Genomic DNA, 72,089 nt, shown 5'->3' on the forward strand with positions numbered 1-72,089 from the left:
TCATCGGCTTCAAGTGGCCTATCAGTGTGAGCAAACGTTGGAGGGCGTGTCTTCTGCAGTTCAGACAACTTGGAGTGTGGTTGGTATGGCTCACGGTGATTTCCCATATTGATGACGTGATTCATCATTTCTTGGTGTTGCTGTTGGCTTTGTTCGAAAAGGCGGCATACTTGTGATAAGGCTGCCTCGCTGTCCTGTTGACTAGACTGTCCCTGAGTGAAGTTGTTGCTTGTCTGTGTTCCATAAACTTCTTCTGGTTGATTGGGCATGGAACGAGTCCACGGACGAGACATTTTCCACTCTGGGGTATTATTTTGCAAAACTCATGAGAAAAACTGTGTGGCACAAGGAAAATCTTGCAAGACAAATATTTTAAAAGACCTCAAGATTTTCAAGAACATAAACGATTTCGCACGGAGAAGGACCGCTTAGCACATATCTTACACGTGACACGCAAACACACGATACATCACTCAGGATGTGCGTACACATTCCTGACATGTTATTAAGGCTAGCACACTCCTCCGGGATCCTACATGAGGCGCACATAAATACTACAAACTAACGTACATATAAAACATATCATACATGCAGGCACATCGCGCGGCGACTAGGCGCACTCAGTCGGAGATGGTGAAGATGTCCTTCCCCTTGCCGAGGGTAAGACCCAGCGGTGCAGGAGACTCAACCTCCACCTCCTCCCTAATATGCTCCAGGCGCATAGCACTGCGCTGAGGTGATGGCGCGGGTGCGACAGGCGGTAGCGCGGGTGCGGCAGGCGGTGCAGCTCTGACTGGAGTAGGAGCAATGACCCGGTCGAACTCCTCAGTGGTAGGAAGACGGCGAGCAGTGGCCAAAATGGCAGGTGAATAGGATGCTGAGGACGAGACGAACGTCAGTGGCGGTGCCATGTGGAGAAGCTCCTTCCTGCTGGCAGAACCGCCCCGAACTAAGTCCATGCGGGCCGCCACAAGATCGTCCACGAGGTTGTCGAAATCTTCCTCCAGAGCTTTGAGATACTCAACAAGCATCTCGATAGCTTCATCTCGCTCTCCCCTATGGCAGGCGAATGCATAGTGACAAGTATATGGCACATGGCATGGGAGGTAGCGGTAGCGACGAGTCTTCATCGAAGGAAGAATGTCCCGAAGGCGAGCTATCGCCTCACGGGCAGCCATCTGCATGGCATGCCTCTCCGTAGGCATGGCCCTTCCCACAAAACGGAAGTGGCGAGACGCAGAACGTCCTCCCTTGAATTGCACCACGGCCTGGTGCATAGACACGTCGTCGCTGAGCTTGTGCTGGTAAAGCGTGAACTCCGGACGAGTCGCTGGCCCGATCGCGAGCTTGGTGATGGAGACGAGGAGTTTGACAAACCCCTCGGGCACATTAGTGAACACCCGAGTCTCGCAGTTGCTGCCAGCCATCTACAAAAGTAGGCAAAAATTCTGAGTAGTCATATCATAAATTTATGATGACCAACAGAAAATAGCTACATTTGCAAAATGCTGAAAAAGCACTAAAGACGCTAATAACCGATTAGCGATCGCACCTAGTGGCTTCCTACAGTCAGCCTGGCTCTGATACCAAGCTTGTCACGACCGGTTTTCCAATAAAAATATTTATTGAGAAACCGATCCCTTTTACGGACCAGTAGAGAAGAATCCTTCTCACTGGTAGACAATATCTTGATCACAGAAGAAAAACCAGGAGTACTAAATATAATACAAGGTTGAGCGGAGACTGCTCAACAATTTATTACAAGCACGCCAATAATACATAAAGGCGGATAGGGTGGCATAACTACTAACTTACAATAAAAGCGGTGGTGGATATATCAAAGTGAAGTGGGTGACATGACTCTTGAATCTAACAGCTCTTCGAGCGTCGGAGTGAGGCTCGAGGATACTTATTGTGGGTGGCGGAAGCGTATATAATACAAGTGACCAATATCCAGGATCGCACGGGACTGACTGGGATTCCTCTAGGCGTCGGACTCACTATCAAACTCTTCATCCATGAGATCGCCTTCGTCAACATCTGGCCAAATCAACAAGCCAGGTGAGTACTATGAAAGTACTCGCAAGACAGTTCGGACATAAGATATAACAAATGTAAACATGATGCATATGAACAGATTAATAGAGCGCACTCAAACAATGAGATGGCAATGCATGGGAAATAAAAGGGAAGTCGGGCGGTAGTCCTCCCGAAATCCCAATGCAGTACTGGAGGCCAATCGAGGGTCCAAATGACTCCTCGAAAGGATACAAATGAAATAACAATGCCGCAGTCGGGCGTCAAGGCGACACCACATAAAGGGCTTATAATGGAAAAATAAATAACAGTGCGTGCCACAGTCGGACGTCTGAAGCGACATCACATAAAGGGCTTATATCAAAGTAAATAACGGGCGTGCCACAGTCGGACGTCTGAGCGACATCACATAAAGGGCTTATATTGAAAGTAAATGACAAGAGTGCCACAGTCGGACGTCTGAGCGACATCACATAAAGGGCTTATATTGAAAGTAAATGACAAGAGTGCCACAGTCGGACGTCTGAGCGACATCACATAAAGGGCTTATATTGAAAGTAAATGACAAGAGTGCCACAGTCGGACGTCTGAGCGACATCACATAAAGGGCTTATATATCACAACTTAATAATTCAGTAGCTCATGAATTTAATTCATTTCAAGGGAATATTCAAGTACGAGATAAATAAAAGGTTAGTCCATCCACAGGAATAACAATTCAACGGGTATACCACTCAAGCTTGTTCACCGGGGATTTACCACGAGGACTGACATAGATATGGATATGCTGGCCATGGTCCTTGACCATGGACACGATGACTCGGAAGGATTTGACTCTGCAGAGTTTGTACTTTAACCACAGCCAACGGATTTCAGTAGTCACAGGGACTAGTTCCGTTTACGGTGTTTTGGAAGAAACACATCTAACCAGTACACACCCATTCAACATTCCGATGCCAGGAATCACCCTCGGCAACGTTCAAGAAAAACTTGAGACGGGGAGGCTACAACCTCGCGTAGCATGGGATCAAATTTATATACGCGCGCTCTAAGGGGTGCCCCCCTCTCGGTCCCAACCAGAAACACCCATGCCCCCTGACCAGATGACTGGCTTTAATCCAGGGCCATGGAACCCTCATCCCGGCCCCTCTATTTGGTGTGTACAAGGAAAGAGGTTAACAACTTACTAAACCGTATTCTTTGCAGAAAACATGTGGCAGCACGAAAGGGGAAGAACGGTAACGTGGCTCAGTCCACGTTAACGTCGGAGTTTATCGGATGACGTAAGACTGGCATGCTACAACAATACCATCTTACTACCTTTCATGTCACCACATGATCAGGTCATCTCTCATCAAAGATCACGGTAACTTCGAAACACACGGTCAGTTGCCTTGCATGCAACGTAATACTCACCGATGCTCATATGCCATGCACAAACCATTCAAGCAAACATGCAAAACACCTATCATATCAAAGGTTCAAACATGCTTGCCTGGTTCGGAGAAGTCGGAGTCTAGCTCGGCGAAGTTCGCGGCTCCGTCACCTCCTCCGGAACCTACGGTATAACGAAACCGTACACTAACGTGAAAATCGTCGCGTGCATAAAAATTGTTCCAAATTTTTTCCAAATAAATACTATAAAAAACTAGACAAAATACAAGACTGACAGAAAAAGAATCAATCAAAAATCATCTTTTATTAAAAAGTTATAAGGGTTTTAGTCCAGGGACTGATCTGTGATGAAACAGAAAAGAACCAGGGACTTGTTTGAAAAACCAGAAAACGGTTCGGAAAGAAATGCGCCAGCCCAAAGAGAAAGCGCATTTGCCCGAAGGCGCCATCAGAAAACGGTTCGAGGGGGGGAAAGAAGAGAGGCTGACGGGGGGGGGTCCCACCCGTCAGGTTTAAAAACTCCAAAGGAGCTCGCCGGCGCCCGAAGGCTGCGGTGGTCGCCGGCATTGAACCACGGCGAGGCAGAGAGATCGGAGGGTACCAAGAGGTTCAGGGTGTTCTTCCGCGTCGGTGGGTGGTGGACTTGGTCGTCGGAGAGCACCACGTCGACGGCGACACTTTCTCCGGCGGACGGTGGTTCGGGCGATGGTGGAGTACTCCGGTGGGCGCTGCAAACTCCAAATTGAAGCGCGGGTCAGAAGAGTGGATGCATTAGGAAGCTACTGGCAAGAGCTGAGAGGTAGAGGTGCACGCACGGGGGTGAATCGAGCTGGACCCCGTGGCGGGTCGAGGCGGCCGGAGTTGGGGAAGAAGGCTCCCTCGGGGCTCTTCCAGTGGCTTGGCGTGGTATTGGTGGAGTGCAGAGGTGGTGTGGGTTCGAGTTCGAGCTCGGGGCCTCCTTTTATAGGCGATCCGAGGGGGTGGCCGTGAACGGGATAGCTCCGGCGAGCGATTACGGCGAGGCAGAGGTTGGGCAGGGGGTTTAAGCGGCTAGGCACCATCAGGGAGATCACTGGTGCCGTTCCCCCGCTAAACCTTCGGTCGGGCTAGGCGTAATGCGCCGATCCTCGACGGGGCGGCCGTACGGGCACGGCGGCGGCAGAGAGTGCGCTCCGCGCCTAGCAGTTCACGACGACGGATGGCAGCGTGCACGGGTGAGTGGATGGCCACGCGGCGGCCTCAGGTGGCTTGGGCGGCGCTGGACGGCGCCGTCCACCGCTGCGCCTCTCTCTGGCAGCCGCAAAGCCGCTGCTGCCGTCGCTCACGGGTGGCGCACCTCCTCCTGCTTGTCACCGACGCCCGCAAACTTCCAGGCGATCGTGCCGCTCAGGGATAAGAAGGAGGGGACAGGGAGCAAGGCGCCACCGTGGTACTGGTGAGATCGACAACGGGTCTGAAGAAAATGACAGTGTCCACTGAAACTGTTTACTGAACTTCTGAACATTGACAGCAACAGTGCCCATCAGGTGTTCGACGAAATGATTTGGCATGAAGAATTTTTTTCTGGAGCTGGGACTTGGTGAGGTGACCTCTCAATGCATCCAGAGGCTGCCTGAATTTTCTCAGATTTTTAGGAGGAGAAAACAATTGAATTTCATCAAATTTGGCAAACATGGTCCAAACTTGCAGCAAGCACAATTTGAAAATTTTGAACTGGAGACCAGTGGATCTTCATGGATCTTGGTTGAGGGCCCTAAGGACTAGCTAGGGAAATTGGTTTGGAGGCAAAACTCAAAGTAGAAAGGGTAGCTCCTTTGTAAATCTCCAAGAGCCAAAGTAGAGGGCAGAAATTATTTTTGATAGAAATTAAATGGAAGAAGATTTATGGGAAGGTTCAAACTGCTGGATTTGAAGTATATCATGACACAAAGATGGGGAAAGGCTTTTGGGAGGTGGTTTCCACTAATGTCATGGCAAGAGTGGATTTTTGAAAGGGAAAAGGATCATTCCAAATGCCATAGGGCTATTTAAAAGATTTTTCAAAAGAAATTTCCCAAATGAAAAGCATTTGGTTTTGAGTCCACATAAGATGGAAAAACCTCCAAGACCAAAAATCAAGTTTTGGGTGAATCCAAACAAAACACTTGTCATAAAAGAAAGTTTTTGAGAGGGAGAGTTCTTTGGAAGAAAAATTTAAATACCCTCCTCAAATCAAATAAAAGATTTTGATAAACCAAAATAAAAATTTTGGGTGTCACACGCGCCCCCCACCCTCGTGATCAGGGTGTGGGCCCCCTCTAGTATTTCTTCCGCTCAATATTTTTTATTATTTCCAAAAATACTTTCGTGGAGTTTCAGGGCTTTTGGAGTTGTGCAGAATAGGTCTCTAATATTTGCTCCTTTTCCAGCCCAGAATCCCAGTTGCCGGCATTCTCCCTGCTTATGTAAACCTTGTAAAATAGGAGAGAATAGGTATAAGTATTGTGACATAATGTGTAATAACAGCCCATAATGCAATAAATATCAATATAAGTATAAGTATTGGACGTATCACTCGGTCGGCCGCGTCGGGGGATCCCCCCTCCTCCTCTAGGCATGCGGCTGTTGGGCCGGCCCATTCTGGGCCGAGGGGTTTACTCCCCTCTCCCGGCCCATCCCGGCCGCTCGTCTTAGGGTTGACCCCGAGCAAAGCCTCCTCGTCCTCGTCTCGTCCTCCTCCCCCCCCCGCCGCCGTCTCCCCCCGCCCGCCCCATCCCTCTCGCCACGGTGCCCCTCTCCCGTCCCCGCCCGGCCGCCCCTGTTGGCTCGCAAGGCCGGCGATGGGGAATCGTGACCCAAGCGCCGCGCGCCGGGCCGGGATGCTTCCTCGCGGCCGTCGCCGGAGGGCTCGCGGCACGAAGCCGAACTCCGGGAGACAATGCTCTGCGGCAAATACCCCGTGGCGGCCGACGACGCCGATTGGCGGTCTGCCCGCCCCCGGGAGCGCTCCCCGATGTCGTGGCGTGGCCGCGGCCGGGATCGGGACCGCCTCTCCCCCTCCCGCCGTTCCCGCTCGCCTCCCCGCTCTGGACGCTCGGAGGCTTCCCCTCTCCGATGCTACGACCCACCCCGCCGCCAAGCTCAGTTCCCCCCGGTTGGTCCCAACAACAACAATAACCGCAATGGTCGTGGGGCATTTGCCAAGAAGAAAAAGAAGAAGCGTGGAGCTCAAACCCAGCAGGGTGGCCCAGCTTCCTCGGTTACCCACCCCCCGGTTGTGGCTGCCCCCCCGTTGGCGGCGGCTGTGGCCACGTGCTTCAACTGTGGGGTGGCCGGGCATTGCCAGGTGGACTGCACTCAGCCTCCGGCCTGCTTCCGTTGCAAGAGGATGGACCACCCCGCCGCGCTCTGCCCCGACCACCAGCCCATTGGGGTGCTTGGGCTGTTTGGGTATGCGCTCGACGACCTGGGCTTCTTCTAGATGGACCTCCCCGAGGCCCGTGCCACCCCACCCATGACCGCACTCATCTCGGTCCTGGATGGCAAGACGGTGTCTCAACCAGCTCTCCGTCCACATCTCCGCCCCATCAGTGGACCCGCTTGCGGTGGCCACCCTGTCCACGGTGTGGGTGCAGATCCGTGGGCTCCCACCACCGGCTAGGGACGAGTTGTCATCCGTGGCCTGTCCCGTTTATTGGGCAAGTTTGTGGCGGTCGATGCCGCTTCTCTGCCCAAGGGCCCTGCTGTGCGTGTGCAGATCAAGTCTCCAGACCTCGCCAAGCTCAAGACGACGATCAGGATGTTCTTCAACGACGTCGGTGTACGACCTGCGCATCTCGGTTGAGGGTGGGACTCCCACCGATCCCCTCAGCCCGGATGACCGGAGGGGGGGGGGGGTGCTGACCTCGAAGCGGGATCTGGCGGGGGGGGGGGGGGGGCTGCCCCGCACGGCTCCCCCCGTCGCCCCGCAGCCGTTCACCCCGCTCCGAGGCCTCCGACGACGACTCAACTGATCCTGGGGATGATCACCCCCCAGCCGGTTCCTCCCACCCCTCGTCCACCCACTGCTCAGGGCTCGGTTCCCACAACGCCTACCCCGGGGTTGGGTCCCACGACGCCTGCCCGGGGGACGAGTCCGAGGACATCGAGGCCATTGCAGCCATGCTCGACAAGGCTGCCACCCTTCCTCTGGGCGCCACCCTCCCCCCTCCCTTCCTCCCTCCGCCGATGTCCTTGTTTGAGGAGGAAGGGAGTGAAGACAGCCGGGGTAGCATGGAGGTCCGGCCCCCGTCCTCCCCGAAGCTCGTGTCTCCGATGCCTGTCCAGGAGGACCCCCCGGCGCCGGCGCTTCTGGAGTCCGGCCCCGCGGCTACCTCCTCTCCCACGTTGTCCAGGCCTCCCAAGTCCCGGGGCCGCCACCGCTCGGCCTCTACTCCGGCCTCGTCTGACGGAATAGTGCCCGGCTCGAGGTGGCTCCGCGGCTGACCGGGGCTTCGCCGACCGCGGTCAAGAAGGCCTCCCGTCACGCCGCCATCTGCAACCTCGATACAGGTCTCTCCGACTCTCAGGCTCTGTGTTCTGTTTCTGATGATATTTGCGACAATTCCTTTTCCGCTCTTGCTGGTGTCCCACTTGGTCATCTGGCCAAGGTCGCAGCCGACTCGGCTATAGTCTTCCGTGGTGAGAAGGGCTCGGTTTTGGAGCAGCTTGGGTCCCTCCCGGCTAAGGAGGTTCTTGAGGGCCACCTCGCGGCCACTAGGGCTCGCGAGGCGGCAGCAGCTGCGGAGCTCCCACCCCCTACACCTCGCCAGGCTGGGGTTTGGAGCCGGCTTGCAGACGACCTATGTGAGATCCGTGGTCGGACGCGTTCACGTACTGCCCAGTTGCGCCGTGCCCTTAGTGCTATGACTACTGTAGGGTCCCGGGAGGACCCGTTAGGCGAGTGATCATGCGCGCATTATTTTGGAAGCTGCGGGGCTTCGGTCACGATGGCCACTGCAGGCAGCTCATTGAATACATGCGCGATGAATCCATAGATGTGGTAGCAATCCAAGAAACTATGCGCACTGAGTTCTCTCTCGTAGAACTTGAGCGCCTTAGCAGACATCTTTTCGCATGGCACTGGCTGCCATCTACTGGAGTGACGGGTCACTCTAGTGGCATCCTTCTAGGTGTAAAGGATGCCACCTTTGAGGTGGGCTCCATGGACCGTGGATCCCACTTCATGAGCATGAAGGTGTGGGAGCGTGATATGAACTTCAAGTGGGAGATCATTGTGGTTTACGGCCCTGCCGATCATAGCCGGTCGGTTGCTTTCTTGGCCGAACTCCATACCAAGATCACCTCCGCAACCCTTCCCGTGGTAGTAGGGGGAGATTTCAACCTCCTCCGCTCTCCCGAGGAAAAGAGCAACTCGCGTGTTGACCTTGCGGAGATTCGTCGCTTCAACGACTGGGTTGCGGACCTAGGACTCCTTGAGCTGGACAGGGTCGGGGCACGATTTACCTGGACCAATATACAGGTTTCCCCAAACCTTAGTGTGCTGGACAATGTGTTTGTTTTCTCCGACTAGGAGCTTCGATTCCCTTTGGCTTCTCTCCAGGCTATCACACGCATCGGGTCCGATCATGTTCGCCTTCTCTTATCATCTAGGGATGAGAGACCACGCCCTCCTTCGCGGTTCCGTTTCGAAGCTTTCTGGCTCTGGCAACCAGGCTTTGTGGCTGCCGTCCAGGCTCACTGGGTCTCAGCGTCTGCCGATCCCATAGGCAGATGTCGATCCTGGACGACTGGCATCACTTGTCCAAGCGTTCCAAGCAGTTCATGAAGGGTTGGGGTGCTAACATTGGGAGGGATCTTCGGATCCAGAAGGCCTCCCTCCTCGAGGAGATCCGGGCCCTGGATCTCCATGCAGATATTGCTGGGAAATCCGCGGAGGAATGGGCTCATAGGTACAATTTGGAAGACTCTCTCATGGAGATCTACTCCAAGGAGGAGGAATTTTGGCGCCAAAGTGGCTCTATGAATTGGGTGCTATTTGGGGACGCCACCACTGCTTACTTCCAGGCCATCACTAATGGCCGTAGGCGACACTGCTCCATTCCCCTTTTATGGGAGGGAGGTCAGCTGGGACCCTCAGGCTATCCGCTTGTTGGTCGACGACTTTTACAAGTCGTTATTTCAGGGGCGTCCTCGATGTGGTATCACCCTTGCTGACCATATTTGGTCGCCCGACCAACAGATCTCCCCGGAGGAAAATGCAGCCCTGCTCACCCCTTTTGATGCCGTAGAAGTGGAGGCCTTTGTCAAAGCCATGAACCCGGCCTCGGCCCCAGGCCCCGATGGATTGCCGGTCCATTTTTTTCAGGCTTTCTGGCCAATGATCAAGGAGATCATCCTTGAATTATTCCGTGAGTTCTCTAGGGGAACATTAGACATGTCCTGGCTTAACTACGGGATCATCTCCCTGATCCCCAAGGTGTCGGGTGCGGCGGACATTAGGCAGTTCCGCCCTATCACAGTCCTCAATGTGATATTTCGTATTCTGGCGAAAGGGTATGCCACTAGGGCAGCCCTAATCGCTCCTCGGATCCATCACCTGAGCCAGTCGGCCTTCACGAAAGGCAGATTTATTCTGGATGGGATCCTCGTCCTTCACGAGGTGATCCATGAGGTCAAGGGCAAACACCTCCGCGCTGTGTTCTTCAAGATTGACTTCCATAAAGCTTATGACACCGTCCATGGTCCTTCCTTCGGGAGGTGTTGCTCAAACGTGGATTCGACCCCCACTGGGTTGCCCGAGTGATGCAGTTGGTAACGAGCGGTTGGCCGACGGTAAACATAAATGGGGAGGTCGAACCATACTTCATGACGGGCCAAGGGGTCCGGCAGGGAGATCCAATATCCCCATTTCTCTTCAACCTTGTGGTCGATGCCCTCGCCTCGATCCTTGACTTGGCCAAGCGAGCCAGCCACATTAGGGGGATTTGCCCCCATCTTGTGGCCAATGGAGGTCTGACCCACCTCCAATATGCTGACGACACCATTATGATGGTGGAAGGATCGGATGAGGATATTCAAAACCTCAAGTTCCTCCTCCTTTGCTTTCAGGAAATGTCGGGCCTCACAATTAACTTCGCCAAAAGTGAGGTGATGGTCCTAGGATACTCCCAGATGGAAGCTCAGCGAATTGCCAATCTCTTGAATTGCCGTTTGGGGGCATTCCCGACCACTTACCTTGGCATGCCACTTAGTGACACACGTCTACTAGAGAAGGACTTTCGTCCAATAAGTGCCAAGCTCCAACCTAGGATGGAGCGCTAGCAGGGGAGATGGCTTTCCAAAGCAGCTCGAGTGATTCTGATGAACTCCTCCCTTATTAGCCTATTGATGTATGTCATGGGATTCTATAGTCTACATGAATCCCTTCATCATGAGGTCACCAAACTCCTTTCCAGATTCTTCTGGGCTGGAGAGAACAATAAACAGAAGTACCACATGGTGAAATGGTCTGAGATCTGTAAGGCCTAAAGACCAAGGAGGCCTTGGGGTCTTTTATTCCAAGCGGATGAATATTTCCCTCCTCTCCAAATGGCTTTGGCGGATTCAGACCGATGAGGGCGGCCTGTGGCTTGAGATTATCCACGCGAAGTACCTTCGTGGGCAGCCACTGGCATTCGCCCCTAGATCTGGTGGGTTCCAATTCAGGCAGTCGATGATCCGTCTGATGCCGATCTTGCGCATTGGGACCTCGATTAAAGTGGGTACGGATCCGGCACCCTATTCTGGCTAGATAGATGGGCCGGGACCCGCCCCTTTGCGGAACGCTTTTATGCGTTGTTGTCGATCTGTGTCCGCCCACAGCTCTCTGTGGCAGTGGCCTTAGCTGACTTGGGCGCTATTGCCTTCCGCCGTACCTTCGGGGCGGTGGAGCTCGATCAATGGGATGAATTGCTCGAGTGTATTGCCCTCCAATCCCCCTCCCTGGAGCCCGATTTGGTGTCTTGGCATCTCGAGCCAAGTGGTAGATTCTCAACTAGATCCCTATATCAGGCGATTGTTCCGACTCCTGGCCCGGTGGAACTATCGGTGCTTTGGGAGATCAAACTCCCCTTGAAAATCCGCATATTCCTCTGGCAATGGGTCTGAGGCCGCCTCCCTTCGGGTACGGAGGTCCACAAATGTAATGGCCCTGGGGATGGCCTCTGCCCCTTTTTTTGGTACCGGAAGACTGCAACCACATCTTCTTCCGGTGCCCTGCGGCGCAGTTCCTATGGAGCTGCTTTCGGGAGGTGGTTGGCGGCAACTGGTGCCATGACAACCTCCCGGATTTGTTTGGGGAGGTTCTTAGGCTCCCCGGTACTAGCCCCCCCCACGTGGGTGGCTTTGGGTACCCTAGTGTGGACCCTCTGGTGTAACCATATTAAACTAGTCATAGAACGCGTGATTCCATGCCGTGTGACTGATGTGATCTATAAAATGTGTGGCTTCTTACAACGCCGGGGACCGCTTAGCAACCGGCGAGATCGAGACATCATCAACAACATCACAACTGGTCTTCGTTCATCGGCGGCGGCCTTTGCTCCACCGCCGCCACCACCACCACCACCTCCCGAGCCGGATTAGCTACTCTTTTTTTAGCTTTGTTTGGGGCTTGTCCTACTGTGCCCCCAGCGTGACTTTATGACTTGATTGTACTCTGTACTGTTGTGTTGGATGCTCGGTTCGTTGCTTTATAATATAAAGCGGGGGTTAACGCTTTTTCGCAAAGAGTTGCCTCTCAAGGGTCGCCGCTTCACTTGGTCAAATGAAAGAATCAACACCACCCACACCAAGATTGGCAAGGTCCTATTTACCGAGGAATGGGAAACCAAATTCCCCAATTTTCAGCTGCTGGCAGGATCAACTGAAATCTCTGACCATTGCCCTCTGGTCATGAAGAAATTCTCTTCGCACCGCTTCAAGGGCTTTCTCTTTGAATCCTGGTGGGTCTCGGCACCCTCATTTGAGCAAACTGTACATGAAGCTTGGCTAAAACCCACTGGCTCCAGAGATTGCATGAGAATCCTGCACTAGCAAGAACAGCAAGGGACCTTCGGTTATGGAGCAAAGATCTGCACATACAAAGAAAGCTAAGCTCTGCAAATCGCTTCCAAAGTAATTTTTAGTTGGATGTTGCTCAAGAAAGCCGCGGACTCTCGCCTGATGAGTTCAAATTCCCTAGATTACTTGCTCTTGCTGCAATTGACAGGATCAAGTGGCGGCAAAATCCTGACTAGTCGGGATAAGGGTTGGAGATGCTACCACAAAGTTATTTTTTATCCGTGGCAAAGGCCGAAGATGAAAAAACCACATCCCATATGTTCACAAGGATGATGGTACTGTTGCTAGCGATCACAATGACAAAGCAGGGATCCTGTTGCGACACTTCACCGACTTGCTGGGTTCCAGCAGCAACCCTACTCAGGTGCTGAATTGGGACTTCCACGGCCTCCCCTGCACCATCCTGAGCCACCTCGACCGCCCCTTTGATCTTGATGAATTGCAGGCAGCAATCAACAACATGGCCACTGAAAAAGCACAGGGACCTGATGGTTTCATTGGCCTCTTCTTCAGAAAGTGCTGGCACATCATCAAGATGGATTTGCTCAATGCCCTGAACCAACTATCCGCGCTTGATGGGAAAACTTGGAGCATGCTGAACTCGGCATTCATAGTGCTAATCCCAAAAAAAGATGCAACTCTTTGGCCCTCGGATTTCAGACCAATCAGCCTAACCCACAGGGTCGCCAAAATTCTTGGGAAGTTGCTGGCCATGCGTTTTGCACCAGAGCTGAACAACCTCATCTCCTATAGTCAAAGTGCTTTTCTCAAAGGCCGTTGCATTCAAGAAAATTTCCTCTATGTACAGGCTATCATCCAGCAGCCGCACCGTGGGAAGAAACCTTCAATTTTCCTGAAGTTGGATATAGCAAAATCTTTTGATTCGGTAAATTGGTACTACCTCCTCTCTGTTCTTGCTCAATATGGATTCAGACAGCACACCCGGGACTTGGTGGCGATCTCGCTGGCATCTACTTCCTCGCGCGTCATCCTCAATGGCTCGCCGGGCACACCTTTCTTTCACAAACAAGGTCTACGTCAGGGCGACCCACTGTCTCCGCTGCTCTTCCTGCTTGCCATTGACCCTATGCAGAAAATTTTGGAGAAAGCAACGGAAGCATGCATCTTGAGTCCCATCCCACATCGACATGCTTGCCTTCGCATCAACCTGTACGTCGATGACGCAACACTATTCCTCAACCCAATCAAGACTGAAATTGAGGCGCTTCAGGCCATCCTTGCTTCCTTTGGCCGCATCTCCGGGCTGCAGACCAACTTCAGTAAATCCTCAACTTATCCTATATGTTGTGCTGAAAGCATCATTCAAGAGGTGCTTGATGCTTTCGAGGGGGAGATCAGCTCCTTCCCTTGCAGATATCTCGGTCTGCCTCTTAGCACAAGGAAGCTCAGAATAATTGATTTTCAGCTACTAATCGACAAGATTGCTGCCAAGCTTGCGGGATGGAAAGGAAAACTCCTAAACAAGGCAGGTAGACTCATGCTCATCAACTCCGTGCTAACCTCAATCACTACCTACTACCTCACCCTCTTTGCACCTTCCAATTGGATTATCAAGCGCATTGACAAGATTCGCCGTAGCTTCCTATGGAGAGGTGATGAAGAAGCGAAAGGAGGGCACTGTGCTGTCAATTGGAAGCAAGTTTGCACCCCAAAACATATGGGGGGCTTGGCATTAAAAATCTGGGAGCCTACAGCCATGCCCTTCACCTAAGGTTGCCTTGGCATGCCTGGAAAAACCCATCTCGGCTTTGGACCAATACCCCTCTGCCCTGCTCAGCGGATGATATGAGTCTGTTCCGTGCTTCCACCACTGTTACTTTGGGAGACGGGAAACTTGCCACTTTTTGGACCAGCAAATGGCTCTTCGGTTCAGCTTCGATAGACCTTGCCCAAAGCTTTTCAGGTTGGCAATAAGAAAGAACTTGACGGTTGCGGCTGCCCTCTCGGAGGACAAATGGATGAAGGGACTACAACACATCACCTATTCTGAAGAGATCGAATCCTTCGCCGCTCTCTGGAACAAACTTCACCAGGTTCAACTCATCCAAGTGCCTGACTCCATCTCATGGAACTGGGCGGCTTCAGGGTCTTACTCCGCCAAGTCTGCCTACATCTGTCAACACATTGGAACAATCAACAAGCCCTACCTGAATGCCATATGGGAACTCAAGATGGAAGGGAAAGTACGCTTCTTCACTTGGCTGCTGATTCAGAATAGACTGCCAACTGTCGATAGACTCCGTGACCATGTCAGCCAGCATGATGACAAATGCTCTCTCTGTGATCACATTATAGAATCCGCGGCTCACCTCTTCTGTGAATGCCCTTTTGCTGCTGAAGTGTGGTACAAGCTTGGCACTTCGATGCCTGCTACCCGTCATGTAACCATTAACTCCTTCCACTCCATTGACAAATGGTGGCAACACCTCGCCGACGGGCCAAACAGACGGCTGTTATGGGAGCATACTTCGCAGGGCATATTTGGAACGAGAGGAACAGGTGAATCTTCACTAATACGACATCTTGCCCCGCCTCTGTTGTAGGTGGACTGATCAATGACCTGCAGCTGATTAGACTGAATGTAGGAGAACCTTAGCTGATCGCATGTATAGGCAGCGCCTGGGGTGACTTCAGCTTGTTTCTCTTTTGACCCTTTCTCCTGTCCTTTGTCTCCAACCTGTTTTCCCTTGTACATCCCTAATCTATAATGCAAACGCAGAGCACCTGCCATTTTACTTCAAAAAAAACACATGCACACATTACATAGCTTTGGCATCACAGATAGTTCAAACACATTCCAAATGCCTTCTTCAGTCTCAATCCAACAAACACTAAAGCCAACACAAATAGAATTTGCTTTGAATTAACCAAACCACTGATGCCAACACAACACAGATAGGGCGACACAGAACTATCTCCAATTCATCAATGTAATCTAGGCCTGTATTCCGTATATAGTCATATGTGCTTATAATAAGAACTTGCATGGCATCTTTTGTCCTACCCTCCCATGGCAGCGGGGTCCATAAGTAAACTAAGGGACATTAATGCCCCCTTTTAATAGAGAACTGGAACAAAGCATTAACACATAGTGAATACATTAACTCCTCAAACTACGGTAATCACCGAAAAGAATCTCAATTATTGTCATCTTGGGGTATGCGGATCATCATACGTAGCAGGTGCATACAACTTGCAAGATCGGATCAAGAACACAAATATATTGGTGAAAAATAAACGGTTCAAATCTGAAATCATGGCACTCGGGTGACAAGCATTAAGCATAGCAAAGTCATAGCGATATCAATCTCAGAACATAGTGGATACTAGGGATCAAGCCCTAACAAAACTAACTTGATTACATGATAAATCTCATCCAACTCATCACCGTCTAGCAAGCCTACAAAGGAATTACTCACTCCGGCGGTGAGCATCATGAAATTGGTGATGGAGGGTGGGTGATGATGACGAAGACGGAAGACCCCCCCTCCCCGGAGCCCTAAACAGACTCCAGATTTGGCCTCCCGATGAAGAACATGAGGTGGCGGTGGCTCTGTATCGTAAAACGCGATGAAACTTCCTCTCCTATTTTTTTCTCGGGAAATAGGAATTTACAGTATCCAGATTAGGGTCAGCAAAGACAGGAGGGTGGGCGCGCCCTGGTGGCTTGTGGGTAGCAGGTGGCCCCCTCCAGTGGGTCTTGCACTACTACAGGATGCTACTAATGCGACACTACGATCAGAGACCCTTCGAGAAAATGTGTGCGATGCAATAATCGCAAACGGTGGTGTATGAAAACCGTCAGAAATGTATAAAACATTTGCGATGACGTATGCATCAAACACGGTTCAGGTTTTAGTTGCGTGTGCGATGAAGGGCATACGGTTCAGTTCAATTAACTGTTTGTGATGAGGAGGAACAAAAGAAACGGGCAGCCAGATGAAGGCGTGTGTGATACATAGCATACGGTTCACTCTGATGAGCTGTTTGTGATTAGGCAACACAAAAGAAACAGTCAGCCAGATCAAGGTGTGTGTGATTGAGGGCATACGCTTCAGAAGGATTAACTTTTTGCGATTAGGCAACCGAATAGAAACGGGTCAGCCAGATCAAAGTGTCCGCGACTGATGGCATACACTTCACATGGATGAACTGTTTGCGATTAGCCACAACAAACTGAAATAGTTAGATAGATCAACGTGTGTGCGCTAGACGGACACACACATTCTAATTAAAAGAAGCATGCGCCATGGTAATAACGAGCGCGCATGGTTGTTGGAACAAGACATGTGCTGACATTGCCTATTGCGGTGCACCCTATGGTGCAAACACCACGTACGCGGCCGAGAAGGCGTACGTGCCCACGTTACACCTTTCGGGAATAGTGCCGCACTTATAACCGTCAGCAAATTTTGAGCATGCGTCCCGTCACAATTTTTTTAGAAGAACAGGGAGGCCGCGTCCCGACACATTCCAAATTGCAAACCTGTTCACACCGATCAAAACCTAAACGGTTTCCCACTTAGGAGCATATTACTACTCGGTTATAAATACTACTACTCCAAGATGACTGCACATTCCTCCTCAACTCCTCATTCACAAAAACAAACAAGTCATTCATCATCATTCCCTTGCGTCTGCCATGGCCAGCGTGAGTTCTGAGTCGAGAGATTGCCACCAGGGAGAGGCGAGCCTGGAAGCGGAAACACGAGAGATGTCCTGCCTCGCCGCGAAAGCAACCAAAATGTCTCGCCGCGTGGCCGTAGCAGCAGAGAGGTCCCGCCGCGCCGCCGAAGCATCACGGAGGTCCCGCCGCGCCGTCGATGTAGCAGACTGGTCCGGCCGCGCCGCGGAAGCAGAAGAGATATCCCGCCGTGCCGTGAATGCAGCAGAGATGTCCTCCCATGCCGCGGCGGCCTGGGAAAATGTCTCGCGGGCAGGTGAGGACTCTTACAGGCGCATGCGTGCCCTCGTCCTTAGGCAGATAGATCAGATCTCCAGGTGGGCGAGGTTGTAGGATGACCTGAAAGCCTTGTTTGAACAGTCTAGCGGCGTCATCTGGCAACTAAATGAGAGCAATGCGAAGCTCCAGGCCGAGCACGACCTGCTGAGGGCGAAGATCGTCAGAAGTGCGGGGCAGCAGGAGCAGACCACTGCCTTGTTGAAGAGGACCGGCGTCATCGTCGAGAAACTTATGGACGAGAATGCCATGCAGCGCATCGAGCGCAGAAGGCTGGTGGAGGAATCCGTGGATGCTCTCAAGCAGCATCTTGAGGACAAGAAAGAGCTCATCGCCGCTCGCCGCGGAGACTAGTTCCAGCGGCCTGCAGCAACGCATCAACAAAGTAGGGATCAGCGAGCCAGATCGTTGTCTTCCTTCTTCTTTTGCCCTTGTGTATTTCAGGCGTTGCCGCATGTGGATTTTTTTAATTATGTTCCTAAATATGTAAGACAATTATTATCCACTGTCATCGTCCTTATATTCATCATTCTTGCCATAAGTCGCAGTCGATGCTATATAGGTCAGTCGGATCTTACATCAAGATATGTGCAAAACTTTCTTTTCAGATTTTCATTTTTCTCTCTTAAATTTCAGTCCAGTGAGACATATAGCCACGCAGTAGAACACGTGCTCGGGCGCCATTAATGGGGACGTTGGGAGGGAGGTGCGCAGCGGGTAGCGGTCAAAGGGCTCTCCTCCCGATGAGCACACGCAGGGGTCTGATCGCACGCCTTCCGTACTAAAATAGCTACCCCGCACGACACCTCCTAGCAAATAAAAAAGGGGACGCGTGGCGGCATGTAATTGGTAAGTAGAACGCCCATGGTTTCAATAATACTTGTGTTTCCGATTGTAACGTGACAACACTTTTTCCAAAATGACTTTGTTGATTATTAATGTGTGCGCCTTGGCAAATCGAACAGAAAAATTACCACAGCATGTTGGTGCCATGTCATGACACCATGCCAAGTTTCATGATTTTCAGGCGTGTTTTGGATTTACAGGAATTAAAAAACCAAGTTTCTCAATCTTTCCGGCCGAGCCACGACGCCCAGATGTTTGAATTTCATTCTCATCTCTTGCATAGGACCTAGAAATTCACCCAAGGACACACCTGTGCTTTTTCAAACAACTTTGGTGCTTGTAGTTCAAATTTGAATTTTGCACATTATATGCGCAGAAACTCAATTAATGTATAAAAAAGGCCAAACGAACCTGGAATAATTCCAAAATTTAGCACGATATTAATATTTGGTCTAATCTGCCTGTGTAAAAAAATTAAGGCGGGAGAAGGCAGTGTACGTATGTCGTTTCGCACACGGAGGTGGCACGTTCCCTCTCGGAACCACGAGCCTTCTTGACGGAAGCTCCGGTTTGCAAGAAGCTAACACCAAAGCTTGTCCTAATTCGGCCAAACAAATTACCGCAACATGTTGGTGCCATGTCATGACACCATGCCAAGTTTCATGATTTTCAGTCGTGTTATGGATTTACAGGAATTAAAAAACCAAATTTCTCAATCTTTCCGGCCGAGCCACGATGCCCAGATATTTGAATTTCATTCCCATCTCTTGCATAGGACCTAGAAATTCACCCAAGGACACACATGTGGTTTTCAAACAACTTTGGAGCACTGGAGCCTGTGTTTGTAGTTCAAATTTCAATTATAAACCTTAAATGCGCATAAACTCAATTAATGTTTAAAAAAGGCCAAATGAACCCGAAATAATTCCAAAATTTAGCACGATACTTATATTTGGTCTAATCTTCCTGTGTAAAAAAATTAAGGCGGAAGAAGGCAGTGTACGTATGTCGTTTCACAAACGGAGGTGGCACGTTCCCTCTCGGAACCACGAGCCTTCTTGACGGAAGCTCCGGGTTGCAAGAAGCTTACACCAAAGCTCGTCCCAATTCGGCCCAAAAAATTACCGCAAGATGTTGGTGCCATATCATGACACCATGCCAAGTTTCATGATTTTCAGGCGTGTTTCGGATTTACAGGATTTAAAAAACCAAGTTTCTCAATCTTTCCGGCCGAGCCACGACGCCCAGATGTTTGAATTTCATTCCCATCTCTTGCATAGGACTTAGAAATTCGCCCAAGGACACACATGTGATTTTTCAAACAACTTTGGTGCACTGGAACCTGTGCTTGTAGTTCAAATTTGAATTATGCACATTAAATGCGCATAAACTCAATTAATGTATAAAAAAGGCCAAACGAACCCGGAATAATTCCCAAATTTAGCACAATACTTATATTTGGTCTAATCTTCCTGTGTAAAAAAATTAAGGCGGGAGAAGGCAGTGTACGTATGTCGTTTCGCACACGCAGGTGACACGTTCCCTCTCGGAACCACGAGCCTTCTTGAGGGAAGCTCCGGCTTGCAAGAAGCTTACACCAAAGCTTGTCCCAATTCGGCCAAAAAAATTACCACAACATGTTGGTCCCATGTCATGACACCATGCCAAGTTTCATGATTTTCAGGCGTGTTTTGGATTTACAGGGATTAAAAAACCAAGTTTCCCAATCTTTCCGGGCGAGCCACGACGCCCAGATGTTTGAATTTCATCCCATCTCTTGCATAGGACCTAGAAATTCACCCAATGACACACATGTGGTTTTTTAAACAACTTTGGTGCACTGGAGCCTGTGCTTGTCGTTCAAATTTGAATTATGCACATTAAATGCGCATAAACTCAATTAGTGCATAAAAATGCCAAACGTACCCAGAATAATTCCAAAATTTAGCATGATACTTCTATTTGGTCTAATCTGCCTGTGTAAAAAATTAAGGTGGAGAAGGCAGTGTACGTATGTCGTTTCGCACACGGAGGTGGCACGTTCCCTCTCGGAACCACGAGCCTTCTTAACGGAAGCTCCGGTTTGCAAGAAGCTTACACCAAAGCTTGTCCCAATTCGACCAAAAAATTTACCGCAACATGTTGGTGCCATTGTCGGTGTCAAAACCGGCGGATCTCGGGTAGGGGGTCCCAAACTGTGCATCTAAGGTCGATGGTAACAGGAGACAGGGGACATGATGTTTACCCAGGTTCGGGCCCTCTCTATGGTGGTAATACCCTACTTCCTGCTTGATTGATCTTGATGAATATGAGTATTACAAGAGTTGATCTACCACGAGACCGTAATGGCTAAACCCTAAAAGTCTAGCATGTATGACTATGGTCATGAATCTCTCCCCTCCGGACTAAGTCTTCCGGTTTATATAGACACCGGGAGGATCTAGGGTTATACAAGGTCGGTTACAAAGAAAGGAATCTACATATTTGATCACCAAGCTTGCCTTCCACGCCAAGGAGAGTCCCATCTGGACACGGGTGCAGACTTCGGTCTTTGTACCTTCACAGCCCATCAGTCCGGCCCATGGCTAACAGGCCGGACACCCGAGGACCCCTTAGTCCAGGACTCCCTCAGTAGCCCCTGAACCTGGCTTCAATGACAAGGTATTCGGCACGTAGATCTGTCTTCGGCATTGCAAGGCGGGTTCCTCCTTCCGAACTCCAAGATAGTCTTCGGACGTATTGAACATGTCCGGACCTGTAACACACACACCACACACAACCGCAGAGAATATAATATTCCACGAGTCCAATCCGCTGACAACTTTTTGCAACATGACAGCACGTCCGCCCGGTCATAATTTCGAACCGTTTTTCGTCTGCCGCTCCACGTTTCGAGACGCGGTTGCCATTGGCACGTCTCGTCAAAGCAGAGATCGTGTCCCCTTATTGCGGGATTCTCATCAATAAGGGCGTGGGTAACCCAACCGTGCCGTTTACACAACCCTTGGGAATAGGCGAGTTTTAAGGCGAATGGGAAGGCGTTCAATATTTACTGCCTTTATAAGGAGATAAGAATCCCCCTTCTTCACCCACGCCTCCTCTTCCTCTCCGTCCTTCCATTCTCGAGCTCCAGCACCCAAGTTCCCATCTTTTCCACCTCAAGGAAGCACTCAATCATGTACGGATCCGGAGGCCAAGGCAAGCGGATGGTCTCCTCCGTCACGGAGAAGGACATCACCCAGCTTCGGGCGGCCGGGTACCTGGCGAAAGGAATCGCCCACCGTCTGCCCTCCAAGGGGCAAGTCATCCCCACCCCGAAGCCTACTGAGAGGGTAGTTTTCCTCCCTCACTTCGTCCGCGGATTGGGGTTTCCACTTCACCCCTTCGTCCGCGGACTGATGTACTATTACGGGCTAGATTTCCATGATCTAGCCCCGAACTCCTTCCTCAACATCTCGGCGTTTAGTGTCGTGTGCGAGGCCTTCCTCCGCATCCATTCCCACTTCGGCCTATGGCTCAAGGTTTTCAATGTGAAGCCGAAGGTGGTGGATGGTCAGCACGCGGAGTGCGGAGGCGCCATGGTGAGCAAGATGCCCAACGTCACTTGGCCCACAGGCACTTTTGTGGAGACTGTCAAGGAGTGGCAGAAGCAGTGGTTCTACATCACAGAGCCGCGCGGCGCCACTTGGGCGGCGGCTCCCGAGTTCAAGGCCGGAGCCCCAATGCGGCTCACCTCCTAGAAGGAGAAAGGCCCCAACTGGTCGGCGTCAGACGAGCTGATAGCGCTGCAAACGCGAATTCAGAGTATGGTGGATAAAAACGTCAAGCTCGTCGACGTGATCCAGGTGATGCTGGTTCACCGGATTCTCCCTGCCAAAGCCGAAGCTTCCCTTTATGGGAATTCGATCCGGAGAAGCACCAGACCCTGGGAGGGCTCTTTGGAACTACTCACGAAGATGCCTTGAAGTTGCTCTTCAAGGGCAACGAGAAGCCGTCGGTCATAGATTCAGACCGTGGGCATGATCACACCCATCCCGCCAATGAGGTAAGTTCTCATTTCCTTAAGGCATACCTTCTACTTGTTTATTCAAGGAGGATGCCTAACCTTTGCTGTATTTTTCCAGGTGTGGACGGAGAGAGCGGAGTGGATCCATAGTCCGGCTCCGCTGCCCGAAGAGCTAGTCATCCCGCTCCTGGCGAAGATGCTGGTTCCGGCGCCCTATAGGCCGCCGGAAAAGAAGGCCAAGAAGAAGGCCAAGGGAGCCAAAGGTGGGCCCCCGTCGCAAGGGTGCTTCAGACGTGACGTCCGAAGATGAAAACCCTTTCCTCTGCCGCCGAGGACGACGAGGAGGAGGAGGAGGAGAACAACCCTCCCCCTGATGAGGGAAAGAAGAAGAGGGCAGCCTCCACGAACCTGGAGGCGGAGACGTCCAAGAAAGGGAAGGGCTCCCTCGCGGATAACTCCGCGTGGGACGTCGACAGCAGTCCGGAGCGACGCCCCTGCACTAAGCCTCGGGCTGCATCATAAGTGCTAAGACTCATACATGCCCAAAAATTTAGCCTCTCCTCTTTGTTGTATTGACATGGTTAATTATGCTATTGCAGTTTGGCCCATGATAGCTCCCAACGATCCTCGTCAGGAGGTTGGTTGGCTTCACAGGCGATGGCCAGCGAGTCGCCGCCGACCGCTCACTCCCCCAACACCAAGGGCGACGCCGAGGTGCTCTCCCGAAGGACTTTCCCAGGCCGGGAGAGGTTCAGGAGGTGCTAGAAGGCGAAGCCCCCGTCGCCGGACACTAGGGGGAGCCAATCCCCATGGAGACTGGTGATGAGGGCCGCATTCAGTTCAGCCCTCAGCCGGACTCGGTTCCGGAGACCGATGCGGTTCCGGAATCTGGCACGCAACCTCCTTCGAAAGAAGGGGGTATGCCTATTCCGCCGGTGACCCCTATCCAACCAGGGGCACCGGATAATCTGCTGGAAGCGCTGCGAAGCGCTTCCATTGTGGATGAGCACCGTGTTCTTATGGGCACAGTAATTGAAAGGGTTCAGTCCGCCAAGAGCGGACTAACCGAAGCCTGCAGTAGCCTGCTGACAGGTTTTGAGGTAAGCCACGAAAAAAGAAGATCCTAATACAGACAGTAGCCCCTGAGACACTGTCCGGTGTTCGGAAAGAAGAGCCGGACAGAGGATCAATCCACTATTGCAGGAAACTAACTAAATATGTGTGAAATGAATAAGCAGGCGTCACTGCTGGCCGCGGCCTCGCATACTGCCGAAGTCTCCGGACTGAACCAGAGACTGGAGCAGGCCGAGGAGGAGCTCGGCCAGGTGAGGAGGCAGCTCCAGGAGAATCAAGGTATGTAATAACCCATTATATATTCGAAAAGAGTAAAATGATATATATTGACCGAAGTGTCATGATATTTATAGGAGCGACGACCGAGGTCGAGGCCCTGAAAAAGGCCCTGGCCGAAGCCGAGGGGAAGGCTGTCAAGGAGCAGGCCGCCCGTAAGAAGTTCAAGGCCCGGCTCAACGAGGTCCAGCAAGAGCTCTAGGACACACTGAGGAAGTGCGAGACCTTGGAGCGCGATGCGTCGGCTCAAGAGACCGGACTTGCCAAGGCTCGTCAGAGCGCGGAGACGGCCCGGAATGAGGCCCAGGGCACCCTCTAGGAGATCCAGGAGGCCAGGAAGATCGCGGCGGGTAAGGCATTTAGTATGCAAAGCAAATATGTGAAGATGAAGTATCTTTTACTAACCCGGATTCCGAGTTCTCCAGGGGCTTTTGCTGATCTGCCACATAGTGTGTCCGACGCCGCGAAGTTCTTCCGAGTCGAAGAAGGGAGCTCCACGGAGAAGCTGTTCTGGTCGCAATATCTTGCGCCCGAACATCCGTTGCCCTTCATCGATCAGCTAAAACAGCTGGTCGAGCTGCACAGGGTGGCCGAACTGGCCATGAAGGATTTAATAATCCTGCTGTGGCCAGCCGAAGTTATACCCAGTAGTTACTTCGGCCTCGTGAAGCGGCTGGTGGATGCCTGTCCTCTGCTGGACGCCGTCAAGCAGTTCGTCTGCATCAAGGGCGCGCGTATGGCCTTTGCCTGCGTCAAGGTCTGGTGGCGAAGATGGACGCCATCAAGATTGTGAACGAGGGGCCACCCGAGGGCAAGGAGCACCGCACACCCGAGCGGTATTTTGGAGACGTCCTGGAGGGGTCTCGTATTGTAGCGATGCAGTGTTCGCAAGACATTATCTTTGAATGAATGCATTCAAGTTGCCTCTACATTGTATGATAAAACAAAGTGGGTTTGTAATATAATGTTTGTTATGTTAAAAAAATTACCTCCTGTGCGGCCGTGTTGTATGAAATCTGAGGGTTGGCCAGTCGTCGGCTTCTGCCCCCACGTAGGTAGTACGGAGGTGTTCGGGATGGAATCTAAACACTCTTGATCCAATTATATGGTCCTTGAAGGAGTTGTTTAGCGCAACGAACCAGGCAATCGGACTATGCGGCTTTAACGCCCTCACTTAGCCATAGGAGTTTGACAATAAAAATGTTGGCACAGCCCCTAGTATCCGAACTAGAGTTCTATAAGCGCCTGATCGGGAAGTACCGATCCTTCGCGTAATGCGGAAGAAATCTCCAACGATTTGCAACCTCCGAAGAGCTGACCGGCTCTCGCCGCATCATGACAGTCAGTTTTCGGCTTTCTCTACTGAGGTGCTCCTTTGGATAAACCAAGGCACAATCGCAGTAGTTCTCCCTTTACTACCTTAGCCGATATAGCGGAACGTAAGGTACCAAGCACAGGAGCCGGGCAACCCAACTATTGACCAAAGACATGAATCGGAGCCAATACATATAGTGCTAAGTTCGGGGTGCCGAACTATACTATAAAAAGTGTTCGGACTTTTGTTGCCGTAGTGCGGGGTGCTATGAAGCCCCTGGCAAATATGAAACGTACCAAAGTGTACGGGTGCTATCTGATAAGGTTACCCACAGGAGGGAAAGAGAAAAAAAGGAAGGAAAACAGAGAGGGTGCAAAGATAATAAGCTAGGGCCCTAAAGCTCAGGCCGCGAACTGTTTCCATTGTAATTTGATTAATACGTCAAGGCGCATTTGATACAAGTAGTGCGATGAGCAACAGGCTATTTAACATGCCAAAACCAAGGGAGAGCTGCATGTGGGTCCTGAAAAACAGGTAGAGTGATCGTTTAACGAAACCACCTAGAAAGTCCCCCATATGTCTGTGTTTCTTGCCGTCTTGGTGTGTTTGTCCTTCAAGAGGACCGATGATCAGGCCATCAGATGGGGCCTGCGGGATCGAGACCTGAAAAAAGGGAAAAAGGAAAAGTGAAATTATGTGTGTATCCGGTGCCGGTTGAGCCGTACTGTGGATCACAAGCTAGCTATGCCTTCGTCGATGCCCATGGAATTTTGAGTGCATAATTATGTACGCGCGGCATGAATTCCACCACTTGATCGGGACTGAGACGGAGGCCGGATTGCTAGTCGAGCTCTTGACGAGCCGAGCTGTCCTGCTGCAGGGTAGTTCGGACCCTCTTAACGGTGTCCGTGGGCTCGGCAGCCGAATTAAGGTTCTGCTTGAGAAGGTCGTTCTGTACTTCTGCTGCTAAGGCAGCTGTGTGCTCTTCTGTGCGGAGGGAGCGTTCCGTATTTCCATTGACCGTTATGACGCCGCGTGGACCGGGCATCTTGAGATTGAGATAAGCATAGTGTGGCACTGCATTGAATCGAGCGAATGCGTTTCGTCTGAGTAGTGCGTGATAGCCGCTGCAAAAGGGGACGATGTCAAAGATAAACCCCTCGCTTCGGAAATTGCTCGGGGATCCGAAGACAACCTCTAGCATGATTGAGCCCGTACAACGGGCCTCTACACCTGGTATCACTCCTTTGAAGGTAGTCTTTGTGGGCTTAATCTGTGATGTATTAATGCCCATTGTTTGCACTGTATCCTGATAGAGCAGATTGAGGCTGCTATCTCCGTCCATAAGGATGCGCGTCAGGTGAAATCCATCAATGATTGGGTCGAGGACTAGTGCGGCTTAACCTCCATGACGGATACTAGTCGGATGATCCCGACGATCAAAGGTGATCGGGAATGACGCCCATGGATTAAATTTTGGGGCGACTGGCTCTATCGCGTAGACGTCCCTTAGTGCGCGCTTGCGCTCTCTTTTGGGGATGTGTGTAGCATATATCATGTTCACTGTTTTGACTTGAGGGGGAAACTTCTTCTGTCCCCCTGTGTTCGGTTGCCGGGGCTCCTCGTCGTCGTCCTTGCTTTGTGATCCCTTTTCCCTGATCTCGGTGTTTAATTTGCCCGCCTGTTTAAAAACCCAACAATCTCTGTTGGTATGATTGGCTGGTTTGTCTGGGGTGCCATGTATCTGGCACGGGCGATCGAGTATGCGGTCCAGGCTGGATGGTCCCTGATTGTTTCTTTTGTACCATTTCTTCCGCTGGCTGGACTTGGAGCCGCTGAATTCGGCGTTGACTGTAGTGTCGTCAGTATTATCACCATTGCTTCGGCGTTTGTGTCTGTTACGTCGGAGCTTGCCGTTGCTGTTTTTGACCTCGGAGGGGCATGCCTCGCTGGCTGTGTTTTTACTACGAGCCATCCAACTATCCTCACCCGCGCAAAAGCAGGTCATGAGTGCCGTAAGGGCTGCCATAGATTTTGGCTTTTCTTGGCCGAGGTGGCGGGCGAGCCATTCGTCGCGGATGCTATGTTTAAAGGCCGCTAGGGCTTCGGCATCCGGACAGTCGACGATCTGGTTCTTTTTGGTTAGGAACCTAGTCCAGAATTTCCTGGCTGACTCTCCAGGTTGTTGAACTATGTGGCTTAAGTCATCGGCGTCTGGTGGCCGGACATATGTACCTTGGAAGTTGTCGAGGAAGGCTTCTTCCAAGTCCTCCCAGCTGCCGATAGAATTTTCAGGCAGGCTGTTTAACCAGTGCCGAGCTGGTCCTTTAAGCTTTAGTGGGAGGTATTTGATAGCGTGGAGGTCATCTCCGCGGGCCATGTGGATGTGGAGGATAAAGTCCTCGATCCATACCGCGGGATCAGTTGTCCCGTCGTATGATTCAATATTCACGGGTTTGAACCCTTCGGGGAATTCGTGATCCATTACTTCATCAGTGAAGCAAAGAGGGTGTGCGGCGCCTCTATACCTGTCCGCATCGCGAGGTAGCTCCGATGGAGTCCGTCTGCAGTTGTCGGCTCGGGCGTGACTAGGTTTGTCACGTCCGAATAGGTAGACATCATCACGTGTCGAGGAGCGTCCTCGCAATCCGTAAATCGATCGGGTATATCCTGCTCTACTATCCAGGGTCTGCCGGAGGTCGTATGTATGACCCCGAACTATTTTGTCCCTATTTTTACGTGGCGGTGTGGTAGGCTGTTGTTCGGCCTGAGTTGCCGCTCTATCCCGACCACGTGGTGGTCCGTCCGCCGCACTGTCCTGACCGCGTAGTGGTCGATCAGCCGCATTACGCGAGGGAGTTGTGGGCTTTGGCACCTCTTCATCGAACTGAGGTAGCAACCTTCGCTTCGGGTAACTCTTGGCTGGGCGTCTGAGGCCGTATTCTTCGGCTGCCAGAACATCAGTCCACCTGTCGACGAGCAGATCATGGGTAGCTTGAAGTTGCTGCTGCTTCTTTTTCAGGCTCCTTGCGGTGGCTATTAGCTGGCGCTTGAAGCGCTCCTGCTCGAGAGGTTCCTCAGGCACGATGAAATCTTCGTTGCCGAGGCTTTCCTCATCCTCGGAGAGCGGACGATAACTACCGTCCTCCGAGTCGTTGGGCCTGGCCTGTTCGTCGGGGCTAGCTTGCCCGTTTTCTTGCTCCTCCTGTTCGGATGTTACCTCAGCAAGGTCTTCATTGTTTTCGGCATCGTCCGGAGTATTATTTTCTCCGGTGACAGCATTGCTATCTTTTGAACGACGTGACTTAGAGCGGCGCCGAGGACGCCGGCGTTTTTGCTGTGTCTCAGGAGGTTTATTCTCGACTGGATTTTTTTGTCATCGTCGTTGGTTGTTTTGGGTGTATCCACCATGTACACATCGTACGAAAAAGTGGCCGTCCAGCGTCCAGTAAATGGCGGATTTTGGTTTTGCTCCTCATCAGCATCGTCGTCCATACCGTCGATGTCTTCGGAGCCGTAATGAAGCATGTCCGTTAAATCCTCGACCGTGGCAATGAAGTGGGTGGCGGGTGGGAAGCAAAATTCTCCATTGTCAGCCCCTAGTTCGAACCGGACATAGTTCGGATGTGGGTCCCCCCGCCAAGGATAGGTTCTTTAATGAGTTTAGCACATTGCCCAAGGGCGAGTGCTGGAAGATGTCTGCGGCGCTGAACTCAAAGATCGATAAGCGATCCAGTTCGGCGTCCACGGACTCACATGGTTCGGAACTTATAACCGGAGACGAGTCCGGAGTTCCGGTGACACAGATATCGTGTGAGGTTAAGTCGATGTGCGGCTCCAACGCCGGGGAATCTGTGGCCTCCGTGGTGGGGTTGAGCCTCCGGTCCTTGGATGGCGCAGTATGCTTCCGATCTAAGGCCAGAGCAGTTACACAAGCTATCTCCTGAATGCGGTCCGATGACAGATTTAGGTCTTGTTCATCGAGGTGACCAGGAGCGGTCGCCACGGTCTCGAATTCGGCGAAGATCAAATCTCCACGGATGTCCGCGACGTAGTTCAAGCTCCCAAATCTGACCTGATGGCCAGGGGCGTAGCTATCGATCTGCTCCAGATAGCCAAACGAGTTGGCCCGCAGTGCGAAGCCGCCAAACACAAAGATTTGTCTGGGGAGGAAAGTTTCTCCTTGGACAGCATCACTGTTGACGATTGAAGGGGCCATCAAACCTTTTGAGGACGGCACAGTGGAACTCTCAATGAAAGCACCAATGTCGGTGTCAAAACCGGCGGATCTCGGGTAGGGGGTCCCGAACTGTGCGTCTAAGGTCAATGGTAACAGGAGACAGGGGACACGATGTTTACCCAGGTTCGGGCCCTCTCTATGGAGGTAATACCCTACTTCCTGCTTGATTGATCTTGATGAATATGCGTATTACAAGAGTTGATCTACCACGAGATCGTAATGGCTAAACCCTAAAAGTCTAGCCTGTATGACTATGGTCATGAATCTCTCCCCTCCGGACTAAGTCCTCCGGTTTATATAGACACCGGGAGGATCTAGGGTTATACAAGGTCGGTTACAAAGAAAGGAATCTACATATTTGATCGCCAAGCTTGCCTTCCACGCCAAGGAGAGTCCCATCCGGACACGGGTGCAGTCTTCGGTCTTTGTACCTTCACAGCCCATCAGTCCGGCCCGTGGCTAACAAGTCGGACGCCCGAGGACCCCTTAGTCCAGGACTCCCTCAGCCATGTCATGATATCATGCCAAGTTTCATGATTTTCAAGCGTGTTTTGGATTTACAGGAATTAAAAAACCAAGTTTCTCAATCTTTCCGGGTGAGCCACGACGCCCAGATGTTTGAACTTGCATGGGACCTAGAAATTCACCCAAGGACACACATGTGGGTTTTCAAACAACTTTGGTGCACTGGAGCATGTGCTTGTAGTTCAAATTTGAATTATGCACATTAAACACCCAAAAACTCAATTAATGCATAAAAATGCCAAACGAACTCAAAATAATTCCAAAATTTAGCACGATACTTCTATTTGGTCTAATCTGCCAGTGTAAAAAAATTAAGGCGGGAGAAGGCAGTGTACGTATGTCGTTTCGCACACGGAGGTGGCACGTTCCCTCTCGGAACCACGAGCCTTCTTGATGGAAACTCCGGCTTGCAAGAAGCTTACACCAAAGCTTGTCCCAATTCGGCCAAAAAATTTACTCAAACATGTTGGTGCCATGTCATGACACCATGCCAAGTTCATGATTTTCAGCCATGTTTTGGATTTACAGGAATTAAAAAACAAAGTTTCTCAATCATTCCGGCTGAGCCACGACGCCCAGATGTTTGGATTTCATTCCCATTTCTTCCATGGGACCTATAAATTCAACCAAAGACACACATGTGATTTTTCAACAAACTTTGGTGCATTGGAGCATGTGCTTGTAGTTCAAATTTGGATTATGCACGTTAAATGCCCAGAAACTCAATTAATGCATAAAAATGCCAAACGAATCCGGAATAATTGCAAATTTAGACACGACACTCATGTACTAGTTGCATGTTCACTGTACGTAAATGTTCTAGCAATTCAAACACCACCCTTTTCCTCCGTAACACCATTTTGTCTTTTAAAACATAATGAAAAAATCAAGTATACCACAAACAGTTTACTAGAAAGAATCGTGTGGGATGCGATATAAAATATCTTGGCGCACCGTCTTGTCTGGCTTACGCAGGAAGTTTCGTCATCTACAGTCCACCGCCCTTGCTTGATCCACACTTGGCGCCAGTTTATCGCGGCACCGAGCAAAATTTTTTTGCCACCGCGGAAATATCTATCTCCCCGCCCCCTCCCTCCTACCAAAAGCCACATTTCCACTGTTCCTCCTTGCTTTCTAAGTTCAAACCTTCACTGCTGCTTACTGGCAGCTCAACCTCCACGCCGGCGACCCTTCTTCTTGCAGCGCCTCCTCCTCGCCGGCTACCATTCTTCTTGCAGCGCCGCCTCCTCGCCGGTGACCCTTCTTCTTGCCGCTTGGCCTCCTCGCCGGCGACCCTTCTTCTTGCCGCTTGGCCTCCTCGCCGCCGACCCTTCTTCTTGCTGCGCGGCCTCGTCGATATGGTCAGGTAATCCACACCCCACCCACACCATCCTCCTCCTTTCCCGTCCCACATGCCCCGATCGACGGAGCAACACCTTCCACCGAAATCACTGCCCCCTACTCCAATTAAGCGCCCCCACAACCATTTTGCACGAAGTATAACATGGAGCTCAGTAGCATGCGGCCGCACACGCGAACGAGGTCGCTATGGCTGCCGTGCATGTCGACCGCAAGATCTTGGAGGAGCACCTCATCTTCGAGGCCACCGTTGACACCGCCACGCGGTTGTCTACTTTAAAATACAGTTCGTGATGTTTTCTCGAGGCCACCGCTAGTGCCTTCTAGTGATTTGTCCTCTGTAATGTTAATATGCAATCTGATGTTCAGTTAACAGTTTGGTCCTCTGAAATGTAATGTTCAGTTAACACTTTGGTCCAACAATTGCTACATTTCGTAGTACTGTTCTCAAGCATTCTTTGTTTTGTTAACTGTCTTGTCTTCTCATACATGTTTCTATTATGCAATGTCGTGCTCAGTTAACTATTTTGGTCCATTTGGTCTACTGTCCATTTAACTGTTTGGTTCAGTTCTGCAATTTGATTTTCAATTGCTGTGGGTACAATTTTGTATTGTTATGCATGTGACACCAATCAAATTTGGCTGTACTCAATACATATTCTACTGATAGTATGGTAACTCTCAGTTAACCTGATCAAGATCTTCCTTATGTGTGTTGCAGGGAAACAATGGGAGACACTGCGGTTTACCATCGAGGTTTGTTCAAGCAGGGTCCTTTGGCTAACAGCACATTATTGTGCAGTTGCAGGAATCATTCTAATATTTAGGTTTCTTACAATTTGGTCTTGCATATGTAGGTCCTGCTGTTAGAGGCTTAGACCCACTGTTCGACCCATTTTGCATATGGGGAAATGAGATGTCCATGAATATCAATCAAGTCAACAAACTCAGAAAGATTGTTAGGATGAAGAAACTTGCGACGAATAACAGCAAGATCTTTGTTTGCACAATGAAGAAGACATCAGTCAACTATAGGATGGTACCAACTCTTTTACCTTGTTTTTATCCCTTGCGCCATTTTCCAAAATTTACAACAGCGATTTATGCATAGCTTTGTTTTCAGTACTTTTCAAAGCAGTTCACCGATGATTACCTCTCAAACGGTACAATATTGAAGTCTTGCTGAAGAGGACGAAGGTTGGACGGGAAATCATGAAGGAAATATGCCCTAGAGGCAATAATAAAGTATTATTTATTTACTTATATCATGATAAATGTTTATTATTCATTCTAGAATTGTATTAACCGGAAACATAATACATGTGTGAATACATAGACAAACAGAGTGTCACTAGTATGCCTCTACTTGACTAGCTCGTTAATCAAAGATGGTTATGTTTCCTAGCCATAGACATAAGTTGTCATTTGATTAACGAGATCACCTCATTAGGAGAATGACGTGATTGACTTGACCCATTCCGTTAGCTTAGCACTCGATCGTTTAGTATGTTGCTATTGCTTTCTTCATGACTTATACATGTTCCTATGACTATGAGATTATGCAACTCTCGTTTACCGGAGGAACACTTTGTGTGCTACCAAATGTCACAACGTAAATGGGTGATTATAAAGGTGCTCTACAGGTGTCTCCAAAGGTACTTGTTGGGTTGGCGTATTTCAAGATTAGGATTTGTCACTCCGATTGTCGGAGAGGTATCTCTGGGCCCACTCGGTAATGCACATCACTATAAGCCTTGCAAGCATTGTGACTAATGAGTTAGTTGCGGGATGATGTGTTACGGAACGAGTAAAGAGACTTGCCGGTAACGAGATTGAACTAGGTATCGAGATACCGACGATCAAATCTCGGGCAAGTAACATACCGGTGACAAAGGGAACAACGTATGTTGTTATGCAGTCTGACAGATAAAGATCTTCGTAGAATATGTGGGAGCCAATATGGGCATCCAGGTCCCGCTATTGGTTATTGACCGGAGACGTGTCTCGGTCATGTCTACATAGTTCTCGAACCCGTAGGGTCCGCACGCTTAACGTTACGATGACAGTTTTATTGAGTTTTGATGTACCGAAGGAGTTTGGAGTCCCGGATGAGATCGGGGATATGACGAGGAGTCTCGAAATGGTCGAGACGTAAAAATCGATATATTGGACGACTATATTCGGACTTCGGAAAGGTTCCGAGTGATTCGGGTATTTTTCGGAGTACCGGAGAGTTATGGGAATTCGTATTGGGCCTTAATGGGCCATACGGGAAAGGAGAGAAAGGCCTCAAAAGGTGGCCACACCCCTCCCCATGGTCTGGTCCGAATTGGACTAGGGAAGGGGGGCGCACCCTTCCTTCTTTCTCCTTCCCCCTTCCCTTCTACTACTCCCACAAGGAAAGGAGGAGTCCTACTCCCGGTGGGAGTAGGACTCCCCCCTATGGCGCGCCTCTCCCCTTGGCCGGCTGCCTCCCCCTTGCTCCTTTATATACGGGGGCAGGGGGCACCCCGAGACACAACAATTGATCCTTGAGATCTCTTAGCCGTGTGCGGTGCCCCCCTCCACCATATTACACCTCGATAATACCGTTGCGGAGCTTAGGCGAAGCCCTGCGTCGGTGGAACATCATCATCGTCACCACGCCGTCGTGCTAACGAAACTCTCCCTCAACACTCGGCTGGATCAGAGTTCGAGGGACGTCATCGAGCTGAACGTGTGTAGAACTCGGAGGTGCCGTACATTCGGTACTTGATCGGTCGGATCGTGAAGACGTACGACTACATCAACCGCGTTGTGATAACGCTTCCGCTGTCGGTCTACGAGGGTACGTGGACAACACTCTCCCCTCTCGTTGCTATGCATCACCATGATCTTGCGTGTGCGTAGGATTTTTTTTGAAATTACTACATTCCCCAACAAATTATCCATAGCCACTGGCCTAAAGTTGCAAGGACATTCAACATCACTGAAGGCTCAATATTTGCCTTCCGCTTCTGCAGTTTCCCAGATGAGATTCATCTGTCTATTTACCGTGTATGATGCTACTTTACAAAGGTTTTTGATGCTGCATGTGAAACTTGGTGCTATTGTGTAATGGCGTAACTGAGTGCCTAAGCTATCTGATGTAATTCGATTATGAAATTCTGGTTGCTTTTATACGTATATGAAATATCTGGTGTATTTTATAAGAAATATCAGTTTGATTAGTACATGGATTGTCAATAATAGGCTAATTACCCTGCTTATTGGGGTTTTCTATTGCAAACGGTTACTCAGGCAGCACCGTGGGCGATGAACTCAAAGAACCCGCATGGTTTCTAGAAAGTAGGCGTGTTCGATCAACTAACAATCACACATGGCTTCCGGCAGCGAACTGTTTGCGTTAGGCCACCTTGCACAAACGTTTCCACACAAAGAACTATGTGGGATGTACATACCTACGGAAATGATTTTCTGGGATTCACCGTGTAGGATGTACATACCTACGGAAATGATTTCTGGGATTCACCGTGTGAGATGTACATACCTACGGAAATGATTTCTGGGATTCACCGTGTGGGATGTACATACCTACGGAAATGATTTCTGGGATTTACCGTGTGGGATGTACATACCTACGGAAATGATTTCTGGGATTCACCGTGTGGGATGTACATGTTGGAAATATGCCCTAGAGGCAATAATAAATGGTTATTATTGTATTTCCTTGTTCATGATAATTGTCTATTGTTCATGCTATAATTGTATTGACTGGAAACCGTAATACATGTGTGAATACATAGACCACAACATGTCCCTAGTAAGCCTCTAGTTGACTAGCTCGTTGATCAATAGATGCTCATGGTTTCCTGGCCATGGACATTGGATGTCGTTGATAACGGGATCACATCATTGGGAGAATGATGTGATGGACAAGACCCAATCCTAAGCATAGCACAAGATCATGTAGTTCGTTTGCTAAGAGCTTTTCTAATGTCAAGTTTCATTTCCTTAGACCATGAGATTGTGCAACTCCCGGATACCGTAGGAATGCTTTGGGTGTACCAAACGTCACAATGTAACTAGGTGGCTATAAAGGTGCACTACAGGTATCTCTGAAAGTGTCTGTTGGGTTGGCACAAATCGAGACTGGGATTTGTCACTCCGTATGACGGAGAGGTATCTCTGGGCCCACTCGGTAATGCATCATCATAATGAGCTCAATGTGACTAATGAGTTAGCCACGGGATCATGCGTTACGGAACGAGTAAGACTTGCCGGTAACGAGATTGAACGAGGTATTGGGATACCGACGATCGAATCTCCGGCAAGTAACATACCGATAGACAAAGGGAATTGTATACGGGATTGATTGAATCCCCGACAACGTGGTTCATCCGATGAGAGAATCGTGGAACATGTGGGAGCCAATATGGGTATCCAGATCCCACTATTGGTTATTGGACGGAGAGGTGTCTCGGTCATGTCTGCATGGTTCCCGAACCCGTAGAGTCTACACACTTAAGGTTCGGTGACACTACAGTTGTTATGGGAAATAGTATGTGGTTACCGAAGGTTGTTCGGAGTCCCGGATGAGATCCCGGACATGACGAGGAGCTCCAGAATGGTCCGGAGGTGAAGATCGGTATATTGGACGAAGGGTATTGTAGTCCGGAATTGTTCCGGGGGTTCCAGGCTATGGCCAGCATGTCCGAAAGGGGTTTCGGAGGCCCCGGCAAGCGTTGGGGGGACTTATGGGCCAAGGGGAAGGGGAAAACCAGCCCACTAAGGGGCTTTGCGCCCCTCCCAACCCCTCTCACGTAACCAGGAGAGGTGGGGGCGCCACCCCTAGGGCAGCCGCCCCTCCCGGCTTGGGGGGCAAGTTTCCTAGGGGGTGGGGGCGCCCAAACCCATCTAGGGTTTCCCCTGGCCGCCGCCTCCTCCTCTAGATCCATCTAGAGGGGCCGGCCCCCTCTTCCCTTCCCCCTATATATAGTGAGGGGGTGGGAGGGCAGCCACAGCCTTCCCTTGGCGCAGCCCTCTCCTCCTCCAACTCCTCCTCCTCCGTAGTGCTTAGCGAAGCTCTGCCGGAGAACCACGAGCTCCATTGCCACCACGCCGTCGTGCTGCTGGAGTTCTCCCTCAACTTCTCCTCTCCCCTTGCTGGATCAAGAAGGAGGAGACGTCCCCAGGCTGTACGTGTGTTGAATGCGGAGGCGCCGTCCGTTCGGCGCTAGATCGGATCTTCCGCGATTTGAATCGCCGCGAGTACGACTCCATCAACCGCATTCTTGTAATGCTTCCGCTTAGCGATCTTCAAGGGTATGAAGATGCACTCCCTCTCTCTCGTTGCTAGCATCTCCTAGATTGATCTTGGTGACACGTAGGAAAATTTTGAATTATTGCTACGTTCCCCAACAGTGGCATCATGAGCTAGGTCTATGCGTAGATTCTATGCACGAGTAGAACACAAAGTAGTTGTGGGCGATGATTTGTTCAATTTGCTTACCCTTACTAGTCTTATCTTGATTCGGCGGCATTGTGGGATGAAGCGGCCCGGACCGACCTTACACGTACTCTTACGTGAGACAGGTTCCACCGACTGACATGCACTTGATGCATAAGGTGGCTAGCGGGTGTCTGTCTCTCCCACTTTAGTCGGATCGGATTCGATGAAGAGGGTCCTTGTGAAGAGTAAATAGCAATTGGCATATCACCGTTGTGGCTTTTGCGTAGGTAAGAAACGTTCTTGCTAGAAACCCATAGCAGCCACATAAAACATGCAACAACAATTAGAGGACGTCTAACTTGTTTTTGCAGGGTATGCTATGTGATGTGATATGGCCAAAAGGATGTGATGAATTATATATATGTGATGTATGAGATTGATCATGTTCTTGTAATAGGAATCACGACTTGCATGTCGATGATTATGACAACCGGCAGGAGCCATAGGAGTTGTCTTAATTTATTGTATGACCTACGTGTCAATGAAAAACACCATGTAATTACTTTACTTTATTGCTAATCTTTAGCCATAGTAGTAGAAGTAATACTTGGCGAGACAACTTCATGAAGACACAATCATGGAGATCATGATGATGGAGATCATGGTGTCATGCCGGTGACGAAGGTGATCATGCCGCGCCTTGAAGATGGAGATCAAAAGGCGCAAGATGATATTGGCCATATCATGTCACTTTATGATTTGCATGTGATGTTTTTCATGTTTACATCTTATTTGCTTAGAACAACGGTAGCATAAATAAGATGATCCCTCACTAAAATTTCAAGAGATGTGTTCCCCCTAACTGTGCACCGTTGCGAATGTTCGTTGTTTCGAAGCACCACGTGATGATCGGGTGTGATAGATTCTAACGTTCGCATACAACGGGTGTAAGCCAGATTTACACATGCGAAACACTTAGGTTGACTTGACGAGCCTAGCATGTACAGACATGGCCTCGGAACACAAGAGACCGAAAGGTCGAACATGAGTCGTATAGTAGATACGATCAACATGGAGATGTTCACCGATGATGACTAGTCCGTCTCACGTGATGATCGGACATGGCCTAGTTGAGTCGGATCCTGTATCACTTAGATGACTAGAGGGATGTCTATCTGAGTGGGAGTTCATTAAATAATTGATTAGATGAACTTAATTATCATGAACATAGTCAAAAGGTCTTTGCAAATTATGTCGTAGCTTATGCTTTAGTTCTACTGTTTAAGATATGTTCCTAGAGAAAATTTAGTTGAAAGTTGATAGTAGCAATTATGCGGACTGGGTCCGCAAACTGAGGATTGTCCTCATTTCTGCACAGAAGGCTTATGTCCTTAATGCACCGCTCGGTGTGCTGAACCTCGAGCGTCGTTTGTAGATGTTGCGAACATCTGACATACACGTTTTGATGACTACGTGATAGTGCAGTGCATAATGTTAAAATGGTATAGAATTGAGGCACCAAAGACGTTTTGAAACGTCGCAGAACATATGAGATGTTTCAAGGGCTGAAATTCGGATTTCAGGCTTGTGCCCACGTCAAGAGGTGTGAGACCTCCGACAAGTTTCTTAAGCCTACAAACTAAGGGAGAAAAGCTCAATCGTTGAGCATGTGCTCAGATTGTCTGAGTACTACAATCGCTTGAATCGAGTGGGAGTTGTCTTCCAGATGAGATAGTGATGGTTCTCCAAAGTCACTCCCACCAAGCTACTGGAGCTTCGTGATGAACTATAACATATCAGGGATAGATATGATGATCCTTGAGCTATTCGCGATGTTTGACACCGCGAAAGTAGAAATCAAGTAGGAGCATCAATTGTTGATGGTTAGCAAAAGCACTAGTTTCAAGAAGGGCAAGGGCAAGAAGGGATACTTCATGAAACGGCAAATCAGTTGCAGCTCTAGTGAAGAAACCCAAGGTTGAACCCAAACCTGAGACAAAGTGCTTCTGAAATGAGGGGAACGGTCACTGAAGAGAACTGCCCTAGATATTTCGTAGATGAGAAGGCTGGCAAGGTCGACAGAAGTATATTGGATATACATTATATTAATGTGTACTTTACTAGTACTCCTAGTAGCACCAGGGTATTAGATACCGGTTCGGTTGCTAAGTGTTAGTAACTCAAAATAAAAGCTGCGGAATAAACGGAGACTAACTAAAGATGAGATGACGATATGTGTTGGAAGTGTTTCCAAGGTTGATGTGATCAAGCATCGCATGCTCCCTCTACCATCGAGATTGGTGTTAAACCTAAATAATGGTTATTTGGTGTTGTTGAGCATAGACATGATTGGATTATGTTTATCGCAATATGGTTATTCATTTAAGGAGAATAATGGTTACTCTGTCTATTTGAATAATACCTTCAATGGTCTTGCACCTAAAATGAATGGTTTATTGAATCTCGATCGTAGTGATACACATGTTCATGCCAAAAGCTATATGATAGTAATGATAGTACCACATACTGGTGGCACTGCCACTTGAGTCATATTGGTATAAAACGTATGAAGAAGCTCCATGTTGATGGATCTTTGGACTCGCTCGTTTTTGAAAAAAATTGAGACATGCGAACCATGTCTATTAGTATATATATGCATGAAGAAAGTCCATACAGATGGATCGTTTGGACTCACTTGATTTTGAATCACTTGAGACATGCAAATCATACCACATGGGCAAGATGACTGAAAGGCCTCGTTTTCAGTAAGATGGAACAAGAAAGCAACTTGTTGGAAGTAATACATTTTGATGTGTGCAGTCCAATGAGTGCTGAGGCATGCAGTGGATATCGTTATGTTCTTACTTCACAGATGATTTGAGTAGATGCTGAGTATATTTACTTGATGAAACACAAGTCTGAATTGTTGAATGGTTCAAGTAATTTCAGAGTGAAGTTAAAGATCATCGTGACAAGAGGATAAAATGTCTACGATATGATCATAGAGATAAATATCTGAGTTACGAGTTTGGCACACAATTAAGACATTGTGGAAATTCTTTCACAACTAATACCGCCTAGAACACCATAGTGTGATGGTGTGTTCGAACATCATAACTGCACCCTATTGGATATGGTGCATACCATGATGTCTCTTATCGAATTACACTATCGTTTATGGGTTAGGCATTAGAGACAACCGCATTCACTTTAAATAGGGCACCACACAATTCCGTTGAGACGACACCGTATGAACTATGGTTTAGAGAAACCTAAGCTATCGTTTCTTAAAAGTTTGGGGCTGCGACGCTTATGTCAAAAAGTTTTAGGCTGATAACCTCGAACCCAAAGCGGATAAATGCATCTTCATAGAATACCCAAAACAGTTGGGTATACCTCCTATTTCAGATCTGGAAGCAAAAGTGATTGTTTCTAGAAATGGGTCCTTTCTCGAGGAAAAAGTTTCTCTCGAAAGAATTGAGTGGGAGGATGGTGGAGACTTGATGAGGTTATTGAACCATGACTTCAACTAGTGTGTTGCAAGGCACAGGGAGTTATTCCTGTGGCACCTACACCAATTGAAGTGGAAGCTTATGATAGTGATCATGAAACTTCGGATCAAGTCACTACCAAACCTCGTAGGTCGACAAGGATGCGTACTACTTCAGAGTGGTACATAATCCTGTCTTGGAAGTCATGTTGCTGGACAACAATGAACCTACGAGCTATGGAGAAGTGATGGTGGGCCCGGATTCCGACGAATGGCTCGAGGCCATAAAATCCGAGAGAGGATCCATGTATAAAAACAAAGTATAGACTTTGGAAGAACTACTTGATGGTCATAAGGCTGTTGGGTGCAGATGGATTTTAAAAGGAAGACAGACAATGATGGTAAGTGTCACCATTAAGAAAGCTCGACTTGTCGTTAAGATGTTTTCCGACAAGTTCAAGGAGTTGACTGCGATGGGACTTTCTCACTCGTAGTGATGCTAAGAGTCAGTTGGAATTATATTAGCAGTTACTGCATTATTTATGAAATCTTGCAGATAGGATGTCAAAACATTGTTTCCTCGACGATTTTCTTGAGGAAAGGTTGTATGTGATACAACCAGAAGGTTTTGTCAATCCTGAAAGATGCTAACAAGTATGCAAAGCTCCAGCAATCCTTCTAAGGACTGGAGTAAGCATCTCGGAGTTGGAATGTACGCTTTGATGAGATGATCAAAGATTTTGGGTTTATACAAAGTTTATGAGAAACATGTATTTCCAAAGAAGTGAGTGGGAGCACTATAGAATTTTTGATGAGTATATGTTGTTGACATATTGTTGATCAGAAATGATGTAGAATTTCTGGAAAGCATACAGGGTTATTTGAAAAGTGTTTTTCAATGGAAAACCTGGATTAACCTACTTAAACATTGAGCATCAAGATCTATAAGGATAGATCAAAAACGCTTAATAGTACTTTCAAATGAATACATACCGTGACAAGATTTTGAAGGAGTTCAAAATAGATCAGCAAAGAAGGAGTTCTTGGCTGTGTTACAAGGTGTGAGTATTGAGTAAGACTCAAGACCTGACCACGGCAGAATCGAGACTTGGATTTGTCACTCCGTATGACGGAGGGGTATCTCTGGGCCCACTCGGTAATGCATCATCATAATGAGCTCAATGTGACTAATGAGTTAGCCACGGGATCATGCGTTACGGAACGAGTAAAGAGACTTGGCGGTAACGAGATTGAACGAGGTATTGGGATACCGACGATCGAATCTCGGGCATGTAACATACCGATAGACAAAGGGAATTGTATACGGGATTGATTGAATCCCCGACAACGTGGTTCATCCGATGAGAGAATCGTGGAACATGTGGGAGCCAATATGGGTATCCAGATCCCGCTATTGGTTATTGGACAGAGAGGTGTCTCGGTCATGCTTGCATGGTTCCCGAACCCGTAGAGTCTACACACTTAAGGTTCGGTGACGCTAGAGTTGTTATGGGAAATAGTATGGGGTTACCGAACGTTGTTCGGAGTCCCGGATGAGATCCCGGACATGACGAGGAGCTCCGGAATGGTCCGGAGGTGAAGATCGGTATATTGGACGAAGGGTATTGGAGTCCGGAATTGTTCCGGGGGTTCCAGGCTATGGCCAGCATGTCCGAAAGGGGTTTCGGAGGCCCCGGCAAGCGTTGGGGGGACTTATGGGCCAAGGGGAAGGGGCAAACCAGCCCACTAAGGGGCTGTGCGCCCCTCCCAACCCCTCTCACGTAACAAGGAGAGGTGGGGGCGCCACCCCTAGGGCAGCCGCCCCTCCCGGCTTGGGGGGCAAGTTTCCTAGGGGGTGGGGGCGCCCAAACCCATCTAGGGTTTCCCCTGGCCGCCGCCTCCTCCTCTAGATCCATCTAGAGGGGCCGGCCCCCTCTTCCCTTCCCCCTATATATAGTGAGGGGGTGGGAGGGCAGCCACAGCCTTCCCTCGGCGCAGCCCTCTCCTCCTCCAACTCCTCCTCCTCCTCCGTAGTGCTTAGCGAAGCTCTGCCGGAGAACCACGAGCTCCATTGCCACCACGCCGTCGTGCTGCTGGAGTTCTCCCTCAACTTCTCCTCTCCCCTTGCTGGATCAAGAAGGAGGAGACGTCCCCGGGCTGTACGTGTGTTGAACGCGGAGGCGCCGTCCGTTCGGCGCTAGATCGGATCTTGCGCGATTTGAATCGCCGCGAGTACGACTCCATCAACCACGTTCTTGTAACGCTTCCGCTTAGCGATCTTCAAGGGTATGAAGATGCACTCCCTCTCTCTCGTTGCTAGCATCTCCTAGATTGATCTTGGTGAGACGTAGGAAAATTTTGAATTATTGCTACGTTCCCCAACAGTACATACCTACGGAAATGATTGGGTTTCCATGCCTCGCCCAATCGCACACGGCCCCAGCCTGGGTCCCAGGAGGGCCTATCCCCGACGATTTCTGGGTCGTGTGGGAAGGATCCCCCCAATCGCCCACACTCACTTGGCGACGGTTCCAAATGCCGTCGCGGAAAGGGGTTTTAAACCATTTGTTTAGGACGTCTTTGTACCAGTGTTGGCTCCAGTATTTTTTTATTTATTTCATGAAAAATATCCAAAAAGTTTTGTCCAATTTTGAGAACTTTTATTTCTGCAAAAAAAAACAACACCATGGTAGTTCTGCTTAAAACAGCATCGGTCCGGGTTAGTTTCATTCAAATCATGTAAATTAGAGTCCAAAACAAGAGGAAAATCGTTTGGAAAGTAGATACGATGGAGACATCTGATTAGTTTGAAATATTGGTCGGATGTATGCAGGCAGCGTTGGATGGAGGCCTCGCGCATCCGTGTCCGCAGACTGGTCCCCCCATGTCCACAGATGGATGCGGCAGGAAATCTGCGGGTAACCGTTGGAGATGCCCTAAGGCCGCTTTAGAATGATTTTCACGCTCCTCGCCCCCAAGGCAACATTCCCCCACCATTGCGTGCATGGAGTGTCGGCCACCGGAAGTCGAATTTGGGCCAGAATTAATTAGGGAAGGCATCACCCAGGATGTGCTGATAACGACACAAATCACACTTCAAAAGCCCACACGAGTGCCGCCCGTCATCTAGCCCCATAGACAAATATTTGGAAGCTAGCTTCTCCCGCGGCCACATTAGAGCACTCTAGGGGCACCCATCGTGACCCCCTCCAAGGAGTGAATGATGAGATAGCACCACTTCTGCTTGTCTTGACATAGAACCTAGGGTTTCTCCCATTGAGATCGAGGAGACATGAACAGGGACCACAACGATGCCGAGTACCAGGCACCAGATCCGGAGACCACCGACGCCCATGCTCTAGGTCGAGTGGGTCAGACGTGCCATCAATGCTACATCTTCTAAACTTGTTGGTCATTGAGTTCCCAGGAGAACAACTCGTCAACCAGAACCAATCGGAGGAGGACGTGACTCCGCCGCAATAGAAATAGTCATATTTAGTGAACATGGTCCCTTCACATGAACTGTTTATTTAGTGAACTAAGTATTAACAGTGGCACAATTGAAAGATTTTGGAAATCTAAGCAAGTCAAATTTTATCAAGAACAAGGTAACTAGAACACGAACTAATTCTTACAAAAAGTGCTCAATTTGCTTTTAAACTTTTCTGGTCTGTACAAAACAAGTTTTTTTTAGACATGTCTGTACAAAACAACAAAGAAATGTCTGTACAAAACAAGTGCCTTGTACTCCTAGCAAATTAAAGCACGTGCGTACATGTGCACAGGGAATACAACGAAACGGAACGGGACAAAAATAGTGAGCGTGATTTCTTGTGTGGGCCGACGACCCACTTCCTTCCGCACATCACTTTCTTCGGGCTTCGACCACGCCACAGTTGTGAGAGGAGAGGAGGGCGAGATGGGTAGCCTCGGCCGCCACCACCCACGCCCACGGTCGTCGTCGGCGGCGCCCCTCGATGATGACAACCTGCTCTCCGAGATCCTCCTCCGCCTCGACCCACAGCCGTCCTCCCTCCCCCGCGCTTCCGCCGTCAGCAGGCGCTGGCGTCTCCTCGTCTCCGACCCCGGCTTCCGCCGCCGCTTCCGCCTCCACCACAACCGCAACCCTCCCCTCCTCGGTGTCCTTGAAAAAGTTTTGGGCGGCGATCTGTCCTTGGTACCTACCGTGGAGGCCCCCAATCGCTTCCCGGCGGGGGCCTTGTCTCTGAGGCTCGACGACTTCTTCGTGCCCATCGGATGTCGCCATGGCCTTGTGCTCGTGTTCCTCTCGCTCGATTCTTGGAGAGAGATCCTGGTGTGGGATCCCATCACCGCCGAGCAGCACCGGATCCTGTTGCCCCCTGGGTTTATGACGCGCGGGGGGGAGGGCATGATAAATGGGGCCGTGCTTCGGGCCGCCGGAGACGACGACGACTTCCAGGTGGTCGTGGTGATGGCAGACAAAGGCAGACCACAAAGGCGAGCTTTCGTGTGTGTCTACTCTTCAAAGACCGGCGTATGGGGTGAGCTCGTATCAACATTGCTTCCATCTATGGCTCTGACTGATGTTGCTTGCACGGGCATGCCCGCTGTGCTGGCTGGAAATTCTCTTTACTGGTTGCTTGTTGGGAAGATTTCTGTAATTCTCGAGTTTGATATGGAGACACAAAGCCTGGCCTTGATACAGGTGCCAGTGCATATGCTTGAAGGGGGGCGTCCCCTAAACTGGATCATGCGGGCAGAGGGTGGTGGCCTTGGTTTACTCTTCGAGACAGACTTCAGCTTCCAATTATGGAAGAGGAACACAGATTCTAATGGTGTTTTTTCATGGGTACTTGGAAGAACTATCGGACTGGAGAAGCTACCTTTCCTGAATTCAGAGAAGAAAGACATGAGCATACTAGCGCTCGCCGAGGAAAACAATGTGATGTTCATAAGGAAAGGTGGCGTCGTCTTTATGGTCCATCTTGACTCATTGCAGTTCAAGAAACGTCTTGAAGACGACAACGTTACTTATTATGAGCCATTCGAAAGTGTCTACACCGCAGGTAATATAGCATGCCTTCACACCTATTCATTATAACAAACTCAAATTACTTTTTGATAATTGGTTGACAGCATACGATTCACATCCTTTCATGCTAACTTAAAATTGTTAAGTAGCATCATATCATTTGTTTCTTTTGCTGCTTGATGACCTCTTCAACATACAACAAACCAATTATTTGTTCGGTAATTCGCCGAAGAAAATATTTCACACCATGTCGTGGTAAGCCAACAATTTTCAGTAGTTTCTTTTTCTGCTTGATGACCTCTTCAACACGTGCTGATATTGTTCTGTTGTGATGATGCTTGAGTCGTCGTGTTTGGTCATCTGGATGTTATCTATTAGTGGTATCTAATATACTCTATGTCCTGTAGCCCGACAGTGGGTTGTAATTTGTCCACTGTTAACTGAATTTATGTAATTTTCTAGATTCTAGTCAGAGCTAGTAATCTGCCTTTATCAGTTTATCATGTATAAATATCTGCTGATAAAACAACAAATAACAAGATTGGCAAATTCTTTGTAGAATAACTGAACTTAATAAATAAGTAAATATCCCTTCCTGTCGACAGATGTGACAATCATCTAGTGTAAGTGTTAGAGCGTAGCGATAGTATGCCTTTTTTTCCTCAAGGTGAGATCACAGCAGTTTGAAGATCACTACATGAGAACTAGCTTGAACAAACTAAGATCTCAAATAACCCACGAAATAAAAAAAACTAAGATGTCAAATTGGTATCTCAATTGGTAGGTTTGGAAGCTTAAGAGTAGTTATATTCTTTCTTTCGGCATAGTTATGTCTGCTGATCTTGCTAGTAATCTTAAATTCATAATAACCACTTTGTTGTGAACTTATGGATAAATTGTTCATTTTATTGTCCCGCACTTCTGCTGTTCACATGGCAAGTCCATTTGTACCACGTAAAACTAGTAAATGGGCTTAATTTATTTCCACCTTTTTAGGCATATTTTACATTAAAGTATAATATATATCATGATCATTTATGTTGCTAGGACTTTTTTATTACAAGTATAGTTTATCAATATCCAATATGGTGTGGAACAAGCTTAAGAATAGCTCTAAATGTCTTCTCTATTCTGACCAGTTAATAGTCTGTGAATGTACATTCTTTATCTCTACAATATTAATGAGTATATGTTATTTTGGGAATATTCAATAAATTTGACAGTATGTGTGCTTTGTTTAACTATTACTTAGTACTATATCAAAATAGAGTTGTTTTCCTCAAATTAATAGTTGTGTTGTATAAGTATCTTGTTGAGGTGTCCTCGTTTCTATTTGACTTTTCCTTGGAATGCCCTTGGGTCGTGTGCTTAGCATTTGGAGGTTACTCTCCCTTTTCTAGTTAATCGATAGCTTATACTGATTGCATCGTTGTGTCGTTATGTGGGGAGTTGAGAAATATGGAAGCCTCGGTTGTATCATCATATCATAATGGTAGGTCAGGGTGCAAGGGTGCGCAGCAGGAGGTGTGCACGGCCTACCCCTGGTATGACCTTAAGCGGCAGCCTTTATGTCGCTGGATGCCTGTTTAACCCAATTGGAAGATTACTTATCCCACATTTCTCAATTTGAGTCACCGGATAGTGTTGTGCATGGATGTTCTGAATCACATGTAAGCTAGCACCGTCGGGGGGGGGGGGGGGGGGGGGGGCGTGGTGAGGGAAACTAGCACCGCTGTTGAATCGTTTGTATTCTTGCGGCAACTCAAATCTGCAATGGCTCTCCGTTCTTTCTTCATAATGACCGGGACGTGTCAACATAGTTGCACATTTACACATTATGTATCCCATTATGCCATAGTACAGACACTAGTACTCTCCTGAGTGGAGTAGTCACAGTGCCTGCACCAGATCTAGAACCGACGATCCATGGGATGACAACACCACAGACTCACTGGTGTGTGACAACACCACAGACTCACTGGTGTGTGTCGTGGCGGCCGTGATGACCACACCAGGACGGGAATAGAGTCACAGGACTTCTATTCCGTGTGACGTTGCCTCCACTGTCGAGCCACCATATATGATCAAGATGGCATGACCAGATTTGTCATAAAAACTGATTTCATCACCGATAACATTTTATACTTTTACTATCATATTATCAAGTAGTTTGGAAGTATTAATTTTGGTCACACGCAGAGTAAAAGAAGTACAGTACTTTTCAACCAAAGAAATATCAATTAATAAGATGATGCATGATCCCCTACTGCATGGATTTATGAAACTTGACTTGTGCGATTATCTCGCTACTTCATGACCCTCTCATGTGCCCACTGTTCTTTTAGCCGCTACTTAGATCAGGTGTAGCCAAGAACTGCTAATATTAGAGGTTGAAGGTGTGCTTTATCTGTTTCACATGTTGGTTTTGTCTAATGATGAGGTGATTCAACTTTGAAGCTTTTGGCATAATTTCCACAGTGGTGAAGCTAACGTTTACTGATTGAGAGTAACTCCAACAGCTTTTTGTGTATGAATAGAACAAAATTGCTTGACTGATGATCTTGCTTGCTTTGCAGGTATCTAGAGCTACATTCTAATGGCTGGGAGACAGAAATGAGTTGCTGGGTGTAGGTTCTTTCATTTTGTATGCTCGACGTGGGCTCTCTATGTAACATGCAAGGATCAGCTATGAGGTGGACCTGTACCTCCCGTCTTTATCAAATTCTTGTGGACTTTCATCAACTGGCATGAAGATTGAAGGCACATTACCTTGGTTCGACAAATTAGCACTCAGCTTGTGGTTTATTTATTTGGCTTTATACTTTTCAAGCAAGCTGTTTTGCTTGCATTTTTAGTGTGTGCTCATGTGTGCATGCGTATGATTATCTCCCATGCTGCATCAGGTGGTGAGATCTCGAGTCAGATTTCTGCTTATGTTCAATGACGTCTCATTATGTGTGTTTTTGTTTAATTTCTGTATGGTTCGAAATTGAGTATTTAGAATCCTAGTTCTGAGTAATGAATGTTGGGAAAAGTTCATGTAATGTTTGCTAATGCATACATATTCTTATTTGCTTTTTTGAGATGCTTTCTTTGTTTTTAATTTAAGGGTTTACTGTGATCAGGATAAGGATAGGAAAATAAAAGCCAAAGCAATATTACCCTAATCCCATATCTGTTTGTGTTATAACAAGAGATGTTCAAAATTGTGTCGTAAGAGTACTGATTATCGCGGGTGATGCCTGTAAACCACATAAATTCTGTTGACCAGCTGCCCTCTGTTCTATGAGATGGATTATCGGTTTTGCCCTTTTCAACGTAAGATCACATTTTCCCTTTTCAGCATCAGTTTATATCAGTGTGCACATGTGGTAGTATTATTTGTCCGGAAAGACCAGGGATTTGTAGTCTGACCACACCACACTCCGATTATCACTTGGATTCTTTCTCTAAAGCACATCATGTGAAAATCTTGTTTTTGTGAAGCATTTTATGGCTTCCAAGCTAGAGTTCACCCCCAAATATTTCGTTTGAGTATCTTTTTTTTTTACGAATACGCTTAGCAGCGTATCATTTCATTGATAGTGTTTTTTGAAGATTACTGGGACGGTTTCCCAGGACGTACACTTAGTAGGCGTCCTGGAGAAACCAAAGTGAGCAGGAGAAGCGGGGGTGCTCAGCCCCGTAGTATCGTCCGTGAAGAAATCGACTACCACTGCGATGGCAATTGCCAGGACAAAAGCGAACTATAGCAATCTAGTATTAACTCCTATGAACAAACTACCTCTAGAACACATTTTCTATACCATGTACGTAGTTCTCACCGAGGAGAGAGCCTTTCACTTGGACGAACCCCTCCCGAGTGACCGAGTCGCTCCCATGGGCAACCGCCGGGGGGCGGGGGAGTGAAACCCTAGCGCTGCCGAGCCCACGGTGTATCCTGGTGGCCGGGGGGGGGGGCTGCTCGTGGCGCGCCCATGGTGGCCGGGTGGTGCGGTCTGGCATGGCCAGATTTGGCCGTAGTTGCCTAGGGTGGGGTGGGGCTGGCCTCTAGCGGCGGTCGCCAGCCTTGGCTATGGATTTCCTCCGGTGGCTGGTGCTACCATGGATGGACTTTGCTGAGGATCTCCGGTGCTTCGGGTGGTGTGTTGGTGGTGGCTCAGTGGTACACGGGTCGCTGGTGTGGGCGCGACATGGCATGTGCTGCTTGACGACGGGGTGCGGGTGGCGGTGACAACCTCCCTTCTCCTGGGTACGGGCCGACGGGTGGCTACGACCTAGGGTTTGTACTCGGGCGGATCAGATCTGGGCCCGAGGTAGATCAGAGAGCTTGCTCCAGGTAGGTCGGGTGGGGTGCGGTCTGGGTTGTGCGCGCGGGTGGTGCTCTTGCCCTCCTCGCGGGTGCGGTGATCGGCAGTGGTGGTCGTGATACTGTTGCGTTGCTGGGCGGATCGGCACCGGTGGCCACAGACATGGCGTCATGCATGCTAGCTTGGGCCAGGGCCTAGGCGTCTTGGCAATGGTTGTCGGCAGTCATGGAGTCATGCCCCCCCCCCCCCCCGCCGCGAATCCACCAAGCTTGGCTGGAGACGCAGACGTGGGTGCCTCCTACGGCGGAGGCGCCTATCCAGACTCGGTGACTGATGTCGGGCTAGGAGTAGGGGGCGTGCCTCTGCTCTTCCTACCAAGGCTGAGTGCGTTGTGAAGTGAGCGGTGGATGGTGTCTCGCGACAGGGATGCCGGGGTGGCAGCCTCAGATGGCGGTCTGCATGGTTTGCTTGTCGGCAGGCACCATTGCGGCGATGGTGGCTCTCCTTCATGGCCGTGTGGGTGGCGGGAGGTGTAGCGGTGGGTGGCTCGGGCGTGCTCTCCCTTGGGATGTCGCCCTGATCCAGATCTGGGTGTCTGATCACGTCGCGCTCGTCCTTGCAGCCTCGTGCTGATGCGGGTGAGTTGCCGAGCGAAAGCTCCGTGCCCTTGGCGCTGACGTGACACCCGTGGGTACCGCACTCTTCTTGAAGACGTCGGTTTGGTTCTTCTCTCCGTGCCAGGGCTCCGGGTGAAGACCTTTGTCCGTTGTGGACTCGGCAGCAGCGACGCTCAGCGCCGTTCTCCCTCCCTCTTGAGGGCGTTGCCGTGGAGCTTAGGTGTATTAGGTTGTACCGTGGCGGTGTGTGTAGATCTTCATGTGTTCTATGTTGGTAGCGTAGTCGCGTGCGTTTTGCGTGATCCGATTATCCTAGGATAGGTTTTGTAAGAGGGCGACCTTACCACCTTGTATCATTCGGCCGTGGTCTTTCTTCGGTTGTTTCTTTATTTATAAAGCGGGGCGAAAGTCTGTTTCGAGAGTTCTCACTGCATTCTGCCATTTCGAAGTGAAGTTTTCCAACAAAATACGAACCATTTGAAATTTGTTAGTGGGGTTACGACATGTAATGAATTAAGGTGACAGGCTTTAAACTAGGCATAAGGATTATCACCAAAGACTTATTTAGCAATTAATTAGAATCTAATGAACATGTGGTGTTCACATTCATATGCTTCAGTTCAGTTCAATCTGTTGGGTAACTTCCCATTGATGATCATAACAAGATAGTAACAAACAAGGACTTTACTACCACAGGCTAATAAGAAGAAACTAACACACCTCTAGTCTACGCCTCCAGATCAGACACTAGATCCATGAAGCAACACTAGGATGCGGCGGGCAAGCTGGTTGTCCTCGAAGAGGCCGATGAGGTAGGCATCGGTGGCCTCCTCCAGCGCGGAGACAGCAGAGCTCCGGATAATACGTAAGTTTCATTAAAGTTGTAGCTAATTTCAGTAGAGATGAATACATAACCTTGGAGCAATAAGAAACGCAACGGGCACTTGAGCTAATGTCCTATAGACTGTTTGCTAGATACGAATTAGCAGGCAGCGACTCACACTGCTTGCTAAATCCTACTCCCAGTATAAAATCTGCAGGCCGAAAGATAATCAATCTCAGTAGAAATGCAACAAGCAAGTCATACCAATCTCGATAGAAACACATCATCGCAAAGAAAGCAGTTGCATTAATTCCAACATATCGGAGCATCTTCCAACTCCCAGGTCTCACTGATGGGATTCAACATTCATCAGTCACAACTAAGCAAATTAAGGCTCCAAATACTGAGTTCGAAACCAGGTAGAAATTCAACAAACACACGCATACATGAAATCCGACATACAAATCCCTCCCCGCTGATACAACATGGAAGATAATCATATGCAAGAAAGTTCACTTCAGAATAAAGAGCTGTGTTCATGCTGGGTTGGTATCTCGGCGTCGAGCATACAAATGGAAGAAACTACACTTGACAACCCATTTTTGCATCCGAGACACCAGAATGTAATTGTAGATACCTGTGGAGCAAAAAAAAATATCATCAGTAAAACCTTGTACTACTCATTCATCAGAAGTTGTTGGGATTGTTGTCCTAATTCTTCCATGATTCAACTAGAAAACATTGGCTTCACAATTGTGGAAATTGTGTCATAAGCTCCGGCGTCAAACCATCACACCGTTATTAGAGAAAATCAACAATTGAAACAGAGAACAACAAAAGGCAATACATCTTGTGTGTAGAGGCTCATGGGGTAGGATAGCAGGTTCTAGCTCCAAGGCATACTTTTTAGGAATGTACAACTACCTAGTCACTAACAAATTGATTTTCATCAAATTCTCGGAGTACATATAACTGAGATCATGCATACTATTCAGACTTCCTTCGGTCCAAAAGGATTGTTATTTTTTACTCTCCGCATCATCAAGCAATACTTTTACCACTACTTTAGTGATAATATGCCAGTAATATAAAAAAACTGGCATTAGGATAAAATAAGTTTTTTTTGGTGAATCTAGTCATGCCATTTTGCTCATGTGTTTCATAGTATGAAGTATTAAACATCAATAATGGCCAAAACTGAAAAAAAAATTATACTCCACACAAAGCATACTACCTATAGTTTGGACCAGCCAAATCATATTGGTGGCTAATAGACAGTTACATACATATGCAAGTTTGGCGGATAACGAGTGACATGATGAGAAAACGTTTGACCAAAAAGCCTAAAACTAGAACAATCATCCATAAATCTACAATAACCGCAGTGAAAAGATAAATAGAAGAATACTATTTAATCTAGTGACAGTTGTTAGTTCACTAGGTATCATAATGATCCAAATAAGAAGCAACGTAAAATGGCAAACCTATAAGTCCGCTAAAAAAAGGAAATTTGAAACCAGATGCACAAGTATTGTCAGTTATAAATCACTTATGTATATTCAGATCACACTAGGACACAATAGACCCATGGCCACGGAAAACAGAAGTCAAAGGCAATGCAGCAATGAGTAAAAATAAGACAGAAATATATCCTAGCATGAAAGCATTTTCATCTCTGACAAGGCACTATCATATGCACACATAGGAAATGAGGAGCGGTCCTAAGTCACCAATTACTAGAGGGGGCAGAGGGAGAAGAGCCCACCCAGTGCCAGCATAAACTTGGAAGATCAACAATTAAAAGTCATCAGGAAGAGAATGAAGGGCTGATGAGGAAGGAATGAGAAAGCTGAGCTTGGAGAAAAGATTAAATATTTAGCCTGACAAAGCATGATAGAAGGTGGCCAGGTGGGAAGAGTTAAGCAAAGAGTTGTAGAGAAAATCTTAAAAGAGTCCTCACTTGCAATTTGGTACTTGAGAAATGATGGTAAAGAATCAAAGTGATTCGTTTTATAAGAATAGTTTAGATAGTTCAACATACATGCAGAAGATAAGGTTACCTATTCAACCGGTACATCACATAGCATATCTGACCGGAGAATCATCTTATGTATTATGCAAAAGATCAGCTCCATCATGTCTACCACCAATGCTTGTTTCTGCAAGCATAATAAGTAGAAAAACCAATGACATTCCAATGCAAAGCCAAGTAGATACGAGGAAGCATTAACAAAATATTTAGATAAATAATTGTTGTTCAAAAAAGGAATCAATCTTGATACAAATTAGGAATACATAAATAAAAGCATATGTACTTTCAAAGTTAATGAACATTCCAAAAATAATATAAGCTGGTTAGAAGAGACAAGGGTATCCGTAAATTTTCAGATCATTCGATGCCATATTTGGAAAAAAAAATATAATCAAACTAATAAATTCTATAAACACATTTAAGTCAACAAAATCCTAGCAACAGAAGTTATCAAGACTATTAAGATTTGGATTACCTTCAAAAAACTTAGCCTAAAAAAGATCGTACTAATAAATCCTAGGAACATAAGTGATTGGGACTATTCAGATTTAGATTATCTTCAATTAAATTTAGCCCGAAAAATGAAATAAACTCAACCTATTACTTTTGCCTGGTACAAATGCACCTGCTACTCACCCACAATAGGATTCTCCTAAAAGTGATAAAAGGAACAATTGTCTAGTAAAACAATTTTGGTATTACTGATTCGTGATTAATAGCAAGATCAGCAGAGATACTAATATTGAATGGAAGGAAGAGAACTACCTTTCAGCTTCCAATGTCCACATTGAGCTACCTATTTGATATTTCAGTTGCTACAAGGTAGTTTTAGTGTAGTTGTATTCAACTTCCAACTGTTATATTACCTTATCTGAAGGAAAAACTGCAGCTATCTTATACTTCCTCCGTCCCATAATATAAGAATGTTTTTGATGATGTGGCGCGAACTAGTGAGACATGGTAATGCAAAAGTGTTGGCGCCCAATCATTTGTAGTGCTCAACGAAACAACGATGAACTATAGTGGCAGCAGACACTTTGGATCAAGCAAGAAGCAAGAAACCGAAGGTGACACCCAGATTGATTAGATCAATCTTGACACTAGCAACTCACTGTTGACCTCTCAGGAAAGTAAGAAGAAAAGGATTTGGTGCCACCCAACTACTGTGGCATTTTCTGCTTTTCTGCTGAATTCGAAATTCAACTCCTTACATGGCCAAAGCCATCCCATGAGGCCATGATATAGCGTACCGCACACCCTGCCAACTTGATTTCCATCCAAGACTTTAAGAAATTAAAATCCTTAAATTATTGGACTCTCGTCGTCTAAAAACAAGCTAGTCATAACTTAACTAATCAACGATCTATGAATACTGATCATCTAAATCCTTCAACAACCAATTAAGACTCATCGAACAAAAAAAGGCGATCCAGCAATTGATCACCTAGATCCTGCAGCAACCAACTAGGACTCATCAAGCTAAAAAAAGGTTATCAGGTCAGGTGTGTGTCCCGAAACAGGCTCAGACTCTCCTACCGATGGCACTTCTCCTCTTCTGCAGGAAGAACTAAAATCTCGATTGGAATTGTAGCTACCAAAAAAGTCCGAGTCGTTTCTCCTTCAGCCTAAATACTAGTAAACTTGCTATTTTTCACTGGTTTATGAACAAAACAATTCGGCAACTGTCGCAGGCAAATATCTTGACCTGACAAGTAGGCAAAAGTAGGTATCCGATCCATTGTTTTTCTTCGCAAAAAAAGAAAAGAAAAGGTCTCCATTGTTTTTTTTTCTCGAATGCTCACCCAAATGTGCGTTGCTGTGCATTAGAATGAAATGTCAAGATGACGGGTTTGTACGGGAGGGGACTTTTCAAAATGGGAATGGTATAAGTGGGGCTAGTTTCGTTCATACAGCATTAATAACCCTCATGCGCCCTTCTTTCCCACAAAACGGGCGGGGGGTTTTCCCGCGCTTCATTTGAAATACGGAGGGAATACTATCCAAGGTCATAATTATTACATAGAAGGCCACCATATGCAAGCATCAGAACTGTAAAGCACATCATCGCAATATGTTGAAGATGCCATCAAGCACCAAAAGAAAGAAGTACTATTACGAGACTACATCAAATTGCTAACTTAACACAGAGAAGTTTATGAACAGTATTTCCATCAACAAATTATCGAAAACTAACTTTCTTCTTTTTATACTTATATACACGTATGTATGGTGTGAAGCAAGATATGACGTACCAGCAGCGTAAACGCTTTCAAACGCATGACAACAGGACACCGCTGCCTTGGGTCTGGCAAGCTTCTTGAACTGCAGTGAGTCGAGTTGGATCATGAAGAAGCCACTTAGCATATCCATAAGTACCACGTTGTTGTCCTCTGCAAACCCTACGATCCGTATGTTCTCCATCCCTGAACGGAGCGAAAGTAACTTGTCGAGTTCGATAGACCTTCCAATCACCCATGAAGCAACACCATCGGCATCGGTCTTCCTCCTCCATAACTGGGCAATGTAGTCCGAATTCGACATGAACAGGAATCCTATGCCACCACCACCACCCTCGGCCCGCGTAAGCTTGAAGCAGTTGCCCTTGCTATAGATTGGCACCGGCACCGGCATTACAGCCAGCCTCTTCCTCTCCAAATCAAGCTGGAGAATTCCTTGAAAATTCCCAATGAGCTGCCAGTAAAGGGAATCTCCAGCCAACACAGCATGATCCATGTAAACGCTGGTGGGATACCTCAGAAATAAGCTGCTCGCATGACCATGGTTTGGAAGGGGTGTTGTGATGAACCTTTCCCATGCGCCGGCCTCCGACGAGTAGACGCAGGCCACTGCTCGTCGGTTTTCTACCCCGCCGTCTGCCGCCACCAAGACCACCTGGAAGTGCTCGGCGTCCCCGGCGGCACCGCGAAGCACCGCCCCGTTGATCCGGCTCGCATCGCAACCATTCGTCGTGAGCCCCGGGGGAACATCGAGGCGGTGCTGGTCGCCGGTGAAGGGTTCCCACAACAGGACCTGGAGACGCTTCGGGACGATGATGAGCACCAGTCCGTGGCGGCATCCGAGCGGCCTGCAAACGCCGTCGCCCTCGTCGAGCTTCAGGGAGAAGCGCTCGGGAGCGACGCGATCGGGGGCGTCCAGCGTCGGCAGGAAGTCCAGGCTTCCGCAACCGTCGAAGAAGCCGTGAAGGGGAGGGTTGCGGCAGTGGTGGAGGCGGAATCGGCGGCGGAATCCCGGGTCGGCGACGTGGTTGCGCCAGCGCGTGCAAGCGAGGGATGCGCGCGGGAGCGAGGAGGGATCCGGAGGAAGGCGGAGGAGGATCTGGGGTACCAGGTTGTCGTCCTCCAGCGGAGACGCAGGCGACGGCGGGTGGCTGCTGGCCGGCATCTCGCCCTCTCGTCGCCGATGCGGGATCGAGCGATGCGTGCGGTGGTGTTGAAACTGAAACTGAAACTGAAGTGGGGTGCCAGCAGTAGACTGCGGTGCGGGGGTGTTGAAAGTGAAACTGACGCGGCAGGATGCGGGATGAAAATATCGATCGGGAGCCCACGCTGTGGTCTCTTGGGCTGGATGGACGTTTAAAGCCCACGCTGTGTTGTGGACCCTATCATTTACTCAAAAAAGAATCCCCTGGAAAAAATCTACTAAAAAAGAAAAAACTTGGACTGTGGATTTGTCTACCTTTTTTGCCAGGCCTCGTTTCCATCGGCTGTTCCGTCCAAGGCCGTTTCCTCCGTTCTGCGGTATGCCAGGCCTCGTTTCCATCGGCTGCTCCGTCCAAGCCCTCCCGATGAACACGACGACGCATTCCGTTTCGACCCAGCCGGTTGGCTCCCCATGAACACGATGACGACGCTGTTTCTCCGTTCCGACCCAGCCATGTACACGAGCCCTGGCCGTACGTATGCGCGAGTAGGCGTTCGAGACCCTGCCCGTATGTACGTATGTGGCCGTATTTTCTTTCTTGCACACTGACCGCTGTACGTACGTGTACATGCTACAAGGGCGCCTCTACTACGACACCTGCGTGCCTCTACATCGACCAGTATGTACGTACACGTTCGCGACCAGAATGACAACGCTACGTACGCTTCGACCAGGTGGGTCCCGACTGTCAGGCACTTCCTCGCCTGCGAAGATGTAACTGGTGGGTCCCAGCAGTCAGGGGGGCGAATCGTTTTTTTTGCCCGGACGCACTTTCTTGCGTGCGAAGATGTAGCTGGTGGGTCCCAGCAGTCAGGGGGAAACGTTTTCCCGTGAAATACGGTGGCCCGTCTGGTGGGTCCCCGCTGTCAGGTGAAGGAATAATTATTTTGCGCGTAATAAGGAGGCACTTTCTTGTTGTGGCTGTGGACCCAGCTGTCAGCCTCTCCACGTACACTCCACATCCGATGGAAACCGTTCCTTGACCACGTTGATCACGCCGCGCCGAGAGCACCAGGGCGGTGGACGACGGCGAGGCCTAGGAAGGGGACGACGCGGAGCCGGGGAAGACGCGGCATTGGATGCCCACGCGTAGAGGAGTACGGGGGTTCACTGGTTCGCTGCGGTGTGAGGCTGCCGTCGCCGCAGAATAACAGGGTGTGTGGGTGAGTAGAGGGATGGCCTGGCCAGCGGTGTGAGTAGTAGGGGGCGGTGAGGCCTCCGCGGCATCACAGCCGGCCACGGGAGGCAGGAGCACGCGGCACGACCGGTGCTGCTTTGGGCGGCTGGAGCAAGAAGACCAGAGGTTGAAGAAGCACTACGGCCGTTGGATGGACATCGTACGGTCACTGCAGCTAGAATCGTTTATATTGACTAAGTTGACAAAGTACTTGGTACACGTCAACTTAGTAGGCCCACAGGTCAGCCTCCGAAACAGTGCGCCCCAGATGTTAAGGGGGGGAATCATTTTTCGGGCGGCTGAAGCAAGAATATCCGAGATTGAAGAAGAAGCACGACATCCGTTGGATGGACATCCAATGGCCACAGCTGCCAGAACGGTGTGTTGTTGACAAAGCCTTGCATACGCGTTAACTTAGTTTTTTTAGGGGACGCGTCAACTTAGAAGGCCCACAAGTGTGTGACAGAGAACATATAGCCCATTTGCGATTTGAAAGAATGTACAACCCATTTTTTAATTCTATGGAATTTACTACACCCCATTTACAGTTTGTTAAAAGTGCAGCCCATTTTCTAGCTAGGACAACGATTAATAATTTCAACCAACCGCTCAAAACAGAATTCAAAAAAAAATTCCCACATTTCTATGGGATCCCAAATATTTTTATCCGAAATTTCTAGTCAGATTAAATATAATTTCAAAATAAAGTTGTATTATGTTAAAATCCAACGAAATATTGCACGCGCAACAAGTAATGAAATTAAAATTTTCAAATTCCAATAATAATATATTTTTTAAACTAATTACGCGTTTGGTGCATCTTTTTATAGTTACTGCCCAGTTATTATAATTACATCCTATTTATTATTTCTTAAAGTCCATTTTCTTGTTAAGCCTAATGCATACCTCCTAGGAAAGTTTGCAACCCAGCGGGGCGGAGAATAACAAGTTGACCCGGATATTGTGTACAACTGTCGGCCTAGTTGCATTGCTGATGTTGAGAAAAAAAGGCATGTGTAGTACAGTACAACCTAACATGGCTACTCAGCCCACATTCAGCGATGCCGGAAAGGCCCAAACAAGGCTTCTGTACAACTTTTTGAAGTCACTGAGCTCAATTAATAACTTAAGAAAAAAATTAGATTACAGTGGAACCTAATTAAAAGCTGCCACGAGCAAAGAAATAATTCAACGGGTCCCACTTGTGCGTGTGTGCGTGTGTGTGTGCGTGTGTGAGAGAGAGAGACCCATCGGTCGATGCTCATAAATACATCTTTCAGCCATATGCATTGCTGATGCTCAGTAAAAACTTATAGTTGACACAATCATATAGAACATCATAGCACACTTAACTTGCATACAAAAATTTCACGCAGGTGGCACAATCAGGATGGAAGCAGTGGATCGCTACGGGTAGGGCTATGTTGAAACCAACGAACTCGTACATAACGGTTCATCTTCTTTATCAATGACAGGGAAATATCTTGAATGTTGTGCAAAGAAAACAGACAGACAATACAATAAGTTCTGCAAGCATATTAAGTTGACGTACATCCCTTTCTAAAAAAAGTTCAGGTACAAAATTAGAACAGGTCACAATCAAATGTACTGGCACATCAGTGCTTCACACCCATAGCTCGGATTTAACTAGTAGTATCTGACAAGATTCAGTTGTTACCTCAAATTAGAGCACATCCAGGCAGCCAGCCCCGTCTCTTCTCCCAAAGAAGCAGTGGCCTCCGCCGCGCGATGGAGTAGGCCCTGTGCCATCCATCGTTCCGAGCAACACGGGGAAAGTCTGACGTTGACTCCTGTAATGGACGTCGCTGACGGACCCTGGCACCAGCGGCGGCGGCAGGACTTCGATTGATGGACTGACCACTTCTTCGACATGCACGAACACTCGATAGAGGTACATCCCTAATGTGGTCCGCGGCGGCCTTGGTGGCGACGAATAGTACAACCCCGGTTCCTGCACCGGTATCTCAACACCAATCACCTTCGGTATGGTCGATGGCTTCTTCATCCATGCCATAACCGTCAGAGCCCAGCTGTCTGGAGGAACAAACATACTTACGAGCTCACCTCCAAGGTCGTTGATAAGCTCATTCATGGACTCGCTGTTCCAAGCACGTCGAGGCATGCCGTGGAAGGTAAGCTTTGTTAAAAACTCAAGCTTAGAGGGCACCGAGCCCCATCCTGGGTGCCACCGATCAAAGCTCACCAGCGCGCCATCGCAGAACAAACGCCGGGAAGATTCGAACACACGACTGCAGTCGAAAGTTGTCCGGAACCCGACGAAGGAATCAGCCGGTGGTGGACAGACTTCGACGAGCAAGTCACTTATTTGGATGCCGTGCGCAATGCCAAGAGCTTTGACAAGGTCGTCCGGCGAGACGGGAGGCCGGTCGCCGTTGATGGTTACCATCAGCACTTTGCCGGCAAACTGGTCGTCAAGCGCCGCCATGCCAATGTTGAGCGACAACACGCAGCGACCGAAGGCAGGTCGGACCTCAGGATCTCCGGCTCGGAGATCCGCGTTGACCGGCGACATGATAGTGAGCTTGAGTACAGGGAGTACAGGAGGGGGATTTGGGGGAACTGGAGTAGGAATCGAGATTCCAGAGGTGGGGGAGTGGCGAGAGATTGGGGATGAAAAGGTAGCTTGAATTTCGAACGCGCGCCAATATGCTCTCGGCGCGCAAGCGCACGAAAACACGGGTGGCGCCCACATGTCGGCCTAAGAGTCCTTATTCTTTCTTTTTTGGAGAGTCAGGCCTTTTTTTAGGATCTTTTGAGAGCCCGGCCTGAGAGTCATAATTGACCTGTTTGGCTTGCGTTACTACTCGGCCCATATTCAACGACAACTCACTGGCCCAAACAAGTGTACATCATCGAAAAGACACTGAGCTCAAATTATATAACTTGAAAAAAGGAGATACACTCTGAACACTGGAGAATGGTGATGCTCTCATTTAGCCCATCAGTAGTTCGAGACAATAAACAGTTTGAAACAACGATATATACAACATTCAAACACTGACTAGTGACTACTACTGACATAAACAGCAAGACATGATAGTTCATAAGAAGTCTTGCTACACCACCAAAATGCACCCATCTGCAGCGCTCAGACTCTCGTGATCCAGACGATAATGACATTCTAAATAGAGCCAACTATTACATAGTAAGAGTGACATAGACGAGGATGACCAAATGACAAGAAATATGCATAACAAAAGAAAGAACTACCCATCCAGAACAAGCAGCAAAGACAACAAAGTCATTCGAAGAGATGATCCAACACCATCATAATTTGCAGCCCCGCTTCAGCGACCAATGATCCGGAGACACCAGTACTCCACCCTTTCGATGCAACAACCCAATTACCTATCAACCTGAAGGCTTGAACCACATCATTGCCTGTCGTAATTGAGACATCCAAGGATCAAAGTTAATCCGGGTGCCTTTGTCGTTCTCACCTTATTTTGGCTGCAGGCTGTATCGTTGACAATCAGGGGAGTTTGCTCCCGAACTCCTACAGCTCACCGTGTAGACACAGTTTTCCATAGCAAACAGAGCCTCTGTGCCATCAAGGTCCTTGCCAACGGTGATCTCCTGGTTAATCGGATAATTGAGTCCGAGAAACAGAGAGTGTGAACCAAGGCTGTTTACCCGCCTCCAACTAAAAAATCCTGAAGGCCCCAACAAGCTGGTATCCTTCTCATAGACGTAACAGCCACTGTCCGGATACTCACGTATTTCGCGGTGCTTGTATACAGTGGGGTTTTTGCAATATAACTTTTCTGGCTCATGTGTCCGAAAGATCATCAGTCTTTTGCCGTCGTCTGATCGAGCGAGGAACCAGTTGTGCTTCCCTGTTTTTGGCAAAGGTGGTGTGATTACAAAGGGCAGTAATTGTAGGGACACTGCATCATATCAAAAAGAACAGACATTGTTAATGTAAGATCAGCATTGTTCAGAGTATGAGTAGGATAATGCAAGAAACAGCATTGATATGTCCCTGTTGGAACTGGGAGGAAAATACAGGGAAATGTATACTGGGTTCGAAAATATAGAAGTGCCATGCATGGTTGTACTCATGTTATCTCGCAATCGATTCTTCACAGGAAACTACCATGTCATGCATGTTATGGAATCATGTTCTATCCTCACAAACAAATTCTTCAAGGTAACTAACAGACCATGCATTGTTATATACTCGTGTTTTGTGGGCAAAATTTTTGTGAGGATATTATTCTAGCCATTGATTGCTGAAGGGCAAATATAGGTATGTACACATGGTAAGCATTACAGGATTTCACTACTTCCAAATATAGAGTTCTCCATATGCACATTTACTTCCCTAATGTATGGTTAGATGAAACCAACAGTGTGGTGCATATTTCTACATCATGAAAATGAGGAAACTAACATGGCCATTGATACACACTCATATTTAGTAGTAGTATATAGATTACTGTAAAATAAGGAGAATATCCATATATTGCTAACCGTTTGATTATTCAGGGGTACAAATTGGCTGCAATGACATGATCACAATCGCATAAATTAACTCATTCCAAATATAGCAGATTTACGGCGTCTCTAATACATTGCCATAGTTCTACTCAAATTCTGCTCAAACAGGGATATGCCAATCATCACAAAAAGTTCAAACAGTGTCATGGCGTCATCATTAACATGAGATGGAAACAACTTACACGCGCCGTCCCAGCAATACGTGGTGCCATCTGCTTTGTCGATCGCGTAGATGATGCCATTGTGTTCAATAGCATCACAGAGGTGTGTATCAGCTTTAACGACGATCCACTGCGAGCTGAGTTGTCTCCATCTAAAGAAGGCACCGGCGTAAAGATAGGTGAGTCCCTTGTCGAACAAGGCAATTAGCTTGAAGTCTGTGTAATCCGCATGTCGTGTGGGCACTTGGCAGATTACAATCTTCTGCGAAACAAGGTCCGTCCAACTGACGCGGTAATCTAGATGACTAGGACCGCGATGATAATACTCTATATAATCCAACGGAGGAAGGATAGTCTCATGGGAGGTCTAGAAGTTCACGAGCACCAACTTTTTACCGTCTTCTCTAACGGCTGCCATCCAGTGGGAGTTCATGCCGACCCAGTACATACCTTCCAAGAAGTTTCAGGCGATGGTGATCGGATCAAAGTCGTGGGAAATGATGTACGGCGACCCACTACATACCTGAAAAGAAGTTTCGGCTAATGGAGATCGGATTGAAGTCGAGGGGCATCATGTACGCATCCGTATCATGGTGAGCCAATCTCGCAAGACCAGATAGCAGCAAGCAGGGTGTCTTGAAAAGCTTAGGCCTCGCTTCAACGATGGCCGTGTGCATGCCCCTCCAGCATGCAACCAGCCGCAGGGCACTCAACATATCCATACACGAACAATAGAGGTCGAGGACGTCACTGGGGAGATAGCTCCAATCGCGGCTCATATGGATCCTACGCGGTTCGCGTTCGGCCATGGTGGAGTTTGGAAGGTGGGGTTTTGGGGGGCTTGATTTACGGGGGAGAAGGCTGTCGGTGCTGGAGCGGCTAGCGAGGGAATAGTGGTACTAGGGGAGGCGAGCAAGGCGAGGGTATGCGGGGGCACAGTGAGATAATGAAGAGTGACCTCAGGATCTCCGGCGAGACGGAGATGGATATGGAGTGGTGCTAGGGGAGAGGGAGACGAGGCGAGGCATGCTATACAACGGCGGTGACAGTGACTGCACAGTGCACAAGGTGAGGCTGACTTTGGTAACCCGGACACGCCGTCTGGACTGGTGTCACCTCGGGCGCAGGGTCTTCTCACTTCACTGTGAGGACCGGATGAATAATAGTATTTTGACCATCAAGTGTACCACAGTTGTACTACTACTACTAATAGGAGTGGTAGGAACATGAGTACACTCCCGTGCTAGCATGCCTCTGGGTTCACTTCATCCTCCAGCTATCATCCATATTGCGAGCGGAACCAAATTCTCGTGCATGCGGAAGCGCGAAGAAGGACTTTTCTTATTTGAGGATAACCGCATATTCCTTAACCGTAGTAGGAACATGAGTAGTACTCCCTCCGGTCCTCTTTTGTCTACGCATAACTTTTTTCAGTATTTCTCTAATTAGTGTGTGTATATACCCTTTTGCATGCGCCCATTTCCCTGCATGCCCCGCATTCATAGCATTAATTAGCATACGCATGAGCAGCTGCAGCCCGACTCCAGCCAATAAACTGCAGCATGCAAGTGGGCCACTCTGTGCGCGTGGGAGAGAGAAAAGGCAACTGAAGAGCATGTCCAATCCATTGCATGCAGCAGTCAAACAACCGGACCTCTCCTCATGCATGTGCATAACTTCTCCCATTTACTTCTCCATCGGGAACCGATTTTCCTCGGCTTTTTCACTACTCCTTGATCTTCATTTGCATCCAAACCACACTGCATTCACATTGTTTTAACCTCTTCACATCCTCCTGGAGTAATTCCGAAGCCCCTATAAATAATCATCTTCTTCAGTTAGATTAGCCATCTAATCCTAATTCTCCAAACCATAGCCCTCCAGTCCAGCGGTTCCAAATGGCGAAAGAGATCGAGATGCAGGTTTTTAGCGTCCAACATGTCCTCGTCGAAGGCTCGTTGAGTATAGTTGCCACAGTCACCGACCACCCAAGGGTTGTTCGGAAGTAGATCAACAATGTATCCAACTCCCTCCAAAAGGTGGAGATGAATGTCATCGGTCTAGACGCAGAGTACACGGAGCATGCCACTGGCAAGATCCAACGCGCCGCTGTCCTTCAGCTGTGCCTCGAAGATGATGTTTTGGTGTACCACATCATACACGCGCCCTCCATACCAGGTGAGCTTCACAATTTCTTGTCTCGGGAGGACATATACTTCTGTGGGGCAGCCATCGCAGGGGACAAATAGAAGTTGGAGCCGTACAACCTTGATTTGAAAAGCATCGCTGACGTACAAACTAGAATAAATATTCCTGTAGAAGATTGTGATAAACCGACACCATCCCTATTCGACGTAGCAAATTTTGTGGTAGGAACAAATCTTCAGAAGGGTGACGAGACGCTGGCATTAAGGTCATCTGGATGGGAGAATTATCCCTTGACGTACGAGCTGATAAAATATGCTGCCCTCGATGCCCGTGTGAGTTTCGAGATAGCTGCAAGGTCCAGAGAGCTTGTTGCGAAGCCGTCCCCCACAAAAAATGAGAAGAAGAAGAAGAAGAAGGAGAAGAAGAAAAAGGAGAAGAAGAAGAAGGAGAAGAAGAAGGAGAAGAAGAAGAAGAAGAAGAATATGCTGCACCAACAGCAGGGCATTATGGATGGATGAACTATTTTCTCTCTTGTAAAAAATATATTCTCTCTCTATGTATATTGATATAGATGGACTATTTCGATGGTGTGCATGTCTTTGGAACAAGTAGTAGCGTGGGTCCGCTTGACTATAAGGAACTATTTATCCGCCTAGCTTTCTCTACTACACCATCTAGTGATCGGTATGCAATGCATGTGTCCGTAGACATGACAGCTTGTCCATGGAAGTTCAACTACGGCGACCATCACGTTTCATCCACTGCCACTCGCGATTCCCACGACACCGCTCCAACCCACGGCACCACGTCCCCCGACGTGTGCCTCACCCATCTCGGCCGCACCGCCCCTCTGCCTTTGTGTGCATGACATGTGGGCCACCTTAAATGCAGCGAGCATCAAGTATCTACCACAGCCACACGCGGTTCCCACGACGCCGCACGAACCCATGAGACCACACATCCCGCACCATCGGATTTTCATCCAGCGGCTGTGACACATTTCGTCCCGGGCATCAATCCTCATCTGGAGTACTTCTGTACTACAGGTTGTACCCGCCGGTGTGGCCATCTACGCCTCGTAACGCCCCGGCGCCCAGCTATGGCACCCTCGCCACGGCCATGTCACCACCGGCCGGTTCATCTCGAACGAGTGAGTCGCGAACCACACCACCACCATGAGAATGACATGTGGGCAAGCCACATTTAACGTCCGCATGTCATTGACTCAGAGCATGGTTAATAATATAGCCGGCTGCTGGCTATATGATGTTGCCACGTCACATATAGCAAAGCTTGTAGCCAGCAAGTACAATAGTTGAATATTAATATGTACTACTTTGTTGTTACATGACCCACCTCGCTCTCTCATAAAATGCCTAGGAGCATGTGCTGCAGCCGGCTGTTAACTAGTATCCCACTTCTCTTCTCTTTCATCTTCTCTCTCGTCCAACTAAGCAAAAATATAATATTTAATGTATTACAGCCCGCCTACATCACCTTATTGTAGTTGCTCTCATAGGCCGGGCACTAAGCCACTGAAGTTCGGTCCCGTGGGCCCCGAGAGGGAAATGTAACTCCTACGGCAGGCCTTGTGGAGCTCCCGTAGTACGAGCTCGTGCCAAACCCGGAATTTGTTTCTTACTACTACCAACCACTAGTAAGGTACACGTGCATTGCACGCATGAGATTCTGGTGGTTTGTGCATTATGCTTCTACATGTGGAGTCTTCTAGATTCTACATGTGGCAAAATCTGGTGGAATGTAGATGATATCCAACGGCCAGTAGTGCTCGGATTTGCCATCTTTGTACCGTCGGATTGGCTTCATCCAACGACCAACTTTCAAAGTTATGGTTTGGTTTGCAGCCTAAGGTTGCCACGCCTAAGCTTGGGCGTGCCGGCATGTGTTTGGTTCATTGCTATGCTTGTGGCTTGCCACACTTTTCTAGCTACATGGTCCACGTGGCATAGACTCAACTTCTTGCCAAATCTTGCCACACTTGTGGTGGCCATTTTGTTAGCCACATTTTTTGTGGCAGACACACTTTGCCTAAGCTTAGTTGTGGCAAAGTTAGTCATGAATGAAGTTCAACCATGGAGTCTTCTAGATTCTACATGTGGCGGAATCTGGTGGAATGTAGATGATATCCAACGACCAGTAGTGCTCGGATTTGTCATCTTTGTACCGTCGGATTGGCTTCATCCAATGACCAACTTTCAAAGTTATGGTTTGGTTTGCAGCCTAAGGTTGCCATGCCTAAGTTTAGGCGTGCCACAAGTGTGTTTGGTTGCGTTCTCGTCTCAGCATAGTTGGTCCCTCTTCATGCATGCTCAACTCAACACCCCTATTCATGTATGCTCTCTTCATGCATGCTTCTAGTGTATTTGTGCTAATCTAGTGTGGACTCATGCACCCTCCATACATTCTACCAAACACCCAAAAATGGGTCGAGAAGGGAACTCTTGGGATCATGCACCCTTCATACACCCTACCAAACACACCAAGCATGTGTTTGGTTCATTGCTACACGTGTGGCTTGCCACACTTTTCTAGCTACATGGTCCACATGTCATAGACTCAACTTCTTACTAAATCTTGCCACACTTGTGGTGGCCATTTTGTTAGCCACATTTTTTGTTTCAGACACACGTTGCCTAAGCTTAGTTGTGGCAAAGTTAGTCATGAATGAAGTTCAACCATGGAGACTTCTAGATTCTACATGTGGCGGAATCTGGTGGAATGTAGATGATATCCAACGGCAAGTAGTGCTCGGATTTACCATCTTTGTACCGTCGGATTGGCTTCATCCAACGACCAACTTTCAAAGTTATTCACACACTATATAGGGGGTATAGATATAGATGTGCCGGCCCTTTACAATGGATCCAAAGTATATCTGTTTAGTGGAGTGCACTCTAAACACATTATCTATTTATTTTTCTCTAACCTTTCATAGCCATGCAACCAAGCCACATAAGCTTCGTGGGTGCCCCCCACATCATATTATTCATACTACGTTGACAGAAAAAAATATAAATCACCCAAAACAAGATCTTCCCATTTTTTGTTCCTACGATGCTGTGCCGTGCACGTACCTACTAGTTGTATAGTGGTAGTACTAGTTGTATAGTACAAACTTGGTACTAGTAGGAGCAGAGTAGTATGGAATGCTCCTACTCTATCAATGAGCCCCATCTGACACCAAATTTCTTGGCTTCCGTGCTACAACTAGATCTTCCCCTCGTTTCTGTTTTCCAACTCGGCGGCAGGCAGGGTGTGGTTTGCGAATAGTCGGTTTGCTCAACGGTGGTCCCACATGAGAGTGAAAATGCTAGGCAACCCATGCCTTCCCTAAGCTATGTGTCATGATGGACGGGCCGTGGAGTACTCCCGATTCCCGAGCGTGTGTGGGGGGAGTGCGACGCGAACGCGGCAGGCCTTTTCCTTTTACTAGCAATGTGCCCATGCGTTGCGACGGATCCAAAGTAGTAGAATAGTAGTACTTGTTCACAAACTTGAAAGAAATCACTCTTGTTTTGATATACTCCTAATATATTACTCCCTCCGTTCCTAAATATTTGACTTTTTAGAGATTTCAAATGGACTATCACATACAGATTATATAGACATATTTTGAAGTGTAGATTCACTCATTTTTCTCCGTATGTAGTCACTTATTGAAAAATCTCTAGAAAGACAAATATTTAGAAGTGGACTGTAAGTGCTACTCCCTCCGTCCAGGTCAATAAGTCATCTTTGGTTGTGCACCGTGACCAAGAAGGAGGGAAGACTTATACACCTAGACGGAGGGAGTACTACTATTACTTATGTACGTGCAAATGCATGTTTTAACATTAAGATGCGGTTTTTGTAAAAGTAGAAAAACATCACTAGTCAAGCTTGTGAAACGATTCAATGCAAAACAAATGCAAAAATGCTCGTTTGATTGTTTACTTTTAGCTTCCTTCTCTGTGGTTATTTCTCTGTCGTACTTTGTACGGAGTATCTCACTGGTTGGAAAGGCATGCAAATTCCCAAACTGCTTCCTACACCCCGTATCGAATTTTTTGCCTAACAAGTTGTGCCGTGCAATTGGAATTCCAACTTGAGGACTACTACTAGTAGGAGTACCAGGGGACAGTTCTTTTAGGCTTCTAGATTAGTAATCCCATAACTACTACCTCCGTCCTGGTTTATTGGTCCCCATTGTAATCTGTGTCAAATTTTGATCATAAATTTAACTAATGAAATGTTAGTGCATGTCACATGCACTAACATTTTATCAGTTAAATCTTTGGTCAAAATTTAGCACAAATTATAATGGTGAGGAATAAACCAGGACGGAGGTACTACTACTAGTAGTTTAGAAGCCCAAATAAATGAGTGAGGCGCCTTAATGTTACTCTCCACTGTGACTAGTCTTATGGGAAATGCTGGGGAAGCCGCCAAAAGAACTGGCCCTAGGAGTAGTAGCTAGGGATACTAGGAGTAGTAGCTAGGGATCGAGTGTGCGAGATGAACCGGAGAACGTAAATGCAGAGAGATGAAATGCAAAAAAGACAGAGGGATGTGATGGTTGCTTGTCTGTTTATTTTACCAGGCCACTTATTATTGGGAGTGGTTGGGTTTTGTGATATGACGGCTTTACTGCCGCGCCACGAGCGGGGTTAGACTCCCGTGCAGTGCCGCCCTCTACACTAGTACGACTACATCGGTCGTGGTTTATCGCCCATTGAATTTGACTGAAGATTTAACTAACAAAATGTTAGTGCATGTCAAAAAAAACAATATCGTTGGATTCGTATTTGAACATAGTTTTCAATGATACTCCTATAATTTTAGGTGACATGCATCATCATTTATCATACTATATATAATGTTAGTACAATTTTTGGTCGTACTAATCTATAGTAGTAAGGTGCCCGTGCGTTGCACGGAAGAGTAAATTCATTGATCGGGGAGTTGTTTATTTTGACAAAGGATGTGGGGGTCATCTCATGTGTAACGGGTATCGATAGGTTTGTTCGGATATTATTTCATCAGTAGAGCTCACAAACATCCGGGTGAAATAGATAAAAAAAAAGTATCTTTTGGAAACAAAAGCGTTCAACTGTTCAACCTGCATCCAAAACTTGTGAAGAAATAACTCTTATTGTGCTTTGCATGAAATGATCTTCAAGAATTAGTTTTTGAGTATCCATTGTTATACATGTTGGCTACAGATGACATGGCACTTTCTTATAGTCAACAGTTGGCTATACTATTTAAGTATTAACCATGCCCTTATACACCTAGACGGAGGGATTAAATCAGGATGACTTGGGAGGGGGCAGAGGATATGTAAGAAATGGTTCATCATAAGTCTTTCACCAGTACTGTAGAAAAAATTCATACATGGAAGATTCTAGACTAAACCATAAATGGATACACTTTTATTCGTGCGCGATACTCCAATAGAGCAAGATCATGCATGGAAGTCTCCACATGCTTAGACAGCGGATTACATTGAGCGAAGACTAATGATCAACATTTAACTTGATAATGCAGATGTCTAGGTGAACCTCCTTGGAGTCCCCGTGCACATCGTTGGGGTTCAAATAACACCGTGCCCTTTCCATGTCCACGTCGGCGGGAAAGTCCCAGCTTGGCAGAGTCCAAGTATGCTTGGTATAGCCAGTGTCGCCGCACACGTACCTCCGAGGGGTAGTAATAGTGAGCGCGCACGCGTACATCGGCCTCGTGTCAGTGTCAGCGTCAGCGGCGTCGCCCCTGACGCACACTACAGAGATGTGGCGGCGGCCTGCGCGGGCCTCGCCGGTGGCCACGATCAAGAGGAAGACGCTGCCGTCCTCCTCCGAGACTAGCAGGCGGCGCTGATCCTCCAGCGACTCCGGCACGGTGAACGGGTACCACGTCTCATACTTGATGTTCTTCGCCAAGGGCTAGTAGTGATTGCCGCACGCCTGCGTCAGGTGATGCACGATGTCCGCGGGCGAGCCCCAAAACGGCACCGGGCACTCATAGCAGTAGACGAAGGGCTCCTTGGAGGCATCGACCAGGCCGTCGATGAAACAGGAGTGGCTGTAGGGGACGTTCCGCCAGTTGAATATATGAGCAAGTTACTACGAGATTTACTACAAAATAAATCATGACGGCTATAACAGAGATTAAACTAATCATGCGGACTAGCATAGTAGATGAACAGATCGAATCTAGGACACAGACTAGAAACATGAATTCTACCACGATTTCGAACAGGAAGGACAGAAACACATACGGTGCAACAGGAGCAGCACCATTGGCGTTGAGGTTGTCGCCCATGTCGTTGAGGAAGAGGTTGCTGAGGTCGCGGAAGAAGTCGTCGTCGGTGAAGTCGTCGCTGCTAGCAGTCGCGAGAGTGCGCTCCCCAAATTTCAACAGCGCTCGCCGAATGGAGCGCAGGAGGGAGTGGCTATAGGGGACGTTGCGGCCGCCGAATGGAGCGCAGGAGTAGCCCACAAAGCAGTAGATGGTGCTCCTCCCTAGTCTTTATTCTTATCTCTATCTCTACTACTCTTCTATGTTTTTTATAATATACTAGTTGTAGTTGTCAAATCGAATAGTACTGCGTTGTCCACTGCACGCCCGGCTGAACACGCCTCCTCGCCTCCATCAAACCCCTCCGTTAAACCCGCATGCAAACCGAGAAACCTACTCCGGCCACACGTCCGTTCATGAGTGGCCCGGAATTAAACGAAACACCGGCCGAGCTCCTCCCGTCCGCCCTCAGTTTAAACGAGGCCAGACGCCGGCCAAGCTCCTACTGTCTGCCCTCTATTTACACGAGGCCAGACAGACAGCGGGCAAGAATCGCACCCCTCCACCGCTCCCCCATCTCCGCCTTCACCAATTTCTCCACTCTTCCGATGGCTTTCAAGGAGCCGTTCTCCGGCATATTACCCGGCTGGGTGGCCCGCCGAGCCCTCCGGATACGGGTGAGGCCGCTCGGTGCTTCACCAACCTTGCTTGGCCCGTCGGAGCCAGTTGCCGCCCTTAGCAGGCGCGTGGTTCAGCAACTCGCCGCTCCAGTTCAGCTCGATGAGGAGTGGTGAGTTGCTCCACGCCGGCACGGCGGCGAGCACACAGGTACGGATGTCGTCGCTGCCGCGTCGTACCGCGCCTCCCGTGTCTGTGGGTGCGCCTCCCGTGCCTGCGGCAGTGCCATGCAGGCAGAGACAGAAGTCGGGTGCGTGGACAGCGATGAGTCGGTGGCCAGCTTCTCCGTGTCCGCCGCCATCATCGAGGAGAAGTAGAACACGGGAGGCCGCCGCCACTCGGGTCCCATGAAGGCCACCGCCGAGGCGACGACTGCGCATTCAGGAAGTTTCTTTGCTTCTTCGTATCTTCCGGGGACCTTCGTCGACCCCGCAAAGTGTTTGCCGGACATGAGGAAGACAAAGGGATCCGCGGGCGGCCATTTAGATTATGTACTCCCTCTCCAGCTGGCAGGAAATTTTCGTTCTAAGAATGGATAAATTGTATGTATCTATAACTAAAATAAGTCTAGATACATCCATTTCTAGGACAAGTATTTCTGGACGGAGGGAGTATTGATTATACCAAGATAGCCGGATTGGCACCGCTTAGTTCATGTAAATGTAATGAAATTCATCATGTTTATATGAAGATCCGGTTTTTTTATACGAAATCCTTCATGCTTATATGAAATCAGTCCGTGTTTGCACGAATTTCATATGGTTGGTTAGAGTTGTGAAAATGTATGTCACTG

General features: G+C 48.4%; 2 protein-coding genes across 2 annotated transcripts; one reads left to right on the forward strand and one right to left on the reverse strand.

The window, feature by feature from the left end:
* The first annotated feature begins 43,922 nt into the window (after window positions 1-43,922).
* Window positions 43,923-48,105, forward strand: LOC123141008 (uncharacterized). Its single transcript, XM_044560262.1, has 2 exons — window positions 43,923-45,104; window positions 47,647-48,105. Exons 1-2 carry the CDS (start codon window positions 43,976-43,978, stop codon window positions 47,652-47,654), a joined length of 1,137 nt encoding a protein of 378 aa, XP_044416197.1. The 5' UTR covers window positions 43,923-43,975; the 3' UTR covers window positions 47,655-48,105.
* Window positions 48,106-51,185: 3,080 nt separating this feature from the next.
* Window positions 51,186-56,334, reverse strand: LOC123141010 (uncharacterized). Its single transcript, XM_044560263.1, has 3 exons — window positions 55,105-56,334; window positions 52,881-52,979; window positions 51,186-51,457 (listed from the first exon to the last, which is right to left on the reverse strand). Exons 1-2 carry the CDS (start codon window positions 56,252-56,254, stop codon window positions 52,927-52,929), a joined length of 1,203 nt encoding a protein of 400 aa, XP_044416198.1. The 5' UTR covers window positions 56,255-56,334; the 3' UTR covers window positions 51,186-51,457; window positions 52,881-52,926.
* Window positions 56,335-72,089: the final 15,755 nt, after the last annotated feature.

This window comes from Triticum aestivum, chromosome 6D (assembly GCF_018294505.1).
Source record: "Triticum aestivum cultivar Chinese Spring chromosome 6D, IWGSC CS RefSeq v2.1, whole genome shotgun sequence".
In the NCBI taxonomy this organism is placed as follows: domain Eukaryota; kingdom Viridiplantae; phylum Streptophyta; class Magnoliopsida; order Poales; family Poaceae; genus Triticum; species Triticum aestivum.

Bases quoted from the DNA above. Each gene is read 5' to 3' on its own strand.
- LOC123141008 (XM_044560262.1), top strand. From the start codon at position 43,976: ATGGGTAGCCTCGGCCGCCACCACCCACGCCCACGGTCGTCGTCGGCG.
- LOC123141010 (XM_044560263.1), bottom strand. From the start codon at position 56,254: ATGCCGGCCAGCAGCCACCCGCCGTCGCCTGCGTCTCCGCTGGAGGAC. The intron at 52,980-55,104 runs GTACGTCATATC...TTATGCTTGCAG, and splicing joins TGAAAGCGTTTACGCTGCTG to AAACAAGCATTGGTGGTAGA.